Source organism: Lithobates pipiens, unplaced genomic scaffold (assembly GCF_037356315.1).
Source record: "Lithobates pipiens isolate NorthernLeopardFrog02 unplaced genomic scaffold, aLitPip1_a1.2 Scaffold_22, whole genome shotgun sequence".
NCBI classification, from domain to species: domain Eukaryota; kingdom Metazoa; phylum Chordata; class Amphibia; order Anura; family Ranidae; genus Lithobates; species Lithobates pipiens.
The window spans coordinates 347,583,794-347,655,882 of record NW_027507784.1 but is presented as its reverse complement, the minus strand read 5'-3'; the positions used below and the strand labels follow the sequence as shown (position 1 = coordinate 347,655,882).

Genomic DNA, 72,089 nt, shown 5'->3' with positions numbered 1-72,089 from the left:
TGTGTACCTGAAGAGTTATACCAAAATGTAATCATGTTATCATTTTTTTTTTTTGTGATGACCCCCTCCTGGGCCTCCCCCCTAGACCAAACAGAAAAAGGATATGCAGCATGGTCGTCATGAAGTGGGCGGGATATTGTCCTTGGGGGTGGAGCTTTCTTGCAGTGGGAAGCATGTATTCAGGTATTCTTCCCGGCCAATTCCACTGAGGTGGCTGTGGTCAGCAAAACTTGGAATGGACCATCATATCTGGGTTCAAGAGAATGTTTTCTCACAAATTTCTTTACCAGCCCCCAATCTCCAGGCAGTAGTTGGTGTGTTCCTGTATCTAATTCAGGATCTGGAATGGAAGAAAACACCTGGACATGCATTTGGGTTAATTCTCGTGATAATGCGGTTACATAATTAGTCAACACATCAGATTGCAACTGTAACTGTTGTGGAAAGTGACAGCCAAGTCTGGGGGCTGAACCAAACTAAATTTTATAAGGGGATAGGGCATGTTACCCCCGGGGTGTGTGTCTGACACTGAACAGGGCAGTGGGCAAACTGTCTGGCCGACTCATGTTAGTCTTTTGGGCCATCTTTAACATCCTGTTTTTCTAGTGTCCCTTTTATCCTTTCTACCTTCCCGCTACTTTGAGGGTGGTAAGGGGTGTGTAGAGCCAACTGAACCCCCCAGTGCTGCCCTAATCTTTTGTAAGGGTTGCTGTGAAGGCTGGGCCTGATCACTCTCTATCACCTCTGGGACCTCAAATCTACATACTATCTCACTCAGTAGTTCCTTAGCTGTGATCCTGGCAGTCATGTCCACCTCCACTAGGGGGCGTATTCGAATCTGTCACTCCTTTGGCATTTGGGAGTGATCAATTTGTATCCTCTGGAAGGGGTATAGAGCTTTTGCCAGGCACTTCTTCTGTGCCTTTTCTGTACATTCTGGGTTACATTTGTTGCAGATAGTGCATGATCTGCAGAAGTTGTTGGTCAATGAAGTAACGCATAAGTTCATAAGAGTCTTTGTCAAGTGGGCAGTTCCATTTCCCCATTGCACCATGGCTGGGTACATACTCCTGGGTAGACAAGGCTTCTTGTTGCACTCGAATAGTCCATCTCTGAGAGTTCCTCCTCTCCGTTTCCAGATTTCCTTCTCATCCAGACTTGCTGCTTCCTGTAATTATTTCAGATAAACTCTGTCCAATGGGAGAGTCTGTAGGATAAGCACGGAATGGTCTTCTTCTACCACCCTGCTGTCCACTTCCCGTGGACCACTGGCTGTCTGTTTGGCAGCTGAATCGGCTAGATTGCCTCGAGCTTCCTTCGAGTTGAGTTTGTTGTGTGCTTTTACTTTTAGAATAGTCACTTGGGTTGGGAGAAGCAGGGCGTCCAAGTCCTTGATGGCTGAGCTGTTTCACAGGTGTTCCTGCAGCCATCAGGAACCCTCTGTCCTTCCAGATAACACCAAAATCATGGACAATGCTGAAAGCATATCTTGAGTCCGTATGAATGTTGGCTCTTTTTCCCTCTGCCAATTTACATGCTGTAGTAAGTGCCTCTAGCTCTGCCACCTGTGCAGACATCCCCGGCGGTAAGGTTTCAGTTTGGAGAACCGAGTTTTCAGCGGTGACCTGGATCCTGCAGGGGTATTTCACTCACGGTGGGGAGATGCGTGGTTTCCAGCCGCATTAGTTCGATGCAGTCATGGGGTGACAAGTCAAGACTTGACTCCTCCTCCTTTAACCCCCTCGAGAAGTGGAAGAAGGGTGGTAGGTTTCAGTGTTTGACAACGTAATAGAGTAATGCTGTCTAGAAGGTAGGAACACAGGAGTCTCAAGTGTCTGGCAATGGACAGATGTTTCGGCTGGATCTTGGTGGAGTATGGGAGCAATGTCATGGGGAGCAAGCAGAACGAGGCAGAGTCCGAGAGCCAAGTCCAAAGTTTTGTCAAACAAGGCTTGTACAGCAAAGACAGCTCACAGACACGATGGGCCTCCTCTTGCTATCGCATCCAGCCGACAGGAATAATATCCTATAGGGCATTGGCAGATGCCGTGTGATTGGGCGAGTACACCTGTAGCATGTCCCAGATGTTCAGATACAAAGGGCTTGAACGTTTTGTCGTAGTCTGCGAGCCCTAGCGCCAGAGATGGTGTGCTTGAAGGCCTCAAAGTTGGATATTGCTTCAGGAGACATCTGGAAGGGGTCTGCTTTCAGGGTATCATACAAAGCTTGTATCAGTAGGGAGCCTTCTGGAATCCATGTTCTGCAATAGGAAATTAGTCCAAGGAAGGAATGAAGGGGCTTCTGGCCTTGTGGCAGTGGGATGTCAGAGATTGCTTTCACCCTGTCTTCAGTGAGGTGTCTTGTCCCATGGGACAAGACAGTGTCCAAGAACAATTACAGATGTTGAGCACCACTGCAATTTGGGCTTTGAGGTTTTGCAGCCCTGTTTGGCAAGATAGCACAACTGGCTTTCTGAGGTGACTTCAACAGTGGGTAAGTCAGCTGCACAGTGGAGAAGGTCATCAACATATTGGAGGAGAATCACTTCCAGGTGATCCTCTTGTTATGTGTCAAGGATGATAGCCGTAGCATTTGCAAACTAGCTTGGAGAGTTCTGTGCCCCTTCTGGCATAACTGTTTAGGTATGTTGCTGTCTTTTTGTGGGTGAATGCAAAAGGTACCAGCAGGGGGGGTGAGGGTGGACACTGAAGAGAGCGTTTGCATGGTCCACCACTGTGAGGTACTTTGCAGTCAGGGACACCCCTGCAAGTAGCTGGTTCTCTTTTAGGGGTTCTCTTCTTCCTAGAGAACAGAGGTGTGTTACATGGAGATGCGCAGGGTGGGCTCCATCTGACACGAGGGCCTTGACATGCTTCAAAATAGCTGCAGATTGAGCTAACTTTAGGGGGGTTATTGTGGTTTCCGGGGCAATGATGCACCCTCTTTGAACTTGACTGAAACTGGTGGCACCTTTAAGTGACAGTTGTCTTCCGGTCCTGTGGATCATAGACACGCAGGAATTCTGTCAAGTACTTCTTTTGGTATTGAACTTGGAGTTATTGCTCCATAAAGTGTCATCAGGAGAGGCAGAGAACACAAAGCAGATGAGTCTTCCAAGGATAGGGGAGTATGTAACTTCACCCCCCCATAGGTGTGAAAATGATTGACGCCTGTAGTCTGGACAGCACATCAGCTCCTAGTAGATTCAAGGGACATGTAGAGGACACCACAAATCTGGTAAGCAAATTAGGAAATGTCCCCACTTGGAGAGGCTCAGTGAGTGGACTGGAGCGGGGCACCCCATCCACTCCCACGCAGGAAACATCAATAGTGGAAAGGAAAGAATTATCAGGCAGGTCCTCAGCCCTCAACACACTCCTGGCTGCACTCATGTCAATGAGAAAAGTGGTAGGTTTTCCTTGTATAGGTAACGTGACCTTTGCTAGGGGTCCCCCAGTCTCATTTGAGGACACTGTCATAAGGGGTGACACGGGTTTTCTCATTTCCTAGCATGAGTTGGGGCGTGGTGGTGGAGGTTCATGTCCACGTCGCCCTTCGGCGGGATCCCTGTCTTGTCTCCGATGTCTTGGGGCTCTGCATACTCTTCTGATGTGACCCCGCTTCCCACAGTTGTAACAGATGATCTTTTCCCTGGTATTGGGCAGTGGTGGTGGACGAGTGTAGGCGGGATCTTCGTCTTGTGTTACCATGAGGGGCGTTGTTTTTTTTCCTTTTTGGTTTTCTATCCCTCTGGCCACCAACAGTAAATCGGACATTTTCATTGAGCGATATTCAGGGTGGGCCACCATCAGGCTTTTTCTGATATCCTCTCTGAGTCCTGAGACAAAAGCAGATGATAACGTGTGTGTGCGTGTGTCTTTTCATAGAGGGAGAAGGCCAGATCATCAAAGGCCTGTATGAGTCTAGCATGATACTTCTCCACAGACTCCCCTTTATCTTGGGCAATATCTTGGATTGTGGTGGTCTGATCTGCCAATTTCTCCTTTGCCCAGTCGCGGAGTTGTGCACAGAACTCCACGCCTGAGGTGTAGGAAGTGGCACTTGTCAGGCAGACATCATAGTAGGGCCGCCTGCATAACTGGCCAAAAGACATGTCCTGCTTTAATTTGGCATAGGCTGATCAAGTCTCTCCAGGCAGCTTAATAAGTTTCTTGTATCTGCACTATCTTGCGGTAGAAGGGCATTGGCTGTTTCTCTGGGTCAAGCAAACTTGTCACTAAGGTTGCTGCTTGTGATGGGGTAAAAGCGACATACATCACCAGTGCCCCTTCTGGTAACCGAGACTGGTGTTGGGGCAGGGGCTGAGAATGGGCACTGTTTCTCATGGTTGTCAGCATATGTTTGAGATCCTCTCGGAACTGTGAGTCCGGAGCCAGATTAGGGGTTAAATCAGCAGGTGGCCTTGCTGCCTGTTGTTGGTCTTCCCACTCGGACGCTTCTTCATCATTAACATATCCGGCCTGTGAAGGTAGTGCTTCCATATTAGGGAAGACAGGTGTGTGGTAGGAACCATCCTGGTTTAAAAGGGAAGAACTGGTTATATGCCATGGCTGGGCCTATTGGGTGTACCAAGATGGCCGCCGGCAGGAAGTGCACCGGGCTGTGCCTGAAGTGAGGGCTTGGGTGTACCAAGATGGCCGCATGGGAGTGGTCACAGTGGGTTGTGTTCGGGTTGGGGTGGTGAGAAGGGAGTGGGCGTTAGGCGGATAGCAGGGTTGTCCCTCTCCTCCTTCGTTCCAGTTTTTGTATATGGGGGCGGTACAGCCACATTATCAACTCTGTGATACACATACATAGTACAATTTGCATCTTTCTTGATTTCCTCTTCTAATATCACATTCTAGCATTCCCTTCTCTCTCTCTCTTTTTTTTTCTTTCTTTCTTCGGACGGCTCAAGAGGAGAATACAGGCAACAAATTGGTTAATACTCCTCTGACTGCTGTCTTATCAAAGAATTCCTAGGGTGGGGGCTTGCATCCCTGCGAGAGATCTGTCTCCTCGCACACTCCCGACTGTTCCAGGGTCAAAACTAGCACGTCAGAGGTGGTGTGGAGCAGTGGCTTATGGCTCAACTGAATCTCCAACCCTCTTCGTGTATATCAAACAGTAATGGACAAATACACACACAGTACAGGACATGACACCTGACACTCTTTGAACTGCAAAGATAGCTCTCGGGAAAAGCTCACCTGAGTCACAAGACTGCCAAATTCCAGCTAGCCTTCTTTCAAACTGCCCTAATTCACAGTTTGAGATAAACCCTCAGGAAAGCTTTCCCGAGCAGAACATTCATAGACGGTTGCAAGGCTGCCACTTCCGCAAGCCTTCTTTCAAACTGCCCTAATTCACAGCTTGAGATTAACCCTCAGAGGTCCTACACAGCCAACCTCGAGTAACCCCGTCTATAAATGCCTGCAGAATTCCACCCCACCACTAGAGGTAGAATCTAGGGGTGAGGATGGACACACGCCTGCAGCTGCACTTTCAGTCTGCTAAATTTGCAGTCCTTCAGAATGACAGACACTGAACAGATAATAGTCAGCAGAAAACCATTAGCAGGTTCGTTAAAACGGCTTCAGGCGAGAAATAAGTTACCTGCCTCTTTGAACAATCGAAAGGAGCCAACAAGACAAAATCAACCAGCCAAACCAGAGAAGTCGTACAAATGGTAAGGATAAATATGCTTACCGTACTGTTAGGGCTGCGCGCTTAACCCCCTTCTCTGATCTGGCCAGCCGTTCAGTCCTGGAATGCAGTCTCCCTTCGATTGTGGCCTGAAGCCCCCACAGATTTGGGCGCCAGTTGAAATGGATAAGAACTATAAATTAGTTCTTGGTTATCTGCTGCTATTTCTAATTAAAAAGTATAAATGTGCATGCACATTAGAAGTAAACACTCTCTGAGATACGTTCAGCTCGGCTACTTCTAAATTCTGATTTATTGGTGGGCGGTGTTGATATTTTATACAGAACGATACGTCATTGATATGTCAGTCTAATTGGTACATCTTATTGGTTACAATACAAGAGAAATGAAGAAACTTGATGCTTGAAGTTTGGTTGACGCTGGTTCCCTTATCTCAAATGAATTCTTCTAACGCGGGGGATGTAGGGTATAGACGCCATCTTGGCTCCGAACAGAAAGTCAATCTGTATATTACATAATAAGTAAGGAGCATGGGAACATGTATACACATAAGCAAATAGACATTTTCTGATTATCATTATGTACATTGGATTCCTTAACAATACTGCCCTGCGGTCCAGTCTCTGAAGGGAGGGGATCATGCTCTGCTTCAGTATGTCACAGTACATGTTGGCATTCATGGTCCCCTCAATGATCTGTAGCCCCCCAGTGCCGGGCAGCACTCATGCAGCCCCAGACCATGACATCCCCACCACCATGCCTGACTGTAGACAAGACACACTTGTCTTTGTCCTCCTCACCTGGTTGCCCCCACACACGCTTGTCACCATCTGACACCAAATACCTTTATCTTGGTCTCATCAGAGCACAGGACATGGTTCCAGTAATCCATCTCCTTAGTCTGCTTGTCTTCAGCAAACTGTTTGTGGTCTTTCTTGTGCATCATCTTTAGAAGAGGCTTCCTTCTGGGATGACAGCCATGCAGACCAATTTGATGCAGTGTGCGGCGTATGGTCTGAGCACTTACAGGCTGACCCCCCACCCCTACAACCTCTGCAGCAATGCTGGCAGCACTCATACGTCTATTTCCCAAAGACAACCTCTGGATATGACGCTGAGCACGTGACCTCAACTTCTTTGGTGGACCATGGCGAGGCCTGTTCTGAGGGGAACCTGTCCTGTTATACCGCTGTATGGTCTTGGCCACCGTGCTGCAGATCAGTTTTAGGGTCTTGGCAATCTTCTTATAGCCTAGGCCATCTTTATGTAGAACGACAATTCTTATCTTCAGACCCTGAGAGTTCTTTGCCATGAGGTGCCGTGTTGAACTTCCAGTGACCAGTATGAGAGAGTGAGAGCGATAACACCAAATTTAACACACCTGCTCCCCATTCACACCTGAGACCTTGTAACACTAACGAGTCACATGACACCGGGGGGAGAGAAAATGGCTAATTGGGCCCAATTTGGACATTTTCACTTAGGGGTGTACTGACTTTTGTTGCCAGCGGTTTAGACATTAATGGCTGTGTGTTGAGTTATTTTGAGGGGACAGGAAATTTACACTGTTATACAAGCTGTACACTCACTACTTTACATTGTAGACAAGTGTCATTTCTTCAGTGTTGTCACATGAAAAGAGAGAAGAAAAGATTTACACAAATGTCACTTAGAGCCGGTTCACACTGAGGCAGCACGACAGCAGCGGCGACTTGCAAAAATACTTCTCTATAGAAGTCACCTCAAGTCGCCCCCAAAGTAGTACAGGAACCTTTTTCTAAGTCGGAGCGACTTGAGTCACTCTGATTAGAACGGTTCCGTTGTACAGAACGGGACACGACTAGTCAGGTGGCCCCAGTGTGAACCGGCTCTGAGGGGTGTACTTACTTTTGTGAGATACTGTATATACATTATGGTCACACAAGTATATAAGCCCTTTTTTGTTAGTAATGTCACACAAGAAAAGGACGGAGAGGACACGCTGTGCACCATCATTACATCTTTATTGACACATTATTTCCACTTATTAGACAGATCTCAGTTTATGATCATCATGGAATATCCATGTCCACCGATCCATCCCTCCTGCTCTTGGCAAATCTTATATGTTCATATAGAAGTCCAACTTCGAGAAAAATCAGCAGGACTTACACAGTGCCTCACATGGACAGGACACAAAACGCAGCTTTTCAAATTCTCTAAAGAGTTCCAGAGTTTTATTCAATTTGGCCATTACAGGTCACAGGGGCTGCACCTTGTATGGTGTGAGGAGCGATGTGTACAGGGAGCTTGCACTCCGCTGCCTGAGGATTACTAAAGAGGACCGTTTCTGAAGCAGCTGTGCTAAAAAAAAAAAAAATGGGGGCAGAGGGCAAAAGACCAGTCACCAGTATTGCCTGCGGTCTCCCCGCAGCAGAGGGCAAAGGACCAGTCACCAGTATTGCCTGCGGTCTCCCCGCAGCAGAGGGCAAAGGACCAGTCACCAGTATTGCCTGCAGTCTCCCCGCAGCAGAGGGCAAAGGACCAGTCACCAGTATTGCCTGCGGTCTCCCCGCAGCAGAGGGCAAAGGACCAGTCACCAGTATTGCCTGCGGTCTCCATGCAGCAGAGGGCAAAGGGCCAGTCACCAGTATTGCCTGCGGTCTCCCCGCAGCAGAGGGCAAAGGACCAGTCACCAGTATTGCCTGTGGTCTCCCCGCAGCAGAGGGCAAAGGACCAGTCACCAGTATTGCCTGTGGTCTCCATGCAGCAGAGGGCAAAGGGCCAGTCACCAGTATTGCCTGCGGTCTCCCCGCAGCAGAGGGCAAAGGACCAGTCACCAGTATTGCCTGCGGTCTCCCCGCAGCAGAGGGCAAAGGGCCAGTCACCAGTATTGCCTGCGGTCTCCCCGCAGCAGAGGGCAAAGGACCAGTCACCAGTATTGCCTGCGGTCTCCCCGCAGCAGAGGGCAAAGGACCAGTCACCAGTATTGCCTGCGGTCTCCCCGCAGCAGAGGGCAAAGGACCAGTCACCAGTATTGCCTGCGGTCTCCCCGCAGCAGAGGGCAAAGGACCAGTCACCAGTATTGCCTGCAGTCTCCCCGCAGCAGAGGGCAAAGGGCCAGTCACCAGTATTGCCTGCGGTCTCCCCGCAGCAGAGGGCAAAGGGCCAGTCACCAGTATTGCCTGCGGTCTCCCCGCAGCAGAGGGCAAAGGACCAGTCACCAGTTTTGCCTGCGGTCTCCCCGCAGCAGAGGGCAAAGGGCCAGTCACCAGTATTGCCTGTGGTCTCCCCGCAGCTGATTTATTCCTCACAAGTAGGGCTGGGAAAAAAAAAAAAATCAATTGGAATCTTGAATCGAGTTGAGAGGTCAAATCGATTCAAATTTTAAGCAAATCGATTTTTTCTTCTCCCACCAGGACCGGCGCTGACACCGCGCCGGTCCTGAGGAGCTGCGGGCAGGAGTTTTTAGGTGAGGCTGCGGCTTCGGCCTAGTCCATGAGGCCGGACACCGCGGACTAGGCCGAAACCATGGCCTCACCTAAAAACTCCTGTCTGCAGCTCCTCAGGACCGGCACAATGTCCATGAAAAAACAAAAAAACCTTGATTCGAATCGTGAATCAAGTTTTTTTTTGGCGGAGAAAATTGCCCAGCTCTACTTACAAGTAGAGCCCTGAAAAATGTAAATTCTGTCTTTAATTCTTCCTGAAATATAGCCGTTCTTTTCTGTGCCTAGGCACTCCTAATATTGTACTTCCTGTGCCTAGGAACTCCTGATATCATTGTACTTCCTGTGCCTAGGCACCCCTGAGATCAGCGCCCTTCCCGTGCCTAAACAACCCTCTTCTATATCCTCATAGATGTATCTTTACAGTGTGAGATCATCTAAGGCAGTGGTCTTCGAACTGGGGCCAGATTTGGCTTTTATCTGGTCCTTGGGGCACTATTCCATCAACAATGGGGAACTAGTCCTCTCATTAAAATCAATGAAGGGGCACTGATGGGGCATTTTCTACTGCCACTGGCCACAGTCCGGCCCCCCTAAAGCCTGAAGGACAGTAAACTGGCTTTTTGCATAGAGCGTTTGGAGACCCTGATCTAAGGAATTGCTGTCTCTGTCTTCATAGATTTGATGATGCCACTTCTGTGCTACTCACCGTTCTCCTTGCTGGAGGAGGGGAAGATGTACCTGAGGACCTGCAGTGCAAGGATCTCCCTGCTTCTTCCATTCTGCGGATCTGTGCTTCCTCCATCTATATCATTACCCCAAAGCCTTGCCTCTTTCCAAGATGGTGCCGTCACACAAAGACACAGTGCAGGAGATATCAGGAGTGCCTAGGCACAGGAAATGAACGGCTACTGTATATTTCAGGGGGTATTGAAGACAACAGGTACACTTTTAGGGGCACTGATTCAGCGCTGTACACACGGCTCCTAAGCTTAGTACCAGCTATACACACGGCTCCTCAGCTCAGTTCCGGCACATGTCAGTTCCGGCCGTACACGCGGCTCCTCGGCTCAGTGCCGGCCATATACTCGGCTCAGTGCCGGCCGTACACGCGGCTCCTCGGCTCAGAGCCGGCCATATACTCGGCTCAGTGCCGGCCGTACACGCGGCTCCTCGGCTCAGAGCCGGCCGTACACGCGGCTCCTCGGCTCCGTGCCGGCCGTACACGCGGCACCTCGGCTCCGTGCCGGCCGTACACGCTGCCCCTCGGCTCAGTGCCGGCCGTACACGCTGCCCCTCGGCTCAGTGCCGGCCGTACACGCTGCCCCTCCGCTCACTGACGGCCGTACACGCTGCCCCTCCGCTCACTGACGGCCGTACACGCTGCCCCTCCGCTCACTGACGGCCGTACACGCTGCCCCTCGGCTCAGTGCCGGCCGTACACGCTGCCCCTCGGCTCACTGCCGGCCGTACAGGCTGCCCCTCGGCTCACTGACGGCCGTACACGCTGCCCCTCGGCTCACTGACGGCCGTACACGCTGCCCCTCGGCTCACTGACGGCCGTACACGCTGCCCCTCGGCTCACTGACGGCCGTACACGCTGCCCCTCGGCTCAGTGCCGGCCGTACACGCTGCCCCTCGGCTCAGTGCCGGCCGTACACGCTGCCCCTCGGCTCAGTGCCGGCCGTACACGCTGCCCCTCGGCTCAGTGCCGGCCGTACACGCGGCACCTCGGCTCAGTGCCGGCCGTACACGCGGCACCTCGGCTCAGTGCCGGCCGTAAACGCGGCACCTCGGCTCAGTGCCGGCCGTACACGCGGCACCTCGGCTCAGTGCCGGCTGTACACGCGGCTCCTCGGCTCAGTGCCGGCCGTACACGCGGCTCCTCGGCTCAGTGCCGGCCGTACACGCGGCTCCTCGGCTCAGTGCTGGCTGTACACATCGCTCTTCTTACAAGCACATCAGATAAAACCTGCAGAGGACAGACTGTGCACACTGACAGACCTGTATATCAGGAGCTGCACACTGACAGCAAGACACCAAAACACTACAATAACCAGAAACTGTCATCTGTGCGACACACAGACTATTCTCTCCCAGCATGCACAGCAAACTCACTGCCACTCACTGCGTCAACTGCCACTCTGAACTGACATTCACATATCACAGGCAGCCGAGAACATTCCACTCCTCACACCACCGGGGATAACACAGGAAGTGATCACTACAGGAAGGGGCGGAGAGCTGGGAGTAGTGGGGGAGGTGCCTTGTGTTAAAGTGGAGCTCCACCCAAAAGAGGAAGTTTGTCTGCCCCCTCCCCCTCCCCACATTTGCCACCTCTTGGGGGGAGAGCGGGGACCTGGTTTTGATAGGGATACCCACTCCCACTTCTGGCTCAGTTCACCGCAGCCCCTCCTCCTTCCCCCGCAGCCCCTCTTCCTTCCCCCGCAGCCCCTCCTCCTTCCCCCGCAGCCCCTCTTCCTTCCCCCGCAGCCCCTCCTCCTTCCCCCGCAGCCCCTCTTCCTTCCCCCGCAGCCCCTCCTCCTTCCCACTTCACAGGTCCCAGAAGACTGCGGCCCATTCACAAAGCACAGCACTTCCTGGACAGGGAAGTGTCCTATTATTAGTAGTCAGCAGCTATAGGATTTGTACTGGATTTGTAGCTGCTGACTGTTTTTGGGGGGGGGGGGGGGCGCGCGTGCAGGGGCTGGAGCTCCTCTTTAAAGTGATTGTAAAGCCTCATTTTTTTTTCTATAAAAATAACAAACATGTTACAATGGATTTGCACAGAGCAGCCCGATTCTCCTCTTCTCTGGTCCCTTTTCTGCGATTCTGGCCCCTCGCCTCCTGAGTGCCCCCACAGCGCGCAGCTTGCTATGGGGGGGGGGGGGCACCCGAGACGAGTCACAGCTTCCTGTGTCCATTCAGACAGGGAGCCAAGACCCGGCCCCGCCCCCTCTCTCCCAATTGACTAGCTGACTTTGACTGCAGCCAATGGCACTGCTGCTGTCTCAGCCAATCAGAAGGGAGAACCTCGGACGGCTGAGACACTTGTGGACATCGCTGGACAGAGATGGGGCTCAGGTAAGTATTGGGGGGGGGGGAGGGGCACACAGAAGGCTTTACAAACACATTAACACTTCCTACTCCCCCCCCGGATACACCACACCGGTCAGCTCACTGGGCACATACAAAGCTCAGACAGACATCCAGCCCCAGCCGGTGTCACACCGATCAACATGGCGGCACATTTGTGGTCTCCTGGCTGTCCCCCCATCACAGGAGAGAAATGACTGTCTACTCCTTATAGAAGAATCCCGGGCATGAAGTCTTTCTATATAGTTATATTGTTCCAACTAGTACTAATGTACCCCCCTATACACCATACGCCAATGCCCTGGGAAGCTGGAAATCACTGAAGTAGTCATAGTTGTGAACGGGGAGTGTGCAGGGTGTGCCTGGGCGCACTCTAATCACTCCGTGTGCATTAGCATTACCGTGATTTTCTTTCTACCTTTGTGAGTTTTTAATAATGTTTTTTCTAAATAAACGTATCAAAGGATAAATGCACAAGGCCTTTTCTGTTATCCCGTTTGATTGTTAGGATATCCCAATCCAGGAGGGCAGCGAGGCCGCGATTGTCCATCCTGAACTGTGGACTGTCTGGCTAACACATTCATGCGCAAAGATTTTTTTGTTTTGCTGTAGTAATATTGCAGTAGTTTTCTAGTACTATTGTAGTAACATTGGAATAGTGGTGTAGTAATATTGGCATAGTGGTGTAGTAGCAGTGTAGTAACACTGTAAAAGTGGTGTAGTAATATTGGAATAGTGGTGTAGTAGTTACATATAGTTACATAGTCAGGTTGAAAAAAAAGACACAAGTCCATCCAGTTCAACCACAAAAAATAAATAAATAAATAAATACAATCCCATATACCCAATTCTATACCCACAGTTGATCCAGAGGAAGGCAAAAACCCCCAGCAGATCATGATCCAATTTGCTAAAGCAGGGGAAAAAATTCCTACCTGATCCCCCGAGAGACAATCGGATTTTCCCTGGATCAACTTTTGTAGTGTTGTAGAAACATTGGAATAGTGGTGTAGTAGCGGTGTAGTAACATTGGAGTAGTGGTGTAGTAACATTGGAGTAGCGGTGTAGTAACATTGGAGTAGCGGTGTAGTAACATTGGAGTAGTGGTGTAGTAACATTGGAGTAGCAGTGTAGTAACATTGGAGTAGCGGTGTAGTAGGGATTTCTGTGATTTCCACCTTCCAGGGGGATCTCTCAGGCTTGGTATATACAGAGTTTGTCTGGATGGAACAATGTTTGTAAAAACATCTCATGCCTGGAATTCCTCTAATTCTCTGGTTCCTCCACCGTGTCCCCCGACACTCGGAGATCTAAGAACGGTAGAGGGGTATTGTATCAGTGGAGGGGGAGGAGGCTTATTGTATCGGTGGAGGGGGGAGGAGGGGTATTGTATCGGTGGAGGGGTATTGTATCGGTGGAGGGGGAGGAGGGGTATTGTATCGGTGGAGGGGGGAGGGGTATTGTATCGGTGGAGGGGGGAGGGGTATTGTATCAGTCGGGGGGAGGGGTATTGTACCAGTCAAGGGGGAGGGGTATTGTATCGGTGGAGGGGTATTGTATCAGTGGAGGGGGGAGGGGTATTGTATCAGTGGAGGGGTATTGTATAGGTGGAGGGGGGAGGGGTATTGTATCGTCCATCTATAGGTGGATATTATCCTACAACCCACCTCCCTCCAGCCCTTCCTGGATGTATTTTTTGCCTTATGAAGTGACTTATACTCACCTCAGTACATCATATGGGCCCCTCCCTGGTGCCGGTTCCTGAGGGGCTCCACTACTGGACAGCCAATAGGAAGAGGCCAGACCACACAGGCAGTGACATGGACACCTGATGAAGGACCCCACTTCATATGAACAATAGAGGAGGAAAGGCCGGGGACTGGAGTCATGTGACCGCCAATTTATGTAAACAAACCATTTTTTTAAGCCAGCAGTTGGTTGGAGGAGGGTGAGGGGTAGATGGGGGATGGGTGAGGGGTAGATGGGGGATGGGTGAGGGGGTAGATGGGGGATGGGTGAGGGGGTAGATGGGGGATGGGTGAGGGGTAGATGGGGGATGGGTGAGAGGTAGATGGGGGATGGGTGAGGGGTAGATGGGGGATGGGTGAGGGGTAAATGGTACATGGGTGAACGGTAGATGGGGGGTGGGTGAGAGGTAGATGGGGGGTGGGTGAGAGGTAGATGGGGGGTGGGTGAGAGGTAGATGGGGGGTGGGTGAGAGGTAGATGGGGGGTGGGTGAGAGGTAGATGGGGGATGGTCTTTTAGGGGGGAGATTTACTAAAACTGGAGTACACAGAATGTGGTGCAGCTGTACACAGTAACCAATCAGCTTCCAGGTTTTCATACCTCCTTCACATTGGGCTGATTTGACATGTCAAATTGCAGCTCATTTCCGGCAACATTCCCAGAAGTAGTTCCCGGGGTACTTTTGGCGACTTTGGCGGGGCGATTTTAATAGACGTTTGTGCAAGACCCCACACAGACGTCTCTCCAATCGCCCCCCCGAAGTCGCACTGAATTACGGGTGAGATACGGGGCGAGGTTCAGTGTGAAGCTTATTGTTAAAGCTCAATTGAAGAAGCTGAAGGTAGAATCTGATTGGTTACCATGCAGAGCTGCACCCGGTGCTCAGAGCTCCAGTTTTAGCAAATCTCCCCCTCGGTGTCAGTACGAGCGCCCCGAACCCCCCGATCCCCCCGATCTCCCACCGTCTGCACCACTTACTACAAACACTGATCAGAAATAAAACACTAACAGGTCACATACAGAGAATAAATAAATCACAATTCTCAGCTACAGAAATTTCTGTTCCCTCCGCAGTCATAAAATACGTCATAAAAATATCCACAAAGGAAGTCGGAGAACAAAAAAAAAAAAAGAATAAAGTCATCCGCACAATTCCAGGGACCGCCCCCTTTTGTAGAACAGGAAACGGGGCTCTTCTTACACAGGAAACGGTCTTAGACAGGAAGCGGGGCTCTTCTTAGACAGGAAGCGGGGCTCTTCTTAGACAGGAAGCCGGGCTCTTCTTAGACAGGAAGCCGGGCTCTTCTTAGACAGGAAGCCGGGCTCTTCTTAGACAGGAAGCCAGGCTCTTCGGAAACGGGGCTCTTCTTAGGAAAGGGGGCTCCCTGTACAGCGCGGGTCAAATTTAAAAAGTGCTCAAAAATGAATAATACAGATTGAATAGTCAAGAGAACTGCTTTGTAAATTTCCGGGGTGGGGGAGGGTCATAGTGAAGGCCCCTCACCGTCACTCTTCGAGGGAATATCACGCTGTGCAATGACGAGGTCATAGAGAGGGTGAGGGATGGGGTACCACTACCTTCTATTGATTATAACCATACATGGCCGTCCTCTCCTGAGCAATCCATCCACACGAGCAGCTGACAGAACAGTGAAGACGGCCGGATTCAGCACTTCCAGGCCTCTCACTGAACTCCACAAGTTCAAGTAAAACTATAGAGACTGGCTCAGATATATGGGGGGAGGGGCTGGTGTCACCAGGACACAGTGAGACACTCTGATCCAGAGCAAAGGTACAGCAGCTTTATCTCCATCACTGGTGGACGCAGAGGAAGAACCCGGCCAGCAGGGGGAGTAAGTTCAGCAGTAGAAGCCACAAGGTGACAACCAGGTTGGAGGAGTGAGAGCAGAGATCTGAGGGAGAAGAGAGAGAGGGGTCAGACCTTTCCAGGACAATGGGGGGGGGGGATTTACTAAAACTGGAGAGTGTGAAATCTGGTGCAGCTCTGCAGAGAAACCAATCAGCTTCCAGGTCTTATTGTCAAAGCTTCATTGAAGAAGCTGAAGATAGAAGCGGATTGGCTGCCATGCACAGATGCACCCGATCCTGAGTGCTCCAGTTTTAGTAAATCTATTTCCTGTAGAAGATCTGTCTAGGATGGAAGTATACAAAGTGTCCTCCTGCTTATTTTGGGGTTGTATTACTAAAGGCAAATAGACAGTGCACTCTGCAGGGGCAGTAGTTCCAGAGGTTAGAAAATGAGGGGAAGCGCTGCTGACTTTCATCATCCAATCACGTGCTAGCAAAAAATAGGATTTTTTTTAACAGCTTACCTGTAAAATCCTTTTCTTGGAGTGCATGATGGGACATAGTTGTTAACTTAATGGGTATATATATATATATAGGCACCTTCAGGTAATGACACTGGTATACCCAATACAAGAAGTTCACTCCATTATATAACCCCTCCTCCTTCCAGGAGTACCTCCATTTTTGTAGCAAAGCAATCTAAGCATCAAAATAGGGCCGGGACCTCTGTGTCCCGTGATGTACTCCATGAAAAGGATTTCACAGGTAAGCTGTAATAAAAATCCTATTTTCTTTATCGTACATCACGGGACACAGAGCACCATAGTAATCACTATGTGGGACTTCCCATAGCAATACTAGAGGAGGGGGAGACAACCCACAGGGCACCTCCAGCCTTGAGTACCTATACTGCCGCCTGCAGTATACTGCGCCCAAAGGCGTTATCCTCATACCTCCTGATAAAATGTTGTGAATGTATGTACTGAAGACCAAGTTGCGGCCTTGCAGATCGGAGCCATGGAGGCCTGGTGACGCACTGCCCAAGAGGCACTAACCGCCCTGGTAGAGTGCGCCTTAACTTGAGAAGGGGGAATCCTACCCCTTAAATCATAAAAGTTTGAATTATAACTTGCTGAATCCACTTAGCGACAGTGGATTTCGATGCTGCCTGTCCTTTCTTAGGACCCTCTGGCAGAATAAATAAGACATTAGTCTTCCGGATCTGAGCAGTTGTCTTTAAATAGATTTTCACTGCTCTCACTACATCGAGACAATGTAGTGACTTCTCTTCCCTGGAACATGGTTTTGGAAAAAAACAATGGCAGGACAATATCTTGGTTCAGGTGAAAAACTGAGACCACTATTGGCAAAAAGCCCAGACGAGGGCGTAACACCACTCTGTTCTCATGAAAAATCAAATAGGGCTTTTTACAAGAAAGAGCAGCCAATTCCGAAACCCTCCTTGCTGAGGATATAACAACCAAGAACAATAACTTCCTTGTCAGAAGGACCAAGGGAAGATGCTGTATCGGTTCAAATGGCTGTTTTTGTAACACTGACAAAACTAAGTTCAAGTCCCAAGGGTTCAAAGGTGATCTAACTGGCATATTAATCCGCATCACCCCTTGCATAAAACCCCCGGACTAAAGAATGTGTAGCAAGCGGTCTTTAAAGTAAGTCCAATGAAGCTGAGACTTGGCCTTTAATAGAACTTCATCTCTACCCCTAATTGTAGAGAGGCAAGAATTCTGCCTATGATACATCTCCGAGGGTGCCAACCCTTGGATTCACACCAGGAAACATAAGCCCTCCAAACTATATAATAATATAGAGGAAGCTGGCTTCCTTGCATTAATCGGGGTAGAGATAACTGACTCGGAAAGCACACCTTTCATCAGAATGTGGGTTTCAATAGCCAGGACGTTAAATTTAGCGTTCGTAAAGTAGGATGGAATATCGGCCCTTGTGAGAACAGGTCTGGCCGTAGTGGAAGGGACCATGGATCTTCCACTGCCATCTTTAGGATTTCTGTATACCAGGATCTTCTGGCCATGCTGGTGCTTCCAGAATTACTGGCTTTCTTTCCAGCTTGATTCTGCAAAGTCGAGGTAGCAACTGAATAGGGGGGGATGCATAAATCAGTGAGAACTGATCCTACGGGGGTCACCAACGCATCTGTTCCACATGAGAGTGGATCCCTTGTCCTGGACACAAAGTTGACTAACTTCATGTTGAATCTGGACGCTAGAAGATCTACGTCCGGAATCCCCCATCTTTGGCTAACAGCCCGAAATATGTCAGGGTGAAGAGACTATTCCCCTGGCAATAACTGCTGGCAACTCAAGTTGTCCGCCTGCCAATTCTCTGTTCCCGGAATAAAGAATGCTGATAGGCACGGAACATTCCTTTCTGCCCAAGATAGGATATGGTTCACCTCTGCCTGCGCTGCAAGACTCTTGGTGATTGATATAGGCCACCGCCGTGGCATTTTGTTGGATTGGATCCTGACAGGACAATCCTGTAACCTGAAAGCCCAGGCATTCAGAGCCAGACGCACTGCACGAATCTCTAGGATATTGATGGGCAAGGCTCTTTCGGTTCTTGACCACTATCGCTGGACAGTTGTCTTCTAGTACTGATCCCCAGCCTAAAAGGCTGGCATCTGTCATTACCACTTTCCAGATAACTGGTCTGAAGCATTTTCCTTTCAGCAGATTCTGGATTACTAAACCACCAATTGAGGCTTTGGGACACCCTTGGGGAGAGCTGCATTGGCAAGTCTAAAGCTTGGATCGTTTTGTTCCAAGCAGATAGAATACTTAGAAATCAAATAAATGGTGTTGCGCTACCTGAAAAGGTTAAACTAAACTATACTAAACTAAAAATAAAGTGCCTTATGCTTATACAAATAATACCAGTGTTACTAAGTGACACACTCCCGAGAGCAACGTCTCCTTCTATTAGGTGATATTTCCTCTTTTTAAGTGAGTATAATAAAGAAATAATATAATAAAAATATTATACAATTAAATATTATACACAGTGAATATAAAACTAGCCCAAATATGTGAAATATCTCCAGCAGATTAATCCGTGAATAATCAATAAAATAAAGTGTCCAATATATTACAGATAATAAAGCAATAAAGTGTCATGTGCTTTCAATATTCAAGTGAATATCTCCAGGATAATAAACTCATGAAATTCTTCTTATATTAAAACGTGCAACACACAATGCATGCTTAAACAAAAAAACTAGATGATAATAAAGTCTTTATGTGAAATTAAATAGAATAAAGTGACCAGTGGTTATTTTTCAGTGCTCCTCTTAGTAAAATAATAAAGTCTTTATGAATAAAGTGACCAGTGGCTTATTCAGTGCTTCTCAAAAATAGGTGCCAGCAACCGTGTCTTTAATTCTTATATCTCCAGTGTTCACGACACACCAGGTAAAGTGGCCCCTTACCTTACTGCTGTAAGGTAAACAGCAAAACCACCAAACGGCAAGGTCCAGGGGTTGTAACTTAATTCCTGGCAGGTGAGTACAGGCCCCCCTCGACTGGAATTTTGCACCTCAAATAGTTTCCACATGGATCTTAAGCCTCAATATTATCCACAAAAGGTCTCATAGAAAAGAGAGGTATGCTCCGATGGTGAAGTACGTACGAGAATTTATTTTAAAAATGTATTGAAAAGGTACTCACAAACAGACTCGAATGGAACTGGGCATAGGGAACGGTTTTGAATGAAGCCACCATCTTTCCTAACAACCTCATGCAAAGGCCAATGGAGGGATCTCTTTTCGACCTGACCATCTGCGCCAGCTCTCTTATGGAGTTGATTTTTCCTGGGCTGTGTCTATGATCAGGCCACTCCAGCTTTTTTTAGAGGTTTTAAGGAAGATTTCTCTAGGTTTAGAATCCAACCCAAACTTTCCAGGTAAATGGTTGTAATGCGTACACTTTGCTCCAAACAAGCCACCGATTGGTCTATTAGCAATAGATCATCTAAGTACTCCAAAACTGTTATGCCCTTAAACTAGCTAGAGGTGGGGCCAGTACCTTTGTGAACACCTGGGGTGCTGTGGCTAGTCCCGAAGCGCAGGGCTACAAACTGAAAGTGCTTCTGTTCTACTTCGAAACGCAGAAACCTTTGGCGAGTGGGAAATATAGGAACATGCAGATATGTAACCCTGATGTCGATAGACGCCAGAAGTTCTCCTTCTTGTAGAATAGAAACCACCGACCTGATCGACTCCATGCAAAAGGAGAAGAAAAAAAATCTTCAGGAACTGATTTCGATTTTTTAGATCTAGAATGGGTCTGACATCTGCATTCGGTTTTGGTACCGTAAAGAGGTTTGAATAAAACCCCAAACCTTGTTCTTCTGTGGGGATTTGTATGATCACCCCCTGAGCTGGTAATCGGTCTAGGGCCTGAGATATCCTTTTCTCTGGATCTTTGGGAAGGAGACGGTGGAAACTCCCGAAATTCTAGTTTGTATCCTAGAGACACTGTGGAGATGACCCCTCTGTTCTGAATTTCTTCTTGCCAGACTTCTGAGTATTGCAGAAGTCTTCCCCCCACTCTGGCGAGGGGGGGGTGCATCTTCATAATGAGGCTTTAGTATTCTGCTTTGCAGATTTCCGGCTCCAGGTCTTCTTCTGTGCCTGTGCACAGAGGCGGATGTCCCTGGTGCGGGGGAAAGAGTCAGTTTAAATGAAGGTCGTTTATACTTTCTTTTGACTGGCAAAACAGTACTCTTCCCACTAGAAATCGTTTGGATGTATTTGTCCAAATCATCCTCGAATAGTCGATCCCCATGAAAAGGGAAACTAGTCAGAAGCATTTTGCAAGGTGCTTGGGCTGATCAATTTTTAACCACAGAGTCCTACGCATGTGTACTAGCACAAGGCGGGGCGCCTGGTGAATAGTCTTTCATGGCGTCTATGGCAAAACATAGTGACCTTGGTAGTTCGGCCAAATCCCGGGCTTGTTGTGCAGGGACCTCTTTAAGGGCCTGTCTAGACTATGCCTATTGCAGCGACTGCAGGCAGAGTAACGGCACCTGCCAAGGAAAAAAAAAAGAGGATTTTAACAGAAATTCCAATCTTTTATCAGTTGGATCTTTAAGCATTTGTGCATTGTCTACTGGACAAGCTAGACTTTTATTCAGACTGGAAATAACAGAGTTCACTGCTGGTACATTCCATCTTTTGGTGAATTTCTCCTCCGTTGGATAGAGTGCTGTGAATCTTTTTGGAGGGAGAAAATGCTTATCCGGGTGATCCCATTCAGCACGAATAAGCTTTTCTAATAATGCATGGACAGGAAATGTGTGAAAAGGCTGTGAAGGTTTTAAGGAACCCAAAGAAGAAACAGAACTATCAGCTGACTCTGCTAGAGGTAGCTTGAAAGAGACATGAACCATCTCCCGTAAGAGATTGTATCAGCAATTTCTCAGATTGTGAGGCTGAAAAAGGTTCATCTACCGCTGTTTCCTCTGCAGAAGATTTATCAGCTTGCCTTTCCTCCTGATCCCCTGAGGGTAACACCTCATCCTCTACCCACTGTTCCCTTGGTAAGGGGTCTGATGTGGGGGAGGGGGATCGAACGCGCTTTCTAGGCCCTGCAGGGTGGAGGAAAACGCATTTTCAGTCATGTATACAGGGGCTGAAATGTGAGAAGCGGTTGCACCACCAATTAGTCCCAATGACTCAGCCTGGCTTGCCATATCTGGTATTTCATTTGAAGATGACAGTGTGGAGACACGACTGGAGTTCCAAATTCCTGGGGGTGGAATAATTGGTACCTTTGGGGGTGTCTTTTTTGGGAGCCATAGTGCTGAGCACAAAAAAACAGAGGCACTATGTAAATGCACAACTCACTGAACACACAGCTTTAGTGTTGTTATCAATGTTATATCCTGTACTGGAAATGCCTGCATCAACCTTACATACCTCCTGTGTCCTGTGTGTCCGCAGCAGCTGTGCGAGTCTGTCTCTGTCCCCAGCACCTACGCCTTAGCCACGCCCTTAAGCCACGTCCCCTCCATCAATCAACGTCCCCCCTGTTTTAATTAGCCCTAGTCCATGCATGCACGGAGAGGTGAGGCAAGGGAGGGGCTGGGCAACGGGAAGTTTAAAAACTTTTTGTGGGGAATAAAAGAATAAACTCATATATGAAAAGCCGTGCTGCCGCCGCACCCCCGTGGGGAAGGGGTTTACAAGCTACTGCTGTACCTCCCTCCCCCAGGGGGGAAATGTTCAGGATGAGGATCCCCTGCTGAGACCACACACATGCCATTTAGCTGGAACTTCTAAGCTGGCTGAGAAGCAATGTACTAAGGTATGTGCATTTACTCCCTCTAGTGGAGACTTTAGGCATGACAACATTTTACTTATGGAAGAAAAAAAGCATAGGTAGACTTTTTACAGTTCCTAGGCTTCTTCCCTTACCTTTTCCTCACTGCAGGATACTGCTGATACAGACAGATCCAAACTTCACCCATCCCGGCGGGCTGCGTTAGAAAACCTTCAAGGACCGGATCCCTATTATAGGGGGTCCACTGCCTTGGACCTGTATAGCACCCCTCAGAAAAACTTTAGGTAATGTAGCATGACCAAAAAAGTCCTGGGTCCCGGGGTCCATCCCTAAAAAGAGAGGCGTTACAGGCAAAACCTCGCTCTTCGGATACGAGGCCCGGGTACCATCCGCCTTGGCCTCACTGGCACTTTGGATGGATCCGGTCTATGGAGGCTCTTTAAATCCAGCATGGGATCCCTCCTAGAGCTCCTCACAGAACATCTTCACTCGTGACCAACACCTTAGACACTGGCGAAAAAACTGAGGTTCTCCTGGAAGGAGGAGGGGTTACATAGGGGAGGGAACTTCCTGTATTGGGTATACCAGTGTCATCACCTGAAGGTGGCCTATAACCCATATAGTTAATAACTATGGCTCTGTGTCCCATGATGTACGATAAAGATTTTTTTTTTTTAATTTTCCTTGCATGTGATTGGGTGTTCTTTGTAAAGTGAAGCTTCACCTCATTTACTAAGATCTGGAGAAATTGCACTTCAGTCTATTTGCCTTTAGTAAATGCCCCTCATTGTGTCTCCCTCTTGCTGTGTATTTACTACCCAAAGGGGGGGGGTACCTAGAGGTGCCAGTCTGGTCCTGTTGTCTGGCGGTGGCTCTCGCTCGGGTGGGCACATGTCACAGAAGTCCGGGCAGGGTGGGCACACCAGATCCCCCTCATAATACCAGCCGTTGCTGTTGGCTCTGATGGTGAGTATCTGTCCAGAGCGGGTACAAAGGTACGGAGAGTCTTCCACCCACACCTGGAGACCTTCCGGGGAGCAGCTCACCTAAGGGGATAGACAGGAGGCGGGGTCAGTATGACATCACAGGGCGGAGCTCTCTGGAGGATCGGACCACTGATACGGGGGGGAGACCTCCAACTGATGATTAAGGTGGGCCACCAAAGCCCTTCCCCCACACAATACATGAAGGTTTCTCTACATCACCTGATAACAGCCGCTGCCCCAATCCGGGTAACTCATCCGCTTCATACATTGTTCCATGACAAACACCGAGCGCTGCTCCAGGCAGGCCGAGTCCGGTCCGTACCGCTCCGCCCCGTAATTCCGGGAGGCGGCTGGAGAGGAAAGACACACTGAATGGTTATCTAACAAGTCTTTGTGATCCCCACACAACCACCTCGCCCTACAGTGACCCCCACACCCACCTCACCCTACAGTGACCCCCACACAACCACCTCGCCCTACAGTGACCCCCACACAACCACCTCGCCCTACAGTGACCCCCACACAACCACCTCGCCCTACAGTGACCCCCACACAACCACCTCGCCCTACAGTGACCCCCACACACCCACCTCGCCCTACAGTGACCCCCACACACCCACCTCGCCCTACAGTGACCCCCACACACCCACCTCGCCCTACAGTGACCCCCACACACCTACCTCACCCTACAGTGACCCCCACACACCCACCTCGCCCTACAGTGACCCCCACACACCCACCTCGCCCTACAGTGACCCCCACACCCACCTCGCCCTACAGTGACCCCCACACCCACCTCGCCCTACAGTGACCCCCACACCCACCTCGCCCTACAGTGACCCCCACACCCACCTCGCTCCATAGTGAACCCCCACACACCCACCTCGCTCCCAACAGTGACCCCCACACAGCCACCTCACCCCACACCCACCTCGCTTTACAGTGACCCCCACACCCACCTCTCATACAGTGACCCCCACATCCACCTTGCCCCACATACCCACCTCACCCGACAGTGACACCCACCTCGCCCTACAGTGACCCCCACACACCCACCTCGCCCCACAGTGACCCCCACACACCTACTTTGCCCCACAGTGACCCCCACCTCACCCAGCAGTGACACTCACACACTCACCTCACCCCACAGTGACCCCCCCACCTCACCCCACAGTGACCCTCCACACCCACCTCGCCCCACAGTGACCCCCACCTCGCCCCACAGTAACCCACCACACCCCACATTGACCCCCACACCCACCTCACCCCACAGTGACCCCCATACACCCACCTCTCCACACAGTGACCCCCACCTCGCCCCACGGTGACCCCCTTACACCCACCGCGCCCCATAATGACCCCCTTACACCTACCTGACCCCACAGTGACCCCCTTACACCCACCTGGCTGATTCTGCGCCAATGTGCAGTCAGAGCTGCGCTGGTACTCTCCGCTCAGATGCCAACTGAACTCCTGTGTGAACGGGCAAAAGTCAGCGATTTCCACCGCACCTCCGTAATGGGGGAGATCCCGAGGAGGCACTCCGGGGATGTCATCAAAGTACTGACCACCGCAGACAGGAGACACAAGAGTCACGTCAGATACAGAAGACAGAATATCAGATGGAGCCACTCAATTCTACATGACAGGTGAGGGAATTTATCTGTCCGGAATGTTCTCCTCCTCCTTCCTGAGCGGGTCACCGACATCTGAGAAATACGGATCCTTTGTATCATGGGGGCTCCTCCTACCCTTCTTCTGTATATTGGGGGCTCCTCCTACCCTTCCCCTGTATAATGGGGGCTCCTCCTACCCTTCCCCTGTATATGGGGGACTCCTCCTATCCCTCCCCTGTATAATGAGGGCTCCTCCTACCCTTCTCCTGTATCATGGGGGCTCCTCCTATCCCTCCCCTGTATCATGGGGGCTCCTCCTATCCCTCCCCTGTATAATGGGGGCTCCTCCTACCCTTCTCCTGTATCATGGGGGCTCCTCCTACCCTTCTCCTGTATCATGGGGGCTCCTCCTATCCCTCCCCTGTATAATGGGGGCTCCTCCTACCCTTCTCCTGTATAATGGGGGCTCCTCCTACCCTTCCCCTGTATATGGGGGACTCCTCCTATCCCTCCCCTGTATCATGGGGGCTCCTCCTATCCCTCCCCTGTATAATAAGGGCTCCTCCTACCCTTCTCCTGTATCATGGGGGCTCCTCCTATCCCTCCCCTGTATAATGGGGGCTCCTCCTACCCTTCTCCTGTATAATGGGGGCTCCTCCTACCCTTCCCCTGTATATGGGGGACTCCTCCTATCCCTCCCCTGTATCATGGGGGCTCCTCCTATCCCTCCCCTGTATCATGAGGGCTCCTCCTACCCTTCTCCTGTATCATGGGGGCTCCTCCTATCCCTCCCCTGTATCATGGGGGCTCCTCCTATCCCTCCCCTGTATCATGGGGGCTCCTCCTATCCCTCCCCTGTATCATGGGGGCTCCTCCTATCCCTCCCCTGTATCATGGGGGCTCCTCCTATCCCTCCCCTGTATCATGGGGGCTCCTCCTATCCCTCCCCTGTATCATGGGGGCTCCTCCTACCCTTCTCCTGTATCATGGGGGCTCCTCCTACCCTTCTCCTGTATCATGGGGGCTCCTCCTATCCCTCCCCTGTATCATGGGGGCTCCTCCTATCCCTCCCCTGTATCATGGGGGCTCCTCCTACCCTTCTCCTGTATAATGGGGGCTCCTCCTACCCTTCTCCTGTATAATGGGGGCTCCTCCTATCCCTCCCCTGTATAATGGGGGCTCCTCCTACCCTTCCCCTGTATAATGGGGGCTCCTCCTACCCTTCCCCTGTATAATGGGGGCTCCTCCTACCCTTCCCCTGTATAATGGGGGCTCCTCCTACCCTTCCCCTGTATAATGGGGGCTCCTCCTACCCTTCCCCTGTATATTGGGGACTCCTCCTATCCCTCCCCTGTATATTGGGGACTCCTCCTATCCCTCCCCTGTATATTGGGGACTCCTCCTATCCCTCCCCTGTATATTGGGGACTCCTCCTATCCCTCCCCTGTATATTGGGGACTCCTCCTATCCCTCCCCTGTATATTGGGGACTCCTCCTATCCCTCCCCTGTATATTGGGGACTCCTCCTATCCCTCCCCTGTATATTGGGGACTCCTCCTATCCCTCCCCTGTATATTGGGGACTCCTCCTATCCCTCCCCTGTATATTGGGGACTCCTCCTATCCCTCCCCTGTATATTGGGGACTCCTCCTATCCCTCCCCTGTATATTGGGGACTCCTCCTATCCCTCCCCTGTATATTGGGGACTCCTCCTATCCCTCCCCTGTATATTGGGGACTCCTCCTATCCCTCCCCTGTATATTGGGGACTCCTCCTATCCCTCCCCTGTATATTGGGGGCTCCTCCTATCCCTCCCCTGTATATTGGGGGCTCCTCCTATCCTTCTCCTGTATAATGGGGGCTCCTCCTATCCTTCTCCTGTATAATGGGGGCTCCTCCTACCCTTCTCCTGTATTTTGGGGGCTCCTCCTACTCTTCCTCTGTATATTGGGGGCTCCTCCTACCCTTCCCCTGTATATTGGTGACTTCTACCCTTCCCCTGTATATTGGGGGCGCCTCCTATCCCTCCCCTGTGCAGTACAGGGTGGGAGGACGATGCAGGTGTAGGACAGTATACAGTGGGATGGTGCAGTGCAGGGTGGGAGGACGATGCAGGTGTAGGACAGTATACAGTGGGATGGTGCAGTGCAGGGTGGGAGGACGATGCAGGTGTAGGACAGTATACAGTGGGATGGTGCAGTGCAGGGTGGGAGGACGATGCAGGTGTAGGAAGGTATACAGTGGGATGGTGCAGTGTAGGGTGGGGGGACAATGCAGGTTCCTCCTCCGCAGACATGTACCTGATACTCCTGAGGGAGTCGCTGGGGGAACCTCTGCAGGTTACAGATGGCCACAGCTCTCTGGTCTTGCCTGCAGGCCAGTTTTAAAGGGTTACTCCGGATTGTGTGGCAGAAGGGGCTGACGCTGCGATTCCTGCAGAGAGAGTCCAATGAATGATCACCTGAGACACACAAAGACCGCACAGCACAGACCACACTATGACATCACATCCCTACCGCTGGCTCTGCTGATCAATCCAGAACTTGCAGCTCTTCATGACGAAGTCGCAGCCCTTCCCCCGGCCCCAGTCCAGTCTCTGTGCCATGCTGTAGTTGGCTCTGTACCAGCTGGAATAGTAATCAGTCATGTCATATAACACACAGCCATCTGTAGGGATCTTCGGCACTGAGAAATGCCAAACCGACACTTCCCACCATGGTGGCTGATGAAGTGAGGCAGGACAGAGGCGAGAGCCGTGTTGTGACCAGTAATAATGACAGAAGGCACGACATGCAAAGCCCTTCCAAGGATCAGAGGAACTGGAAATATATTCTCGCAGCAGCCAAACTGAACAAGATAAGACACACGCCCCCTCCTTCCTCCTCCATTCAGAAAAGTTCTTGTATTGATTACACTGCTTGTGACATGATCTGTGAATGAAGGAGAGTCGGATCAGTCACATGATTCTCTCCTCCATTCACAAGCAGTGTGATCAATACAAGAACGTCTCTCAATGGAGGAGACAGGAGGAGGGGGCGTGTCCTTGTCAGACCATCTGTATTGCTATTCTATCTGATGACCCGAAGCTGTGGTGGAGGTTCAGGGACAGGAAGAGGGCAGGGCATCCCTGCAGTAGTGGTGGAAGTTCAGGGACAGGAAGAGGGCGGGGCATCCCTGCAGTAGTGGTGGAAGTTCAGGGACAGGAAGAGGGCGGGGCATCCCTGCAGTAGTGGTGGAAGTTCAGGGACAGTTAGAGGGCGGGGCATCCCTGCAGCGAAGATTTCTCCACAATCCAGCTGATTGCATGTCAGACATCTTTATTAGGCCCCTTTCACACGGGCCGGATCCATTGGACAGACTCCGCTAGTTCAGCGGGGCGCTCGCTTTCTTGATCCATGCTGATCAGGCGGATGACAGGTCCGTCTCCGCTCACTGTGCAGGAACAGACCTGTCAGAGCCCCGCTGTTCTCTATGGGAAGATCGGATAAAAACGGGACAGCATAGCAGGCGGGTGTCCGCTGACATCCACCTGCTCATACAAGTCAACGGTGGCCCACTCAGATTCGCCTGAAAAACGGACAGGTAGGTCTTTGCGGGTCGATCGTTTTGAAAGGGGCATTACAGGTAAGTGATGTGACCAAAGCTGTAGGGCTTTTCTTTAGTTAAACTTCAGCTTTAACCAATCGCTGACCCCGTCTTTTCTGGCACTTTTTGTTTACAAGTCTAAGTCAGTATTTTTTGCTAGAAAATTACTTAGAACCCCCACACATTATATTTTGTTTAGCAGAGACCCTAGAGAATAAAATGACAATTTTTTCATGTCACACAGTATTTGTGCAGCGGTTTTTCAAACAAAATTGTTTTGGAAAAATACACTTTAATGAATAATAAAAAAAAAAAAAAAAAAAAAAAAAAACACTATATATATAGGTTTGAAAGGGATGCCTCTGTAGGACTTTAGAGGGACAGGACAAGTATGGAGGGATGGGGGCAACGTGTAGGAATGTAAACACCCCTTGTAACAGAAATAAGGATGACAAGTCTCTATGGAGAGATCAAAAATCTCTCCTCTACCTTTAAAAGCAAAAGATCAAAAAAAAAAAAAAAATGTATACACTTCCGCCCTATACAGGAAGAAATGTCATGACGTCACTCTGGTCCTCCAAGGCCATAGAGACAACCAGAGACAATCTGGTCTCTGCTTCTGTGACCAGCCGGCCGCACCTTTGGATCATTTCTCGGGTGCGCCGGTGAAAACTGTTAGCCTGAGAAACACCAATGAGCTGTGGGGGGTTTGTTCCCTCCTGCCGCTGCTGAAATAAATCCAGTGGTTATTGAGCCGCTGGGAATGCTTTCACAAGAAAAAAATCGTTGGCTGAAAAATAAAACATCGGGGCTATGGCGGATAGCTTCATCCATAACCCACGGTAAACCACTGGCTAGCTGCAACGTATATATACACAAATATTGCCAGGGTTGCTGTTAGAAACCACGGGGCCCCACACAGCCAATGTTTCAGTTATGAACGAACACAGTGAGTGAACGGTACCGACCACTCACTGTGTTCATTCAGGGAAGGAAGGCCTGGTAAATATGACATATTTATCTAACCCTTCCCCTCTTCTCAATCTTGAAGGATCCTCTTGTGTGCTTTCAGCTGCTGGCTGCAAAAAGCAGAGGGAAGCCAGCAGTGCTGCGGGGGCAGGGGTTCACACAGAGGGGCCTGGGCAGCAGGGGGAAATGTATGGTGCACAGGGGTGGTGATTGGTGTGGCGGGGGAGGGGGAAATTACTGGAACCAATCCTTTGTATGGTGCAGCAGTTGAAAGCCAATGGGGGGGGGAGAGAAGAAGCCAGCTTTCAGCTGCTGCAAAGGGAGCCATACATGGGATTGGTTCCAGTAATTGCTCCCCCTGCTGCACCGATCACCCTCTCTGCCCACATCCGATTTACCCTGCTGCCTGGGTCCCATACAGGAGCACTGGTGGTTACTCCCCCCCCCCCTTATATACCCCCTGCATATTGTAGTCGACAGTCAGTTTTTAGACAAAGTCTAAAATGATATTTACTTCAGAAAATTTAGAATTTTATTCATATAAGAAGAACGCATTTCCTTCACCCTCCATCTGAAGAATGCTAATAATATAAATGGCCTTACCCGGTATCCTCCATCAGCGCCAGAGTTATCCTGGAAAACACCCGGTTCTGGGTGTGGGAACCGGTCATGGCTTCATTCTGTGGGCAGGGAAGGGGCGGGGTTAGTGAGGAGGCAGCCTCAGATGGGAAGAGATGATAGATGTAAATGGGGAATGGTGATCCAGTACCTCCAGCAGCCTCTTCTCCCAATGGTTCAGCTCCGTGCCCATCCCCCCCTGGTTCTCCAGCTCCATCCCTTCCAGGATCGGACAGTTGAAATGTCTGCGAACCTCGTCCTGTGCGCACACATCGAACGAAAGAGTGAGCACCCTATCCAATCATCACTGCTTGTATATAGAACAACAAATGTAAGGCCGCGTACACACGGGCGGACTGTTTGCCCAACCTTGTTCGGCAAACAGTTTCATCAAACAGTCCGCTCAAAATTTGCATGAGCGGACTTGCCCACACACGAGCGGACTGTTTGACGAACAAGGTTGGGCAAACAGTTCGCTCAACTTTTGAAATGAACGGACTCGCCCACGTAAGGCGGAGGCAAATCCGCCCATTTCGAGCGCGTGTACAGGTAGGCGGGGCCCGCGAAGGAGACGTCGCGGGCTCCGCCGCCTGGAATGGGCTTAAAGGGGAACCCCAACGCCGAAAAAAATCGGCGTGGGGGTTCCCCCCAAGTCCACACCAGACCCTTGTCCGAGCACGCTACCCGGCCGGCCAGGAAAGGGGGGCGAGCGAGCGCGCCCCCCCTCCTGAGCCGTACCAGGCCGCGTGCCCTCAACATGGGGGTGCCTTGGGGAAGGGGGGGCCGCGCGGCCCCCCCACCCCAAAGCACCTTGTCCCCATGTTGATGAGGACAAGGGCCTCTTCCCGACAACCCTGGCCGTTGGTTGTCGGGGTCTGCGGGCGGGGGCTTATCGGAATCCGGGAGCCCCCTTTAAGAAGGCCCCCGGATACCGGCCCCCCACCCTATGTGAATGAGTATGGGGTACAATGTACCCCTACCCATTCACCTGTGAACTAAAGTACAATAAAAAACACAACACAGAGAAAAAATATTTTATTGCACAGCTCCGGGGGTCTTCCGTCTTCGGGGGTCTTCTCGCCGGACTCCTCCGCTATGTGTGTGTAGCTCTTTTGCTAGCGGAGGAGTCCGGCTTTCTTCCTCCCCGCCGCCGGCCTCTTCTCCCGACTTCGGGGGTCTTGTCCCCCTCTTCGGTTCTTCTGCCGGGCCACCGCGCCTGGTCCGGTGGCCCGGTCTTCTGTCGCCGTCTTCCGTTCTTCTGTCGCCGCCTTCGGTTCTTCTGCCGGGCCACCGCGCCTTCTTGTAGCTCTTTTACAGGCGGTGGCCCGGTCTTCTGTCGCCGCCGCCGCCGCCTTCCGTTCTTGTTCTTCTTCTTGTTCTTCTTCTTCTTCTCCTGGAGATGTTGACTCGACGATCTCTCCGGCCGGAATGCCAGAGCCGCGCTGTGCGGTCACTTATATAGTGACAATGGGGCGGTGTCACATGGTATATGTCACATGGGTTGGTCACATGGTGACCCCGCCCCCTTACGATGTCATAGTCCCCATGTGACATCAACCCATGTGACCAACCCATGTGACATATACCATGTGACACCGCCCCATTGTCACTATATAAGTGGCAGCGGAGCGTGTCCCTGGCATTCCGGCCGGAGAGCTCGTCGAGTCAACATCTCCAGAAGAAGAAGAAGAACAAGAAGAAGAACAAGAACGGAAGGCGGCGGCGGCGGCGACAGAAGACCGGGCCACCGCCTGTAAAAGAGCTACAAGAAGGCGCGGTGGCCCGGCAGAAGAACCGAAGGCGGTGACAGAAGAACGGAAGACGGCGACAGAAGACCGGGCCACCGGACCAGGCGCGGTGGCCCGGCAGAAGAACCGAAGAGGGGGACAAGACCCCCGAAGTCGGGAGAAGAGGCCGGCGGCGGGGAGGAAGAAAGCCGGACTCCTCCGCTAGCAAAAGAGCTACACAAACATAGCGGAGGAGTCCGGCGAGAAGACCCCCGAAGACGGAAGACCCCCGGAGCTGTGCAATAAAATATTTTTTCTCTGTGTTGTGTTTTTTATTGTACTTTAGTTCACAGGTGAATGGGTAGGGGTACATTGTACCCCATACTCATTCACATAGGGTGGGGGGCCGGTATCCGGGGGCCCCCTTCTTAAAGGGGGTTCCCGGATTCCGATAAGCCCCCGCCCGCAGACCCCGACAACCAACGGCCAGGGTTGTCGGGAAGAGGCCCTTGTCCTCATCAACATGGGGACAAGGTGCTTTGGGGTGGGGGGGCCGCGCGGCCCCCCCTTCCCCAAGGCACCCCCCATGTTGAGGGCACGCGGCCTGGTACGGCTCAGGAGGGGGGCGCGCTCGCTCGCCCCCCTTTCCTGGCCAGCCGGGTAGCGTGCTCGGACAAGGGTCTGGTGTGGACTTGGGGGGAACCCCCACGCCGATTTTTTTCGGCGTTGGGGTTCCCCTTTAAGCCCATTCCAGGCGGCGGAGCCCGCGACGTCTCCTTCGCGGGCCCCGCCTACCTGTACACGCGCTCGAAATGGGCGGACTTTCCGAGCGGGAACAGTCCGCTCATTTCGAAAGTACAGCGGACAAGCCCACACACGGGCGGACTGTTCGCTCAAACACAGTTTCAGCGGACAGTTTTTCGGAATTTCCGAAAGACTTTGTCCGTCCAACTGTCCGCTGAAACTGTCCGCTGAAAGCCCACACACGAGCGGACTGTCCGCCCAAACACTGTTCAGCGGACAAGGTTGGGCGAACAGTCCGCCCGTGTGTACGCGGCCTCACTTCCATACCATGAAAATAATTAGATTATTCTACAAAAAATGTGAAAAACAGTCCAACCTTCAAAGTCTAACTCCATGTTTAATTTACAGTTCCCTTGGGCCAAGCCGATCCAATCTAATTATTTACTGCACTAACAGGTGTGAATTCCAGGGGGCGCTCTATTACCCGTTTGTAGCCACAGTGCAATGTTACGGAAGAGAGACAGGACTTTCTCTGCTGCTCAGCCACTCACAGGAAGCTTTGTAGTCTATGAATGAATCCTCTGATTGGAAGAGACGGAGATCATGATGTCATCTGCCTGCCTCCTCCAATCAGAGGAAGTTTTGCCATCATTCATAGATTACAAAGCGGTCTGTGAGTGGCTGAGCAGTGCAATGTTACGGAAGAGAGACAGGACTTTCTCTGCTGCTCAGCCCCTCACAGGAAGCTTTGTAGTCTATGAATGAATCCTCTGATTGGAAGAGACGGAGATCATGATGTCATCTGCCTGCCTCCTCCAATCAGAGGATGTTTTGCCATTGTTCATAGATTACAAAGCTGTCTGTGAGTGGCTGAGCAGTGAGCCTATTAGCCTGACCCTGTTTTGTTACAGGAGTGGGACCACAAGTCCCCATCCCACTGCTGGAACACTTTTGTAATGTACAGTATGTAGCAGAGGCTTTAAAGTGGTTGTAAACACTCCATATCCCCAGTGAAGTGACTGGCCTCAGGTGATACACAGACATGAAACTAATTACCTGTTTATCTGCAGTCTTCTCTTCTCTATAACCAAAGATATGAACTTTAGATTTTTTTTTTTTTTTACACTTTGCTATAATTTTTTTTTTTTTTTAAATCACTTGTTGCTGTTGCAGGGAATGTAAACATCCCTGACAGAAATAGGCATGTGACAGGCACTCTTTATGGAGGAGATCTGGGGTCTATAAGACCCTAAATCCCTCCTCTACCCTTAAAGCATTAAAAAACACCAAGATTGCTGTCTCTGAATACTTTCAGTTTTTTAAAAAATGGCGCAGTTGACATCCAGGTAAAAGGGAAGTGATGTCAGGTTACCACAGCGAAGAGTAGATCAAAGCCGATCCCAGCTTTGTTTGGGTACCCGGCTAGCTGGCATGGCTGGTAGCTCAAATCTGCCAGTTGGATGGGAGATCCTAGTAAGGCCACTGAAGGCAACGGGAGAGGGAGGGACATTCCCTTCCGCTGCTTATAATAGCAATCAAGGGGCTAGCTAGCTGCTAGGATTGCTTTTACTAGAAAGCCGACTGGCAGTCTAAAAAGCGGCATCGGTGCCTGACGCAGCACAGATCATTCCGGTACAACCACTTGAAGTACAAATGATGTACCAGGTATGCGATTTGGTGGCAAGTCTTGGCCAGTTGGTAGGTGAGAAGACATCAGAGGGTCAGGATCCAAGCTGGAAAACTTGTGTGCTAACCTGAAGGCAGGTTGGTGATATTCCACAAACATTACAATGAGATGTGGGTTATATAAGGGATAGTACAATGAGATGTGGGTTATATATGGGATAGTACAATGAGATGTGGGTTATATAAGGGATATTACAATGAGATGTGGGTTATATAAGGGATATTACAATGAGATGTGGGTTATATAAGGGATATTACAATGAGATGTGGGTTATATAAGGGATATTACAATGAGATGTGGGTTATATAAGGGATATTACAATGAGATGTGGATTATATAAGGGATATTTCAATGAGATGTGGGTTATATAAGGGATATTACAATGAGATGTGGGTTATATATGGGATAGTACAATGAGATGTGGGTTATATATGGGATATTACAATGAGATGTGGGTTATATAAGGGATAGTACAATGAGATGTGGGTTATATATGGGATATTACAATGAGATGTGGGTTATATATGGGATAGTACAATGAGATGTGGGTTATATAAGAAATATTACAATGAGATGTGGGTTATATACTGGATATTACAATGAGATGTGGGTTATATACTGGATATTACAATGAGATGTGGGTTATATACTGGATATTACAATGAGATGTGGGTTATATACTGGATATTACAATGAGATGTGGGTTATATACTGGATATTACAATGAGATGTGGGTTATATACTGGATATTACAATGAGATGTGGGTTATATACTGGATATTACAATGAGATGTGGGTTATATACTGGATATTACAATGAGATGTGGGTTATATAAGGGATATTACAATGAGATGTGGGTTATATAAGGGATATTACAATGAGATGTGGGTTATATAAGGGATATTACAATGAGATGTGGGTTATATAAGGGATATTACAATGAGATGTGGGTTATATAAGGGATATTACAATGAGATGTGGGTTATATAAGGGATAGTACAATGAGATGTGGGTTATATAAGGGATAGTACAATGAGATGTGGGTTATATATGGGATAGTACAATGAGATGTGGGTTATAAGTATAATAAAAGAAATCCTCAGTCCATCTGTACCTGGAGTACACCATAGGCGGTGTAATCTACACATATAGACATATTATACACTACATAGACTCACGGTGACTCTGGGGGTGACCAGCAGAAACACTTTGTGTTGAAGCGTCTTGGAGCCGCTGACATCCCAGTTCCTGGTGACGGTGCGAACAACACGATCGCTCCACTGATAGACCCCCAGACTGCAGAGACAGAACACAGAGATGGGGTCCCTCCTGGACTGATATATCATGGCCGCTCACCACTATGGTTCTCACCTGTCATTGAAGAGCGGGAGCCCATTTATGTACCTCGGAGTCAGAGGATCGCCATTATCATCACGATATAACGCAAAGAGGCCGGCAGAAAATCCCTGAGAGAGAAAACCATAAAGTCACACACAAAAACCATGGAGGATGTATAAGAACAAATATATATTAATCAGAGCTAATATATATCTATACCAAGGAGTCTGGGCTCAGTATTATGATATATACTGGAAGTGTATCTGGAGGACTGGGCTGATTATGGTATTATATACCTAAATCAGGAGGACCGGGCTACTCTTTGTATAAACTGTAACTATTCCATGGAAACTGGGTGGCTGGACACAACATACAGAGGGGTGATGGACAAGGGGATTGATGAAGGGGGTGACGGAAAGGGGGAATGGGACAGAAGGTTATGAGCAGGGGGTGATGGACAAGGGGGGTGATGAGGTTGGTGGATAGGGGGGTGATGGTAAAGGGTGATGTGATGGGCGGGGGGGGGGTCTGGGTGGGGTGGGCAGGCAGTGATGACTTACCAGGGCGTGAATAATTTCATGCTTCACTGTAGATAACATGCCAGCGAACTCCTGGGGCTGGGTGGAGATCATGTTTGGACAGAGGTTGGCGTATCCAGCTATCGGTCTAACGGAGATACGAAGAAGTGTGGAATTATAGCAAACACATAATTACTGGAGGCACAGTGACATTAGTACAGAGTATTACTCAGTGGTGTGCAGGTCTGGGGAGAGAGACATGAAGATGAATGGCTCAGTGGAAGATAATGTCTTGCTGAGGGAGATTAGGACTGCTGCAAAGTCATCTATACTGACGGTCCATGGACTGACCTCAGTGTGAATTGTATGGACGGTCCATGGACTGACCTCGGTGTGATTTGTATGGACGGTCCATGTACTGACCTCGGTGTGATTTGTATGGACGGTCCATGGACTGACCTCGGTGTGATTTGTATGGACGGTCCATGGACTGACCTCGGTGTGAATTGTATGGACGGTCCATGGACTGACCTCGGTGTGATTTGTATGGACGGTCCATGGACTGACCTCGGTGTGATTTGTATGGACGGTCCATGGACTGACCTCGGTGTGATTTGTATGGACGGTCCATGGACTGACCTCAGTGTGAATTGTATGGACGGTCCATGGACTGACCTCAGTGTGAATTGTATGGACGGTCCATGGACTGACCTCGGTGTGATTTGTATGGACGGTCCATGGACTGACCTTGGTGTGATTTGTATAGAAGGTCCATGGACTGACCTTGGTGTGATTTGTATAGAAGGTCCATGGACTGACCTCGGTGTGATTTGTATGGACGGTCCATGGACTGACCTTGGTGTGATTTGTATAGAAGGTCCATGGACTGACCTCGGTGTGATTTGTATGGACGGTCCATGGACTGACCTCGGTGTGATTTGTATGGACGGTCCATGGACTGACCTCGGTGTGATTTGTATGGACGGTCCATGGACTGACCTCAGTGTGATTTGTATGGACGGTCCATGGACTGACCTCAGTGTGAATTGTATGGACGGTCCATGGACTGACCTCGGTGTGATTTGTATGGACGGTCCATGGACTGACCTTGGTGTGATTTGTATAGAAGGTCCATGGACTGACCTCGGTGTGATTTGTATAGAAGGTCCATGGACTGACCTTGGTGTGATTTGTATAGAAGGTCCATGGACTGACCTTGGTGTGATTTGTATAGAAGGTCCATGGACTGACCTTGGTGTGATTTGTATAGAAGGTCCATGGACTGACCTCGGTGTGATTTGTATAGAAGGTCCATGGACTGACCTCGGTGTGATTTGTATGGACGGTCCATGGACTGACCTTGGTGTGATTTGTATAGAAGGTCCATGGACTGACCTTGGTGTGATTTGTATAGAAGGTCCATGGACTGACCTCGGTGTGATTTGTATAGAAGGTCCATGGACTGACCTCGGTGTGATTTGTATGGACGGACGCGTGTCAGGCGCTTCTCTTACCTGTCCATTTCAGCTTCCAGTTGGCAATACGCTGCATAAGCGACAATATTTTCCTGGCTGCACCGTTCTGTGATGATGGCACTGACATAAAGGACAAAGTCTGTGTTCCTGATCCCTCCATTGTCCGGGGGCCCGGAGGGGCCACAATACTTCTCTGTGTTATTGCACAGCATACATTGCTAGAGGGAAGACAGCAGAGCGATCGTTGTGAGTCACACAGAATCCCACATTATTACACCCGGCACCCCGAGTCTCCCCACACATTACACTCGGCACCCTGAGTCTCCCCACACATTACACACTCGGCACCCCGAGTCTCCCCACACATTGCACTCGGCACCCCGAGTCTCCCCACACATTACACTCGGCACCCCGTGTCTCCCCACACATTACACTCGGCACCCCGAGTCTCCCCACACATTACACTCGGCACCCCGAGTCTCCCACACATTACACTCGGCACCCCGAGTCTCCCACACATTACACTCGGCACCCCGAGTCTCCCCACGCATTACACTCGGCACCCCGGCTCTTTGTGAATGGTGCACGCTGTGTTGTGGACACACACAGTTCCCAAAACACAGCGTGCCCCATTCCCCAGAAGACAACACGAGGAGGAAAAGACTGAAGATCAGCGTGGAAGAGGCAGATTAGGAAGACTGCCTAGCAACAGGGGTTTCTGGTAAGGTTATTTTTTTCCAAAAATTTTACATTTTTTTTAAGAAAATGAATACTATTTTTTTCTCTAGGGTGGCCCTCCACTTTAAGGCTTTAGAACCACAAGTCCTACCCAGCAAAATTAGAAATCTTCATGAAGCCTCAACCCACAACGATCTTCACTATGCTCCCCCCATGTCTCCTTCAAGGCCCTCAGAAGATATCTGCTATGGCTGCTTTGGGGTATGGAAGAGCAAGTGACTCCCCCTCCCCCTACAGTTACAGAAAGTCTAAATGTGTTCTATTTATGACCAGAAAATGTAAAGCCTGACCTGACCAGAGACCCAGATAATAGGAAGAGAGCAGGAAGAGAAGAGACTCACCTGAAGATGTTCCTCCGGGACGATGACGGGGCCGCACCTTGTGTACTGAGCGCAGGCGCCATGACAGTATCTGTGAGGATCCGACTTCTTCTTCAGGTATTGATTGTTTGCACATTGCCTTCAGTCAGCCGGGAGAGAACACAAAAGATAAGCAAATAAGACAAATGTGAAACCCCCCCTCCCCAACTCCCCCGAAGGGTTCTCAGGCCGACCGCATTCCTTAAAGTCAATCTGAATGGATCCATGCCATTGCTCTATCCTACCTGCTGTCATTCCTCTCCCTATCGCATCTAACAGAACGTGTCCATAGAAAATGCTGTGACCAGATCTCTAGATAGCAGCTGTGAAAACTCTGTGTGGAGATTCAGCTTACCTTCAGATCTGCAATGCCTGCGCCCAGGAAAGTCTGCCTGGATACAATGACATCAACTCAGCTTTCTTTCCTGATAGGCTGGCGGTGTCCCAAAGCTGCTGAGTCTGGTCAGTTTGTTAGCACAAGCCCATTATTCTATTCCTTACTATGTTTAACCCCTTCAATACCGGACACTTTCACCCCCTTCCTGCCCAGGACAATTTTCAGTAATTTTTTGCCACACTGTACACAAAATACATTTTTACCATTTTTTTTGAGACTAATAGAGCTTTCTTTTGGTAGTACAGAGATACCTTGGATTGCGAGTAACACAGTTTACGAGCGTTTTGCAATACAAGCTATTACTTTTTTTAAAATCCTGACTCGCTTTGAAAGCGTTGTTTTGCAAAAATAGCAGGATTCAAGCCTCTGGGCTGTGCTGTACCGCATTGGGGCAGAGGTGCAGGGTGCCGGTGACACTCGGAGCCACTCGGAAACACTCCATTCCCGAGTATCTCCAAGCTTCTCCGAGTGCATCTGAGCGGCTGCGTGTGTTTCGGAACGTCTCTGGCGCCCCCGCAACCTCTGGTTACATATGGTACTGCACACACTAGCAGTGCCACTGGATTATCTGAGTTTCCACTATTTCTTATGGGGAAACTCGCTTTGATATACGAGTGCTTTGGATCACAAGCATTCTTCTGGAACGAATTATGCTCGTAATACAAGTATTTAAAATAATTTAATCAGCACTGGGGTTTTTATTTTTTGCTAAACATCTAAAAAAATACCAAAAAGTTTGAAAAAATACAAAAAAATTAACTTTTTCTTAGTTTCTGTTACACAATTTTGCAAATAAGTAATTTTTTTTCTTCACTAATGAGGCTGCACCGATGGGCAACGATGAGGCTGCACTGATGGGCAACGATGAGGCTGCACTGATGGGCAACGATGAGGCTGCACTGATGGGCAACGATGAGGCTGCACTGATGGGCAACGATGAGGCTGCACTGATGGGCAATGATGAGACTGCACTGATGGGCAACGATGAGACTGCACTGATGGGCAACGATGAGACTGCACTGATGGGCAACGATGGGCAATTATGAGGATCCACTGATGGGCACTGAGGAGGCTGCACTGATGAAGCTGTTATGAAGGGCCCTGATTGGCACTAATGAAGCTGCACAGTGCCCTGATGATCAGTGTAAACAATGTACTGACAGGCTTGCCAGTTATCGGCTCTCCTTTCCTTACACAGACACAGCGTGCGAGGAAAGAAACACTGATAACCGGCAAGTCTGTTTACATGTGACAAGCTGCAATTGGCCCTTTACTGAGATCTGTGATCAGCTTTGTCCAATGGACACAGCAGTCACAAAGTGCGCCCGATACGAGCCCCAGGGGGCGTGTGGGAGGTGGGGTCCTGAGAGGACGTACATTGACTGCACTGTAGCCGTCTTCCGGCAATAGCCCCGTTGGGAATTGGTTAAACCTTCTCCCACCCCCCTCCTAACTACCCTGCGAAAGGAAGAAGTCTATACTTACCTATTCTTAGGGCACTTTGGACCGGTCACATGATCAGCCATTAGCCGCGGCTTCCGAGTAATAGAAGGACACCTGACAATGGATGCCCCATAGTAAGCCAATGGGGTGACGTCACGGTGTAAGCTCTGCAGCCGTTGTTGGTGGTCTCTCCTATACACTGAAGCCGGCCGCTGGGAAGATCACATGACCCGACCAGAGCACCCTTCAGAACAGGTAAGTATGGACCTCTATCCTTTACAGGGCGGATATAATAGGGTTTAGAAGGGGGGCGGGAACGGGTTTAAGCTTAGCTAGGAATAGAATAGACTATCACTTTAATTTGTAAGCAAATACCGATACATTCTATCAGAGGAAATAAATGACAAACCGTCTCGTCATGTCCGAATCTGGAGCTCCGGCACTCTGATAGCGCCAACACTTGCCTGCCGCTTCCTGCCAATTCCAACTGACTGGTGAGGTTTCCCATCACAGCAGTATATGGAGGAGCTGAGCCCGTCAGGATGGCCAATCATTTAGCCAGGATACTGCTGCAGGTATGTGAACCCCACAGATACCAGGATTTCCTACCCAGACAGCACAGCCAGACCTCCAGACCCCCACTAGCACAGTTCAGTCTAGAACACACCCACTGCCCTGCTGATTGGACAGCACCACATTGATAGGAGGAGAGGGAAGAGGCCAGCCCCTATCAGCAAGTTCCGTCCCAACACGTGCACTGCAGGAAAGCTAGATTGGCTCTGAAGCTCTGGCCATCCCTCTCCCAGTCTGAGTTCTGCTGTACAGCAGATTCTACTGCATTCATTATTATATTTAGCTTTAATTCCATACAAAACCCTGACATGGGGGGGGGGGGGGGTGACAGGGACTTTGGGTGACGGGTGCAGTGCCAGGACAAGGTCATCTGGCACCTGGGGCAAAGATGCCAACCCCCGTTCATGATGTGCAAGCTTAGGGGATCCTATGCCTAGTAGTCTCTTGCTTGTCACTGCCGCTATCAGTGCTTCTGTCAGCCTTGCGACAGAAGGAAGGCGCCCCCCATCCCAATAGTAAACCATTGCGCCCAGGGCAGCCGCCCCTCCTGCCAACACCCTTGACCTGGATGGGTGTTATGAAGTCAGGAGAAGGACACAGGTGTTTGCTACGGCTCCATATTGGGGAAATCACATAGAAATGGTGGCGGGATGGGTGGAGGATGGGCAGATGTCTCACCGCCTTCTGTTGGTATATCTATAAGGGATTGTACATTCAGATTGTACAGTGAGTGTTGAGCGAACGATTCTCAGACTATTCATAGGAAAGGAGTGAGTGCAATCATGAATCACTAAGGACGGCCATACACCGTTCAAATCTCTTCCTGCTGAACCAGCCGAGATTCAAACCATTACTGGGCAGGCTGATTGTACTCAAGTTGATCAATCGATCGGCCTGCCAGATTCACTTGTGATTATCGCTTGTAGCTGCTAAAACCGCTAGTGATAATTACGGTGGTCTCTCCCAGCAGCGATAACCCCCCCCCCCCCTCTACTGGGAGAAGACAACTGCCCGTCAGGAGGGATTCCTCTCAGCACTGTGTGTGTTGATGGGGAAATCGTGCAAATTTCTTTCCTACAACCCATGGTTGCAGGAAAGAAATCTGCACCATGTATGGCCTGACAGACAGATTGGGGGGGGGGGGGGGTGGGGGGTTGTACCGGGATGGACTCACCGGCCCAGTAGGATGGAGCTGCTGGGTCTTCGCACTTGGAATGTCTTCTGTAGATAGGAAATGGCTTGTGGAAAGAGCTTGTTCTGTGGAGAGAGAAGGTGACATCAGAGATCCCCCCCCCATCTTAGGACCCCCAATACAGAGCGTTCAATGTGCCCATCACAGCCCCGCACCCCAAATTCCACCCAGATTTATATAAAGAACCTTTAATATACCCATCACAGGGCCATTACCCCTAATGGCTTCATATAATGGGAGCACCCAATGCCCATCACGGGGCTGGTACCCCAAATCCAACCTATATTTAAAGAAAGCACTGCGTACCCATCACACAGGTAGTACCGCAAATCTCACCTGGCTTTTTAACCATTTGACCCCCCCCCCCCCCCCACACCATTATCTGACATTTGTTTACACGTAAAAATCTGTATTTTTTGATAGAAACATTTCTTAGAACACCCAAACATTATATAATTTTAAAGCATACCTCATAGAGCATTGGTCTCCAAACTGTGGCCAAACTTTGCTTGCCTTTATCCGGCCCTTGAGGAATTCTTCCTGCCACTGACACCAACAATGGGGCACTATTCCCCCCACTGACACCAACAATGGGGCACTATTCCCCCCACTGACACCAACAACGGGGCACTATTCCCCCCACTGACACCAACAACGGGGCACTATTCCCCCCACTGACACCAACAACGGGGCACTATTCCCCCCACTGACACCAACAATGGGGCACTATTCCCTCCACTGACACCAACTATTTCTCCCCCTAATCCCAAAGATCGGGCATTGTTTACTCCCATTGGGCACAGTCCGGCCCCCCTAAATTCTGAAGGACCGTAAATTGGCCCTTTCTTTAGACAGTTTGGAGACCCCTGGCATATACAGTGCCTTGTGAAAGTATTCGGCCCCCTTGAACTTTCCAACCTTTTGCCACATTTCAGGCTTCAAACATAAAGATATAAAATGTTTATTTTTTGTGAAGAATCACCAACAAGTGAGACACAATTGTGAAGTGGAATGAAATCTATTGGATTTTTAAAACTTTTTTAACTAATAAAAAAATGAAAAGTGGGGCGTGCAAAATGATTGGGCCCCCTTGCGTTAATACTTTGTAGAGCCACCTTTTGCTGCGATTACAGCTGCAAGTCGCTTGCGGTGTCTCTATCAGTTTTGCACATCGAGAGACTGAAATTCTTGCCCATTCTTCCTTGCAAAACAGCTGGAGCTCAGTGAGGTTGGATGGAGAGCGTTTGTGAACAGCAGTTTTCAGCTCTTTCCACAGATTCTCGATTGGATTCAGGTCTGGACTTTGACTTGGCCATTCTAACACCTGGATACGTTTATTTGTGAACCATTCCTTTGTAGATTTTGCTGTATGTTTGGGATCATTGTCTTGTTGGAAGATAAATCTCCGTCCCAGTTTCAGGTCTTTTGCAGACTCCAACAGGTTTTCATCCAGAATGGTCCTGTATTTGGCTGCATCCATCTTCCCCTCAATTTTAACCATCTTCCCTGTCCCTGCTGAAGAAAAGCAGGCCCAAACCATGATGCTGCCACCACCATGTGTGACAGCGGGGATGGTGTGTTGAGGGTGATGAGCTGTGTTGCTTTTACGCCAAACATATCGTTTTGCATTGTGGGCAAAAAGTTGGATTTTGGTTTCATCTGACCAGAGCACCTTCTTCCACATGTTTGGTGTGTCTCCCAGGTGGCTTGTGGCAAACTTTAGACGAGACTTTTTATGGATATCTTTGAGAAATGTCTTTCTTCTCGCCACTCTTCCATAAAGGGCAGATTTGTGCAGTGTACGACTGATTGTTGTCCTATGGACAGACTCTCCCACCTCAGCTGTAGTTCTCTGCAGTTCATCCAGAGTGATCATGGGCCTCTTGGCTGCATCTCTGATCAGTCTTCTCCTTGTCTGAGCTGAAAGTTTAGAGGGACGGCCAGGTCTTGGTAGATTTGCAGTGGTCTGATACTCCTTCCATTTCAAAATGATGGCTTGCACAGTGCTCCTTGGGATCTTTAAAGCTTGGGAAATGTTTTTGTATCCAAATCCGGCTTTAAACTTCTCCACAACAGTATTACGGACCTGCCTGGTGTGTTCCTTGGTCTTCATGATGCTCTCTGCGCTTTCAACAGAACCCTGAGACTATCACAGAGCAGGTGTATTTATACAGAGACTTGATTACACACAGGGGGATTCTATTTATCACCATCAGTCATTTAGGACAACATTGGATCATTCAGAGATCCTCGCTGAACTTCTGGAGTGAGTTTGCTGCACTGAAAGTAAAGGGGCCGAATAATTTTGCACGCACCACTTTTCAGTTTTTTATTTGCTAAAAAAGTTTAAAATATCCAATAGATTTCATTCCACTTCACAATTGTGTCCCACTTGTTGGTGATTCTTCAAAAAAATTAAAATGTTATATCTTTATGTTTGAAGCCTGAAATGTGGCAAAAGGTTGAAAAGTTCAAGGGGGCCGAATACTTTCGCAAGGCACTGTAGAATAATATGGTGGGTGTTGCGATTTTTTTCTCACATGGTTTTTGCACAGTGTTTTTTTAATTATTTTGAATTATAATGCAAAAAAAACCCCACACAATACATAACCCAATTTTTGGTGAAATATAAAAGATGATGGTATGCCGAAATAGATACCAAACATGTCACGCTTTAAACCTGCGCATGCCCGTGCAATGGCGACAAATGAGATATATTTTACTATCTATAGGCAACGCTTTAAAAAACTTTTACAGGTCACCAGAGGTGTATGGGTGGTACGGGAGGTATAGAGGTACAGCAGTAAGGATGGCATGGAGGTATAGCGGTACGGGCGATATAGAGGCACGGAGGTACAGAGGTATAGATTTATAGATGGTATGCAAGTATGGGAGGTATAGCTTTATGGATGGTATGGAGGTATAGATTTATGTATGGTACAGGAGGTATGGATGGTAAGGAGGTATGGGGGGGTATAGATTTATGGATGGTATGGAGGTATGGGGGGTATAGATTTATGGGAGGCATGGATGATAAAGAGGTATGGGGGGTATAGATTTATGTATGGTATGGGAGGTATGGAGGGTATAGATTTATGGATGGTACGGAGGTATGGAGGTATGGATAGTAAGGAGGTATGAGAGGTATAGAAGGTATGAATAGTAAGGAGGTATGAGAGGTATAGATTTATGGATGGTACGGAGGCATGGATGGTAAGGCGGTATGGGGGGTATAGATTTATGGATGGTACAGAGGTATGGGAGGAATGGATGGTAAGGAGGGTATAGATTTATGGATTGTATGGCGGTATAGCTTTATGGATCGTACGGGAGGTATAGAGGTACAGATGGTACGGAGATATGGGGAGGGGGGGGTATAGATTTATGGATGGTACGGGAGGTATAGAGGTACAGAGGCATAGGTGTGTGCAGCCTATTGCATTAGGGTGTGCACCCCAAAGCTCAAACACACATGAAAGGGAGGAGGCTCTGATGGTGGGAGACAGTTGATTGGGAGCCTATTACCTTACATCCTAAGTATAGGTGTAATATGTTCCTACAGTTGAACCTAGCTTTAATATAATGTGGGCATTTACACTGGCCACCAGCACCCCAACCACCCAGCTGGTGCCACCCCTGGATAATGCTAATGCATATGGGGTGATTAGGGTATGCCCAGGCACACCCAGCACACGCCTATGTACAGAGGTATAGATTTAAGGATGGTACCGGAGGTATAGGAGTACCTCCCAGAGAGCTGAAAGTCTGCAGGATCCTGGCATAGCACCCCCCGGGCAGTGTTACGGTTTATTACATAATAGATGTATTCTACATCTGGAGGAGAACATACATTACATCTTACCTTCACCAGTCTCTTCTTCACCACCACCAGACTACAAAAACAAAGAGGAAACCATTAGTGGAAATGACATCACAGCTGACACACTCATACTGACCATATAACCTGAGCCATCAGTGTGGTCACCTACCACCATCTACCTGTACAGAGACCGCACATCACCTCTGACTCCCTGATAGTGTGTGAATGTGTGGGGGAGGGGACAGAGTGTAAGCTCCTCCTCTGGTACAGAGACTGATGTGACTGGCTCAGTGTTGTTTTGGAGGGTATTATAGTGCATCTAGCCATTGCACATAATGTAATTTCAGTGCAATCTAAATTTACTCCTCCAGGGAACATTCTTCCACTAACAATGGAGGATTTTCACTCGGCTTCAACTAGTGACTTTAAAAAGTCTCAGGAAACCTCAACCTCACCTCGGGATGCCCACCTTCCCAGATGGAGTCATTTTGGGGGGTCTTCACACACTCCCCCCTCCCCCATTTTAATTTTTACCAGAAAGTCAGGGAAACAAATTTCTTCTAAATTTGAGAATAAATCATAGACAGAGATCTGTTATTTCCTCACCAAACACATTCAGAAGGTGACATTGTGGATTAAATCCATGGAGATTATTGACTGATTTCCAATATTTTATAATAGTAAATCAGGGAAATATTTTTTTAATTCAGTCTTTTTTCCTTTATATAGTATACCCCCCTCCCCCCCCCAGTGATTATTATACTGTAACTGATGTTTAGAAATTCACCCCCCCCCCAATAATATGATGTTTGTATAAATAAAAAATCCATTGTATGGGGTGGCACATGCGCGGCATGGAGCGGGGCAGTCGCACCTAGAGAGCTCCGCTCTACACAGGGCTCTCGGCTGCCTTTTTGGGATAATTTTCACCACAATAAGTACAAATTACAGGCACCCCTATACACCAACACCTGTGCATGACTGCAAGGGGAAAAAAAGAAAAGGAGGACAGCAGAAGACCTTTACTCACTACCTCCTCAGATCACCGGAGCGGACAGCATGGCTAAACATGGCGCCGGCCGGCAGTCCACACAGCAGGCTGCCGAGGAACCAGCGCTGCATGATAAAGAACTCCCAGGGAACGGTGAGTACACCCCCCCCTCTACAAAACAGATCTGGACACTGGCCTGGATGCTTTATGCTCCAAAATGATTAACAAATTTCAGTCCAAAAATCCACCACAACCCTCTCTGAAGAAATTTCAGCGGCAGGCACATGTACCGATTTACCCAAAATAAGAGCGATGAGCGAGAAATCGCTTTCAATGATTTGACCAGAGAGCACGAAAGATTATCTAATGCCGTGTACACAATTACAGGCAAATGTAGAAGATTTGGACAATCGACACAGAAGAAACAATCTCAGGATCAGAGGAGCTCCGGAATAAATCACAGATTTACTAACATACTCCACTAAATTGTTCCCGTCTCTTTTGCCTGAGCAAAACTCTCAATCCTTCATATGTGACCTCATACACCGTGCAATAGGGGCTAAACCTCCCCCCGACAAACCCCCCAGAGATATTGTTCTTTGTATGAAGGACTTCTTGGCTAAAGAGGAAATAATGCATGCAGCTCGCAGCCTAAGAAATATTACCCTAGATGGAATCCAACTTCAAATATAGCCGGATATCTCACAAGCAACACTTGATAGACGCAGGAAGATGAAGGAAATGACAACTGTTCGTTCCTCAGCCAGGATCAGATATAGATGGGGCTTTCCCTTCAAGCAGATCGTTCCCCACAATGGCCCTACATATATTGTAACTTCTATCCCAGAGGTCAAGATATCCTTATTAACTACTTTCCCCCCAGCCAATGTACATATACGGCTGGGTGGGCGTTCTCTCTTTCCAAGTGGACGTTCAGGATTGTCCCTCAGAAGGAAGGGGATCGTGCATGCGTGCCCGCGCAGCGGCGTGATCTCGATGTGCTTGTGTCACCCAGACACGGCGCATCTCCGATCAGCAGGAGGGCTCTGTGATTTGCCCTCCTGATCACATGATGGCTGTGTCCAATCACAGCCGTCATGTAATGTAAGCACAGAGCCGGTTGCTAGGCAATCGGCTCTCCCCTCTTCACACAGAAGTTTTCGGTGAGGAGAGGAGAGGAGAGCGGATCGCTGCAGCCCGCTGGTGATCAGTGAGTATGAGCTGCTTTTTATTCACGGATCACCAACCTAGTGTAAAAACACACGTCCCCACACAATGTCCCCAAAACACACATGTCCCCAAATAATAAAAATACATGCCCCCCACATATGTCCCACTAAAATCACGTCCCAATGATTAAATGATAAAAATTTCATTTGGGTACAGCGTAGCATGACCGCGCAATTGTCATTGAAAGTACGAGAGCGCTGAAAACTGAAAATTGGTGTGGGAAGGAAGGGGGTGAAAGTGCCCCCCGGTATTGAGGTGGTTAAAGTGGGTTTGATTAATCCCAGCAAGCTTCCTCGCACCCCCTCCACACCCAGACCAGCTCCCATATGGAATACACCCCCAATACAAGGAGATAGACGCAGACCCAGACATCAAGCTGGACAATGGAGTCCCAATTAAAAAGTTCCTTCATACAGAATTTCCATAAACACTTTCCAGCCTCCAATGTTCACACCCCGTTATCAGGTCTAAGAATGTGTTCAGTTTTAATTCTCAGCTTTTTTTGTCTTGTTGTCCTCTGGAACCAATAAAGCCCCGTACACACCATCAGATTTTTCCTTCAGATTTACCAAAACCATATAATATGAGGTCACACCTCAGGAGTTTCAATGTGTATGAAATCAGGCCGGCTACATGGTTTTGGTAAATCTGAAGACAAAACTCAGCCGAAAATCTGATGGTGTGTATGGGGCATAAGAGATTCTTCAGGATTTAACAGATATCCCTTACAACTATAAGTCGACAGAATAACACGACTATACAATTAGGATGTACTAACTTTTATATTTTACAGCATATAGGAATTTCTTCAATCCATTGTAAAGTCAACACTGACATCTACAGCCTTAGACCAGTACTGCAAGTAAAACTCATTTTTTTACTATCCAACACAGTCTACAGCAGCCATTCTCAACCAGGGTTCCGTGGATCCCTGGGGTTCCTCCAGAGGTTGCTCGGGGTTCCTTGAGCTGTGGCTGATGAACCACCTATTTGATGGCGCCTACAGAGTTAAAGATTCAGCATCACTTGGTAAAGCCCAGCAGCGTGACACCAGATCTCTTCTTAGCTGTCTTTAAGGGTGGCATTCTGAACATCACTTTAGACCCCTTTCACATCACACCACCCATAGCGCGGGCGGTAAAAGGCCGCTATTTTTAGCGTCGTTTTACCGCCGGACTTGCAGCGCATTTCGGCCACTAGTGGGGCGCTTTTACCCCCCGCTAGTGGCCGAGAAAGGGTTTAAACCGCCGGCAATACGCCACAATAGCAGGGTTTTGCCGGTACGTGATTCTTTAAGTGCCCAGCCGTGGGTGCTCCTGACCCGGTCCTGTGCTCCGTGACCGTGGCCACGGGACCAGCGGACCCGATCACCACTGGTGTTCTGTAATCGGGTCACAGAGCTGAAGAACAAGGAGAGGTCTGTGTAAACAAACCCCTTCCCATGCTTCCCTGTGTGGCTGTCACCGATCGTCTGTTCCCTGTTATAGGGAAGGACGATCCGTGACATCACATGCCAAGCCACGCTCCCTACAACAAAACTCATCAGGTCATACATAACACCTACACTGCCCCCTAGTGGTTAACTCCTTCACTGCCAGTGTCATTTACACAGGAATCAGTGCATTTACAGTGCCTTGCGAAAGTATTCGGCCCCCTTGAACTTTTCAACCTTTTGCCACATTTCAGGCTTCAAACGTAAAGATATAAAATTTTAATTTTTTGTGAAGAATCACCAACAAGTGGGACACAATTGTGAAGTGGAACGAAATCTATTGGATATTTTAAACTTTTTTAGCAAATAAAAAACTGAAAAGTGGTGCGTGCAAAATTATTCGGCCCCTTTACTTTCAGTGCAGCAAACTCACTCCAGAAGTTCAGCGAGGATCTCTGAATGATCCAATGTTGTCCTAAATGACTGATGGTGATAAATAGAATCCACCTGTGTGTAATCAAGTCTCTGTATAAATGCACCTGCTCTGTGATAGTCTCAGGGTTCTGTTGAAAGCGCAGAGAGCATCATGAAGACCAAGGAACACACCAGGCAGGTCCGTAATACTGTTGTGGAGAAGCTTAAAGCCAGATTTGTATACAAAAAGATTTCCCAAGCTTTAAACATCCCAAGGAGCACTGTGCAAGCGATCATTTTGAAATGGAAGGAGTATCAGACCACTGCAAATCTACCAAGACCTGGCCGTCCCTCTAAACTTTCAGCTCAGACAAGGAGAAGACTGATGAGAGATGCAGCCAAGAGGCCCATGATCACTCTGGATGAACTGCAGAGAACTACAGCTGAGGTGGGAGAGTCTGTCCATAGGACAACAATCAGTCGTACACTGCACAAATCTGCCCTTTATGGAAGAGTGGCAAGAAGAAAGCCATTTCTCAAATATATCCATAAAAAGTCTCATCTAAAGTTTGCCACAAGCCACCTGGGAGACACACCAAACATGTGGAAGAAGGTGCTCTGGTCACATGAAACCAAAATCCAACTTTTTGCCCACAATGCAAAACGATATGTTTGGCGTAAAAGCAACACAGCTCATCACCCTCAACACACCATCCCCACTGTCACACATGGTGGTGGCAGCATCATGGTTTGGGCTGCTTTTCTTCAGCAGGGACAGGGAAGATGGTTAAAATTGAGGGGAAGAAGGATGCAGCCAAATACAGGACCATTCTGGATGAAAACCTGTTGGAGTCTGCAAAAGACCTGAAACTGGGACGGAGATTTATCTTCCAACAAGACAATGATCCCAAACATACAGCAAAATCTACAAAGGAATGGTTCACAAATAAACGTATCCAGGTGTTAGAATGGCCAAGTCAAAGTCCAGACCTGAATCCAATCGAGAATCTGTGGAAAGAGCTGAAAACTGCTGTTCACAAACGCTCTCCATCCAACCTCACTGAGCTCCAGCTGTTTTGCAAGGAAGAATGGGCAAGAATTTCAGTCTCTGGATGTGCAAAACTGATAGAGACACCCCAAGCGACTTGCAGCTGTAATCGCAGCAAAAGGTGGCTCTACAAAGTATTAACACAAGGGGGCCCAATCATTTTGCACGCCCCACTTTTCATTTTTTTTATTAGTTAAAAAAGTTTTAAAAATCCAATACATTTCGTTCCACTTCACAATTGTGTCCCACTTGTTGGTGATTCTTCACAAAAAATAAACATTTTATATCTTTATGTTTGAAGCCTGAAATGTGGCAAAAGGTTGAAAAGTTCAAGGGGGCCGAATACTTTCGCAAGGCACTGTGTATTGCATTGGAGCAGAAAAACACTCAAAAACGCATAACAAAATGCACTAAAATACTCAAATCAAGTGTTTTCATGCATTCCTCTGGAACCAAAAACGCTTCACAAACGTACCAATCTACTTTTTCTCTCCATAGAGAATCATTGATCTTTTTCTCCTCCAGCGTTTTGGAGGTTCAAGCTATAAAGCCCTGAGGTGTGACCGGGCCTTAGAGGACAACAGTGACTGATCACTGGATCATCGGATGGCTTAGCTGTCTGAAAAGGCCCCGCCCATGAGGAGTCAGAGGACAACTGTGACTGATCTCTGGATCATCGGAAAGGTTTAGGGGTCTAAAAACGCCCCGCCCCTGAGGAGGTAGAGGATAACAGTGGCCGTTCTCTGGATCATCAGAAGGTTTAGGGGTCTGAAAAGGCCCCACCCCCGAGGAGTCAGATGACAACTGTGACTGATCTCTGGATCCTCAGAAGGTTTAGGGGTCTGAAAACGCCCCAACCCTGAGGAGTTAGAGGATAACAGTGACCGATCACTGACGTCCATTGAAGCCCCCAGAATCATTTCCTTCTCTTGATTTACTTCCAATAAAATTGGCTGTCAGATTGTCCACTGCACAGTCCCGCTATAAGTCTCTGATCAACGTCATCACTGGTAAAAATAAAAATATAAATATTCAAGTATATATCCCATAATTTGTAGATACTAACTTTCACACATACCAATCAATATACACTTATTGGGATTTTTTTTTTTTTTTTTTTTTTTTTTTAAATCGTCTTTATTATTTTCTTATATAAAATTCAGCAGACAATTACATTCAATCCTGAAGTATTGAGGTTTACACAGATCCCCCAATGTCTTCACATTTACATGCGTACTTTTCCACTTCATATCTATAACAATATTAGGTGGTGGCCCGAGAGGTGGGGATATTTGGGGGAGAGTCAACCTGTGTGTAGGAGAGGGAAAAAAAAAAAAAAATGGGGGTGGTTTAAATTTCTCCCCTGTGTTATTTCCCTTCTTTATGTGTTTTTTTGTGCCCTTGTGATTGCTTTTATTTATATATTAAAAAAAAAAAAAAAAAAAAATTCTTTTTAATAAAAAAATAATAATCTTTTCTCCTTTAATCATTATTACGTGCTTTTATTCCGTTTGTGTCCCCTTAGTGTGTTTGTGTTTTGTGCTTAGGAAAGTCCTCAGCTTTCCTTTATGTTTCCTGATAATTGTGTTATTTGTTTTGGTGTCTCCCCCACTGGTTGTCTCTCCTCCTACCCCCCTCCCCCAGACCCCTCCAATTATATTTCCATCATTTATTCACTTCCCATATACCTTAAAACATACTACAAACAACAAAATTTATAAGTTGTGGTTCGGATTCATATTTCCCCTTTACCCTTTCTACGATGTACCTTTGGAGGACACGAGCTTGCGCAGCAGCTTTTTGATTTTTCTCTTTCCCCTCCTTTCTCCCTCTCCCTATCAGGGATCTCTGGGTGATTCCGGAGGGATTATCAAATTTTTTAATCTGGTATAACTTACTGTTTCTCTATTTCTCGGGAGTAATGCTTCCAGCCCGCCCATATATTTTTATATTTTTCTTGTTGTTCTTTTATATCATATATCCCTTTTTCAGCTTCCATTATTTTATCTACCTCCCCCTTCCATTCCAATAGAGTGGGACATGTTTTCTGCTTCCAATATCTAGGTATTAGTATTTTGGCTGCATTCAGCAGATGTGGTATGACTCCTTTTTTATAAGATTTAATGGATCCTTCTGTCCCATGAAACAGGTATTGTAGGGGTGTCATTTCTATTGATTTTGCTGTTATCCTCTCTATCCATTTAGCCACTCCCTCCCAAAAAATCCCAATTTTTGGGCAGTCCCACCATATGTGAAGGTATGTCCCCCCTATCCTTACATCCTCTCCAGCAAAGCCCATCCGCTGTTGGGTATATCTCTGCTATTCTGGCTGTGGTTCGGTACCATCTAGCTATAAACCTCTATGACATTTCTTGTATTGCTGCGCTTATTGATGTTGCGTGTGTCATTTCCATAAGTTTTTTTATTTGTGTTGGTCTAAATGTGCATCTTAGTTCTTTCTCCCACTCTCTTATAAAGTAAGGAATTGTGCTACTTTGTTCACTAAGAACTAATTTATACATCTGGGATAGCAAGTTATTTGGTTTTTCTATTTTCATACACATCTTCTCATATGTCGTAAGGGAGCTCAGAGGTCTTACTTGGGGTTCTAATTTATTTAAAAAAATCTCTCATTTGGTAATATCTCCATCTTGACATGTATATTTCTCCTTGTGATGATATTAATTCTGTTAAGGGGAGTAAACTTCCTAATGGAGCGTATCTTAGGCACCTTGTATTTCCCCCTGAGCCCCAAGAACCTAATGCTCCCTTTTCTTCCCCCGGTGGAAACCATGGATATCCCCCTAATGGGGCCAGTGGTGAGGAGTTAGAGGATAACAGTGACCGATCACTGACGTCCATTGAAGCCCCCAGAATCATTTCCTTCTCTTGATTTACTTCCAATAAAATTGGCTGTCAGATTGTCCACTGCACAGTCCCGCTATAAGTCTCTGATCAACGTCATCACTGGTAAAAATAAAAATATAAATATTCAAGTATATATCCCATAATTTGTAGATACTAACTTTCACACATACCAATCAATATACACTTATTGGGATTTTTATTTTATTTTTGTAGCAGAATATAATATATTGTAACCAAAATTTATGAAGAAATTTGATTTTTATTGGATGCGTTTTCTAGCGGAAAGTAAAAAAATGTTTTTTTCTCATTTTCGGTCATTTTCCATTTGTATAATAAAAACCGCAGTGGCGGGAAAAAAAATGACATAAATTTGCTATGGGTACAGTACTGCATGACTGCGCAATTCAAAGTAGCGCAGTGCTGAATAGCAGAATATGGCCTGGTCTTGAAGGGGTTTTACCGGGGTGATAGGCAGCTGCATGCATCACCCTGGTACCACGTTTTACAGCGGTTGGTCGGATTTCTCGGGATGCCCATCAGTGCCACCTATCAACCGATGTGGCTAAAAAGCCGATTTGCCATTATCCCAAGCACTGGGTAGGGACTCCCCTCCCCCCGCCACCTTCTGCGGCTCACCCGGGCTATCCTGTCCCACCGGCAGGCCAGAGTGACCAGCCGACATGTCCGCCGGCTGGCCAGAGACCCGAACGCAGCCAGAATTGGCTTTGATGGGGTCTCGCATGACGTCAGTTACTCAGTTTTCCCCCCAGAGTCAGTTAGTGTCAGATTGACCGCCACACTACCCATTATAAGTCGTTGATCACCGCCATTACCAGTATATAAAAAAAAAAAAAAAAAAACATTCCAGTATATATCCCATAATGTAGACGCTAAAACTTTCTTGCAAACCAATCAATATAGATGTTTGGGATTTTTATTTTTTTTATCAAAAACATAGCATAAACAAATGTAGCAAAATACATTGTAACCAAAATTTATGAAGAAATTTGATTTTTGATTTTTTTTTTGGGATATGTTTTAGAAAGAAAGAAAAAATATATATTTTTTAAAGTTTTCAGTCTTTTAGAAAGAAATAAAAAATATATTTTTAAGCCTTTTTAAATTTATATAATAAAAAATAAATAAAAAAAAAAACCCCAGTGGTGATCAAATATCACCAAAAGAAAGCTCTATCTCTGTTAAAAAATGATATAAATGTCATATGTACAGTGCTGCATTTGCCAGGTAAAGCGAGTTCCACCCACATTTTTCACTTTCCTTCTTTGACGCACTTATGTGAAAACAAATTGAAAATTTCTTTTCCTTTTTAAGGGTTCATTTACCTTATTTATACAGCAATATCTTGCTACTTCCTCCTTTTGCGGCCGCGGTGACGTATGTCATTTCCGGCTTTACATTGACTCCTGGGAGATGAGTGTCACCAATCGCAGGAGCCAATGGGCATCTCCGACTCGTAGCATTGCATGTTATTTCCAAAATCGGAGGTGACGTGACGCAAAGCGCCATTTTTAACTACTTCCCGCGCACCAAATAGCACAATGACGGCCGGAAAGTGGTTTAATTATCCTGACTGGGTGTCATATGACGTCCAGCAGGAGAAGCCGCGACCGCACGCAACGCAGCGATCGTTGGTGTGGTGTGTCAGTCTGAAATACTGCATCTCCGCTCTCGGTAAAAAGCCTCTGACAGGAGCTCTTTACCATGTGATCAGCTGTGTCCAATCACAGTGCAAACAGGAAGAGTCGTTTATCGGCTTTTCCTCCACTCACACTGACAGATGCGAGTAAAAGAGAGCTAATCTGCTGCTCTCCTAACAGGGGGGGTTTGTGCTGATTATCAGTGCAGACCCACCTGGTATGCCAATTAGTGCCCATTATAGATGCCAAACGGTAGCCATCAGTTATGCCTGCCAGTGCCTCCTTGTTAGTGCTGTCCATTAGTGTCACCAATAAGTGCCCATCAGTGCCCCCTATGAGTGTCCACCAGTGCCCCCTATGAGTGTCCACCAGTGCCACCTATCAGTGCCACCCATCAGTGTCCACCAGTGCCACCCATCAGTGTCCACCAGTGCCACCCATCAGTGCCACCCATGAGTGCCCCACCAGTGCCACCCATGAGTGCCCCACCAGTGCCACCCATGAGTGCCCCACCAGTGCCACCCATGAGTGCCCCACCAGTGCCACCCATGAGTGCCCACCAGTGCCACCCATGAGTGCCCACCAGTGCCACCTATGAGTGCCCATCAGTGCCACCTATCAGTGCCCCATTATAGTGCCTCATCATCAATGCAGTCTCACCAGTGAAGGAGAAATCTTACTTATTTACAAAATTTTATAACAGAAACTAAATATTCAGTCTTTTTTTTTTTATTTGCTTAGCAAAAAATTAAAAAGCGTACAGGTGATGAAATACCACCAAAAGAAATCTCCATGTGTGTGAACAAAATGATAAAAATGTCATATGTGTACAGTGTCACATGACGGCGTAATTGTCATTCAAAGTGTGACAGAGCTGATAGCTGAAAATTGGCCTGGGCAGGAAGTGGGGGGGAGGCTTTTGTTGCCATGGTTACCCTTGCGTCTTATAAGGATTGATCGGCGGTGTCGGAGGCAGAGAAGGAGAAGTAGTTTCCATAGCAAAGGGGCGGCAACTTCCTCTGACGCCGCCATCGCTATGGAAACCCGACCTATAAGCTGTGGAATTCACTTGCAACGCACTGCGCATGCGCAAGATTGGCAGGTGCATGCTGGGTAGCCAACATGCATGGAATCCCGGAAGAGGGAGTCTGCGGCTTCAGATGCCCACACTGGAGATGGCGGCGTTGTTCAGGAACTGCACAAAGTAGACGATGCGGCGTGAACACAAACCTGGGGATGGTTTACAGGAAATCTTTATTTAAATGCACGAGGCCCGACTATTCTAGGGGAATTTTTAGCTTAAAACATTTTTTGGGGACAGAACACCGCTTTATAGTAGCGCAGTGCTGAATAGCAAGAAACAGGCCCGGTCATGAAGGGGGTAAAACCTTCCGGAGGTGAGGTGGATAGTCTATGGCAGATAAGATGTATGTACAAATGCATGACGGGGTGTCTGGGGGCCCCTTCTACCCCTTTTATAATCCAGCGCTGTATATCAGTCTTCCTCATTCTGATTTACACCGAGGTACCCTTTAACCCCGTGCTGACCAGACAGATCGCTGGTGACAGATTGCGCCGCTGTGCAGCCCCCCGCGTGACACGATCCGGGATGACATCATATGAAGTCCACCCGGATCACCGAGAGGTTCCCACCGGCGTCATATTGCCATTGGCTGGGCGGGAACTGGTTGAAAGCAAAAAGATAAACAGAAAAAAAAAAAATAAAGTATCTTTTGCTTTAAGAGTAAAAACAACAAAAAGAAAATGTTTACTTGGCCTGAGAACTGGAAGTGATGTGGCTCCGGTCCTCCAAGGGCATAGAGCTGAACGGCCAATGCCGGATGGTTCCCGGGCTCAGTAATAGGTAACCAATGGGAAGCAGCAGGGGGAGGGGCGCCGCTCCTGCTGCTTCTAAGGCTGGGTGCATACTGATACCGATACCTGTGCGGTTCCTGTACAAATGACATGCGATATGGCAGATCACATCAGTGTGAACCCAGCCTTAAGTCTATGTTCACATCCCTACGTATGGGGGCGACACTCGTGGAAAAAACACACTAATAGAATCTCAGGATGCCCATCGCCCAAAAAAAAAAAAAGCTCCTGTATTTCTTTCGGGCGGTGGGCGTCCTGCAATTCTGTTTGCACGTTTTTACGACGATTTGGGGGGAAAAAAAATCAATGGGTTTGGGGTGCTATTAAATTCAAGGGGCAATGCACTGGGAACACACGGGCATCCCGCCATTCTACCGATATTGAGAATTACGGGCAGAATCGTGGCGATTCCGACCGCAATTTGGAACGCGGAGATGTGAACGGAGCCTGAAGTGATCCTGCAGCAAATGTGTCACTGGGATCACTTTTATCTGAAAAAAAAAAAATCACCTGTGGGAAAAGAAGATTGCGGGGTTATGGCATCTAGCCACAGCCAACCCCTCCGGTATCTACTGTCAAAGTCATGACGGCTGGCAATCTTCAAGCTGATCCCGGTCAACAAGAAGCAAAATGTCATGAATAGAAAGCCGTCCCTGATCGCTAAAACGATTGCTTATATCAGTGATCATCAGTGCAAAAAATAAACCCCTGATCACCCCCCACCCCCGTATAGTGGTGACAATGAGCTACTCTGATGGGAAAAAAGATCTGTCAATAGTGCCACGTATTAGTGTCATCTGTCATCAGTGCCACGTATTAGTGCCACAGTTTCACGTGTCATATTAGTTCCATCTGTCATCGGTGTCACGTGTCAGCAGTGCCACGTATCAGTGCCATCTGCCATCAGTGCCACGTCAGTGTCAGGTGTCATTGTCATGGTGCTCCAGGGCCTTCAAAAGTGTAATAAATAGTCAATAAGTTAGATGTGTAATTTATGCTCCTAGAACACATGATGGCGCTCCCTGCATGTTGGGCCTCTCTAAGTGGCCAGGCTGTGAAAAAGTCCCACACATGTGGTATTGTAGTACTCAGGATGAGTAGCAGAATGTATTTTGGGACATTATTTGTGGTATACACATGCCGTGTGAGAGAAAGAACATATTACAATGACAATTTTGTGGAAAAAATAAATAAAAAATAAAAAAAAATCTTCATTTTGCAAACATTTGTGGGAAAAAAATGACAACACCAAAAACCTCACCATGCCTCTTACTAAATACCTTGGAATGTCTACTTTCCAAAAAGGGGTCATTTGGGGGGTATTTGTACTTTCCTGACTTGTTCGGGTCGCAAGAAATGAGATCGGCCACCAGTACATCAGATGTGATAAATTTTTTATGATTTGCACCACAGCTTGTAGACTCTCTAACTTTCACAAAGACCAAATAATATCCACTAATTTGGGTTATTTGTAAAAAAGATATGTAGCAGTATAAATTTTGTCCAAAATTCATGAAAAAAATTAATAATTTGCAAAATTTTATACAGAAACAAAGAAAATGTGTTTTTTTCAAAAAATGTCGGTCTTATTTCATTTATAGCGCAAAAAATAAAAAACCCTGAGGTGATCAAATACCACCAAAAGAAAGCTCTATTTGTATGAAAAAAGGACAAAAAATTAATTTGGGTACAGTGTTACATGACTGAGTAATTGTCATTCAAAGTGTGAGAGCACCGAAAGCTGAAAATTGGTCTGGGCAGGAGGGGAGTTTAAGTGCCCAGTAGGCAAGTGGTTAAAAGAAGACAAAAAAAAGTTTAGAAACTAAATAAAAAATTATTATTATTTATTTTTTCTTTACATACTGTCACCAGTCAGTGTCCCTAATTCATGCCACACCAGACACATGATGGCGCTGTACCACGCTGGTCACACTATGTAAAAAAAAATTGATTAATTTCTTTTATTTTCCAAAAAATTGTGCCAAAAAAAAATGACAATTTCAAAAAACCTGCCAGGCCTCCTACTAAACACCTCGGACTGTCTACTTTCCACATAGGGGGGTCACTGGGGGTATTTGTTCTCTGTCCTGGCATTTTAGGGGCATCAAGAAATGAGATTGGCTGTTGGTACATAACAATTGGTGGATTATTAGACATCTATCCCATGAACTTTTCTACAGACTAAATAATAAACACTGATATGGGGGATTTTCACCAAAGAAATGGGGCAGGATACATTTGGGCTGAAATTGCTGAAGAAATGTCATTATATGGATATTTTGTACAGCGGTGTAAGCTCCTGTGGTCAGAGTACAGCACTATGGTATAGGTGAGAGCCATGCAAGGTGACAGGAAGTGGGGGATACACTTACTGGTCTATACAGAAAGTGAGGGATACACTTACTGGTCTATACAGAAAGTGGGGGATACACTTACTGGTCTATACTGGTGTCATACTGGATCATGACGCGGAGTTGCTGGTCGGTGTGTCTCTTCCAGAGGTGGCGGCTCTTCTGCTGGACTTGGTAGATGATCTGATAAAGAAATTGAAAGATGTGAGGAGACACAGAGATCCCCCATCTATACACAGGGCACTGTACTCAATGAGGAGGAGGATAAGGATGGGAAAGTTAATCGGCATAGGGATGATGCTGATGATAAGGATGGGGATAGGGATGATGCTGATGATAAGGATGGGGATAGGGTTTATGCTGATGATAAGGATGGGGATAGTGATGATGCAGATGATAATAGGAATGATGATAAGGATAGTGATGATGGGGATAGGGATGATGGGGATGATGATTTTGCTACTGAAACACTGCTATCTGCCTTTGCTTATGTCTATTTAATAATTGCTGGTATGTTATTTTTGCTTAACTGTCCGTAGACTTGTCCACATTACAATACTTTATTATCTCCCTCGTCTTACCCAAAATTATGGCCCGATAACTTTAGTGCCCTCTTGCTAGTCTGTTTCTCAAATAAGAATTTTGCCCTGTTAACCAGCCAAGCTTTATTACCTCCTGAGTGATAATTGAAACGCGCCCATCAGTATAAAGATAAGCTTCTTTTGGGGGAAGCATTTGCAGGGGGCACATTTGCAACTGGGGCCCTTTCTATTAGTGGGGCTATTGCTATAAGTGGGAGATCTTCTGACTCTGCACTTCAGCAAATGAACACAAGAAAATACTTTGACTAACACCACACAGACATCAGGTGACCTTGTTTACCCCTCCAGCTCTTTCTCCTTGTACCATTCACCCTCTACCACTCCTTTTATACAGCTCTGTCCTCTATCCTAAAACTATCTCTCCCCCCCCCCCCAGTATATATCACCCTCTCTTCTGTCCTCTCCTTATTACTGCACCCACCAACTCCTGCTAATTCTAAATCCACAAACACTAAAAATCTCCAAGACCCTGGGCCATGTCCCTTCATATAAATCCCACTCCCATATTACCTCCCTCACCCTCCTGCTTCTCCTAACCTCTGGAGATATATCCCCAAACATCCATCATTTAACTGTACCCCATGCACCCTGCACCCTCTGGCAGCAGCCACAATCAACACAATTTAGTTCCCATTTCTATTCTTCCAAAGACCAGACTCCCTTTCTCTTGTGCCCCTCTGAACCCCCGCTCTGTCTGCAACAAACTCACCTCTCTACATGACCTCTTTATCACCAACTCATTTAACCTACTCGCCATCACCGAAACCTGGCTCCACGAATCAGACACTGCGTCCTCTGCTGCCCTCTCCCATGGTGGTCTTCTCTGGACTCACTGCCCCAGATTCAATGGACGTAAGGGAGGAGGTGTCGGAATCCTTCTAGCCCCACATAGCACCACTTCACCCACCTCCCTCTCTGTCACTCTCCTCTTTGGAAGCACACTGCATTCTTCTCTTCACTCCAATTATACTAAGGATAGCCGTGATCTACAGGCCCCCTGGACCGGTATCAACATTTCTTGATGACTTCTCTGACTGGCTACCCTTTCTTTCCTCTGAAATCCCCACAATCATTCTCGGGGACTTCAACATCCCTATTAATACTAACACTCCTGCCCCTTCCAAACATCTCAGCCTAACCTCCTCTTTTGACCTGAAGCAGTGGTTACACGCTTCTACTCACTCTGAAAGCAATACCCTTGACCTTGTTTTCTCTCACCTTTGTACTCCATGCAACTTCTCTAACTATCCATTCCCTCTCTCTGATCATCACCTTATTAGTTTCACTCTCTCCCTCTCCTTCACCTCCTCTCCCTCCAACCATGTAAAAGATACCCACAGAAACCTACGTCATCTCAAGCCTTCTCTTCTCTTCTCTGCTACTGACAACCTCTACGACAAAATATCACCCCTATCCTGCACCAACCTAGACACTTCTGTCTACAACACTTCACTTCTAGCCTCTCTGGACTCACTGGCCCCCCTCACTACACACAGAATCCGCCCCGACCCCTTCAACCTTGGCAAACAGATGTCACTAGAAGTCTGAAAAAAACATAGTCGTGCTCATAAACGCCTGTGGCGCAAGACCAAGTCTCAGAGATTTCAACCAATATAAATCTGCCCTACAAAAATACAATTCCAGCCTCCTCTCTGCCAAGCAGAACTATTTTATCACTCTCATCAGCAACCTATCATCCCGTCCCCATCAGCTCTCCTCTACCTTCAACTCTCTACTTCGTCCTCCACCTGCCAACTCACTCACTGCCCCAGAGATCGCCGATCACTTCAAACAGAAGATTGATACAATTTGTGTGGAGATCTCTACTGTTCTGATACCCTCCACGCTTTACACTTCATGCCCACAGGCACAATCATCATTTCTTCCCTCTTTTTACCCCACCACTATAGACGAGGTTGATAAACAACTTGGTAATGTCCACCTTACCACCTACCCTCTGGATCCTGTTCCCTCACAAATGCTACCTTCACTCTCTGGCTCTATGCTACACTCTCTAATGCCACGTACACACGACCAGACTTTTCGAGGGACTAAGTCTGACAGACTTTCGACGGAGTTCTGACAGAGTTCTTACGGACTTTCCAAATGAACGGACTTGGCCACACACATTCACACCAAAGTCCGACGGATTGGAACGTGATGACGTACGACTGGACTAGAATAAGAAAGTTCATAGCCAGTAGCCAATAGCTGCCCTCGCGTCGGTTTTAGTCCGTCAGACTAGCATACACACGAGCGGATTTCTGGGTCCGGCGGAGTTCTGTCGGAAAAATTTGAAACATGTTCCATTTCTAAAGTCTGTCAGACTTTTGCAAATCAAATGTCCGCTGCAGCCCACACACGTTTGAATAGTCTGCCGGAATCATTCCGTCAGACTTTTGATGTTGAAAAGTCCGGTCGTGTGTACAGGGCATAACTCACATCTTCAATCTCTCCCTCTCTTCTGGCATCTTCCCCAACTCTCTACAATAGGCTTTCTCAACCTTTTAACCCTAGAGGAACCCCAGAAAATATTTTCATGTGTTGAGGAACCCTTACTAAAACCAAATCACCAGGGCTCAATAGGAACAATGCTCCTGATATTGGTAATCAATAGGAAGAATGTCCCCCATAAAGTGGTGTTCAGGTTGCCACCCTTAAAGACAGATAAAAAGATATTTGGTGTCGTGCTGCTGCTGGGCTTTGCCAAGTGGTCCTGAACCTTGAGCTCTGAAGGCGCCATCAAATAGGTGGTTCATCAGCCACAGCTCAAGGAACCCCAAGAAACCTCTGGAGGAACCCTGGTTGAGAATGGCTGCTCTACAACATACACTTGTCAGCCCCATACTTAAAACGCCCTCACTGGACCCATCCAATCCTAACAACCTACGCCCCATCTCCTCCTCCCCTTCTTATCCAAACTCCTTGAATGTCTGGTCTACAACCGACTGAGCGTCCATCTCGCTGATATTGGCCTTCTTCATCCCCTTCAGTCTGGATTCCGTCCTCAACACTCCACAGAAACTGCTCTCCTAAAACTAACAAACGATCTACTAACGGCCAAAACCAACCGACATTATTCTGTACTCCTCCTCCTGGACCTCTCTGCTGCCTTCAATATGTTTGACCACCCCCCCCTCCCCCTCCTCCTCAAAAAACTCCACACCTTTGGTCTCTGTGACTGTACTATTCGCTGGTTCTCTTCCTACTTATCCCACCGCACCTTTACCATGTCATACAACTCTACTTCCTCCTCTCCTCTTCTTTTCTCTGTTGGGGTCCCCCAATATTCTGTTCTTGGACCTCTCCTATTCTCCATCTACACCTCCTCCCTGGGTCAGGTGATCGCCTCCCATGGCTTCCAATATCATCTCTATGGTGACAACACCCAAATCTATTTCTCCACCCCTCAGCTCCTCCTCCAGTCTCCTCACCTATCACTAATTTACTATCAGATATCTCAGCCTGGATGTCACATGACTTCCTCAAACTCAACCTATCCAAAACTCAACTTATAATTCCCCCTCCCCCCCCCCATGTGCCCTTCCCGATCTCTCTGTCAAAATCAATAGCACTACTATAAGCCCATCCCCCTATGCCAAGGTCCTAGGTGCAGTCATGGACTCTAAAGTGTCCTTTAAACTCCACGTCCAATCACTGTCCAAATCCTGCCGCCTCAACCCCCCGCAACATCTCGGAAATACCCCCTTTCTAACCAATCACACCGCAAAAAGATCTTAATTCATTCACTGGTCATCTCTCGCCTAGACTACTACAACTCTCTCCTCATTGGCTTACCTCTACATAGGCTCCTCCCCCCTTCAATCTATCATGAATGCCGCTGCCAGACTCATCCACCTTACCAATCGCTCCGTATCCTCCACCCCTCTCCGCCAATCCTTCCACCCCTCTCCGCCAATCCCTCCACCCCTCTCTGTCCTCCACCCCTCTCCGCCAATCCCTCCACCCCTCTCTGTCCTCCACCCCTCTCCGTCAATCCCTCCACCCCTCTCCGCCAATCCCTCCACCCCTTTCCGCCAATCCCTCCACCCCTCCCCGCCAATCCCTCCACCCTTCTCTGTCCTCCACCCCTCTCTGCCAATCCTTCCACCCCTCTCTGCCAATCCCTCCACCCCTCTCTGCCAATCCCTCCACCCATCTCGGTCCTCCACCCCTCTCCGCCAATCCCTCCACCCCTCTCCGCCAATCCCTCCACCCCTCTCTGCCAATCCCTCCACCCCTCTCTGCCAATCCCTCCACCCATCTCGGTCCTCCACCCCTCTCCGCCAATCCCTCCACCCCTCTCCGCCAATCCCTCCACCCTTCTCTGTCCTCCACCCCTCCCCGCCAATCCCTCCACCCCTCTCTGTCCTCCACCCCTCTCCGCCAATCCCTCCACCCCTCTCCGCCAATCCCTCCACCCTTCTCTGTCCTTCACCCCTCTCCGCCAATCCCTCCACCCCTCTCTGCCAATCCCTCCACCCCTCTCTGCCAATCCCTCCACCCCTCTCTGCCAATCCCTCCACCCATCTCGGTCCTCCACCCCTCTCCGCCAATCCCGCCACCCCTCTCCGCCAATCCCTCCACCCTTCTCTGTCCTCCACCCCTCCCCGCCAATCCCTCCACCCCTCTCTGTCCTCCACCCCTCTCCGCCAATCCCTCCACCCCTCTCCGCCAATCCCTCCACCCTTCTCTGTCCTCCACCCCTCTCCGCCAATCCCTCCACCCCTCCCTGCCCTCCACCCCTCTCTGCCAATCCCTCCACCCCTCTCTGCCAATCCCTACACCCCTCTCTATCCTACACCCCTCTCTGCCAATCCCTCCACCCCTCCCTGTCCTCCACCCCTCTCAGCCAATCCCTCCACCCCTCCCTGTCCTCCACCCCTCTCCGCCAATCCCTCCACCCCTCTCCGCCAATCCCTCCACCCCTCTCCGCCAATCCCTCCACCCCTCTCCGCCAATCCCTCTACCCCTCTCCGCCAATCCCTCCACCCCTCTCTGCCAATCCTTCCACCCCTCTCTGCCAATCCCTCCACCCATCTGTCCTCCACCCCTCTCTGCCAATCCCTCCACCCCTCTCTATCCTACACCCCTCTCTGCCAATCCCTCCACCCCTCCCTGTCCTCCACCCCTCTCCGCCAATCCCTCCACCCCTCTCTGCCAATCCCTCCACCCCTCTCCGCCAATCCCTCCACCCCTCTCCGCCAATCCCTCCACCCATCTGTCCTCCACCCCTCTCTGCCAATCCCTCCACCCCTCTCTGCCAATCCTTCCACCCCTCTCTGCCAATCCCTCCACCCATCTGTCCTCCACCCCTCTCTGCCAATCCCTCCACCCCTCTCTATCCTACACCCCTCTCTGCCAATCCCTCCACCCCTCCCTGTCCTCCACCCCTCTCCGCCAATCCCTCCACCCCTCTCTGCCAATCCTTCCACCCCTCTCCGCCAATCCCTCCACCCCTCTCCGCCAATCCCTCCACCCATCTGTCCTCCACCCCTCTCTGCCAATCCCTCCACCCCTCTCTGCCAATCCTTCCACCCCTCTCTGCCAATCCCTCCACCCATCTCTGCCAATCCCTCCACCCATCTCTGCCAATCCCTCCACCCATCTCTGCCAATCCCTCCACCCATCTCGGTCCTCCACCCTTCTCTGCCAATCCCTCCACCCCTCCCTGTCCTCCACACCTCTCCGCCAATCCCTCCACACCTCTCCGCCAATCCCTCCACCGGCTTCCGATCAGCCAAAGAATTCAATTCAAAATACTAAACAACTCCCTACAAAGCCGTCCACATCCCGGCCCCCCAACTACATCTCTGACCTAGTCTCTAAATACCAACCTACCCGTTCTCTCTTTCTTCCTCTCAAGACCTCCTGCTCTCCATCTCCCTCGTCACCTCCTCCCATATCCACCTCCAGGACTTCTCCAGAGCCTTTCCCATCTTCTGGAACTCTTCACCCCAATCTGTCCGATTATCTCCTACTGGACGATCCCTGAAAACTAGGGATGAGCTCAGGCGTGTTCTCATGATCCACGTGCAGAGCCCGCCAGGAAGTGGGCGCAGCGCTGCGCTAATCACAGTGAGACATTGCCCAATCTCTGCAACCGCGCATCGGGCAATGTCTCACTGCCTGTGATTAGCGCAGAGCCGACTTCCTGGCGGGCTCTGCACATGGAGCGTGCGAACACGCCGGAGCTCATCCTTACTGAAAACCCTTCTCTTCACAGGACACTACCCTCCCCCACCTAACAACTGGATTTTCATTTTCTTCATCAGCCCATCCCCCACAGTTGTTACAATTCCACGTGACCCTCCCTTCTAGATTGTAAGCTCTGAGGATCAGGGCCCTCTGATCCCTCCGGTATTGATTTGTATAATAAATGTATTTATGTTGTAAATGTTGTAAAGCGCCGAGCAAACTGTTGGCCCTTTTTAAAAATTCTGTATTATAATAATATATATAAATCTTGTATAATAATAATAATAATAATAATGATGATGATGATTATAGGGATGGGGTTGATAATAAGGAAGAGGATGAGGAGGAGGATGATGATGATGATGATGGGGAGGACACTTCCAGGTGTGTATTGCGCTGTGTGTGACGTATGTACAGCCGGTATATATATGTACAGGAGAGGTCAGTGTGGGGGGGGGGGGTCGGTACAGGTAAGGGTGTCACATGATGTCAGTGTGGCCCCTCCGCCTCACCTCCTGGGGTCCCGGGGCTCGGTGTCGGCAGTTGGTGGCGGTGGTCGGTGATTGGCAGGTCAGGACGAGCAGGGCCCCCACAGTGAGCAGAGACCCCCCGAACCGAGCCGCCATCTTCATCCATCCGTCACCCCGGCAACGTGACGTCACCCTTCGGATCCCAGGAGCCGCTTCCGTACCACGTGACAGGTTACCCCGGCAACGGGCTTGGGACTCGGCTTAAATCCCGCCCCCTCCGCCATATTACCGGAGCACTACGTCCAGAGCTCCGCCCCCTCCGCCATATTACCGGAGCCCCGCAAGTCCAGAGGGAATAGAGCGGAGTATATTGTTTTGTGCTATGCTCCCGACTTCCTCCTGATCCCCAGGTGACCCCGACTTCCTCCTGACCCCCAGGTGACCCCGACTTCCTCCTGACCCCCAGGTGACCCCGACTTCCTCCTGACCCCCAGGTGACCCGACTCCATCCTGACCCCCAGGTGACCCCAACTTCCTCCTGACCCCCAGGTGACCCCGACTTCCTCCTGACCCCCAGCTGACCCGACTTCATCCTGACCCCCAGGTGACCCCAACTTCTTCCTGACCCCCAGGTGACCCCCGGTTTCATCCTGACCCCGAGGTGACCACCGGCTTCATCCTGACCCCCAGGTGACCACCAGCTTCATCCTGACCCCCAGGTGACCCCCCGACTTCCTCCTGACCCCCAGGTGACCACCGGCTTCATCCTGACCCCCAGGTGACCCCCGACTTCCTCCTGACCCCCAGGTGACCACCGGCTTCATCCTGACCCCCAGGTGACCCCCAACTTCCTCCTGACCCCCAGGTGACCACCAGCTTCATCCTGACCCCCAGGTGACCACCAGCTTCATCCTGACCCCCAGGTGACCCCCGACTTCATCCTGACCCCCAGGTGACCCCGACTTCATCCTGACCCCCAGGTGACCACCGGCTTCATCCTGACCCCCAGGTGACCACCGGCTTCATCCTGACCCCCAGGTGACCACCGGCTTCATCCTGACCCCCAGGTGACCCCCGACTTCCTCCTGACCCCCAGGTGACCACCGGCTTCATCCTGACCCCCAGGTGACCCCCAACTTCCTCCTGACCCCCAGGTGACCACCAGCTTCCTCCTGACCCCCAGGTGACCACCAGCTTCATCCTGACCCCCAGGTGACCCCCGACTTCATCCTGACCCCCAGGTGACCCCCGACTTCATCCTGACCCCCAGGTGACCCCGACTTCATCCTGACCCCCAGGTGACCCCGACTTCATCCTGACCCCCAGGTGGCCCCGACTTCATCCTGACCCCCAGATGACCATGACTTCATCCTGACCCGCAGGTGACCCTGACCCGCAGGTGTCCCCGACTTCATCCTGACCCGCAGGTGTCCCCGACTTCATCCTGACCCGCAGGTGTCCCCGACTTCATCCTGACCCGCAGGTGACCCTGACTTCCTCCTGGCCCCCAGGTGACCCCCTACCTCCTCCTGACCGGCAGGTGACCCTGACCCGCAGGTGACCCCGACTTCATCCTGACCCGCAGGTGACCCCGACTTCATCCTGGCCCTCAGGTGACCCCTGACCTCCTCCTGACCGGCAGGTGACCCCGACTTCATCCTGACCCGCAGGTGACCCCGACTTCATCCTGGCCCCCAGGTGACCCCTGACCTCCTCCTGACCGGCAGGTGACCCCGGCTTCATCCTGACCCGCAGGTGACCCCCGACTTCATCCTGACCTGTAGGTGACCCCTGACTTCCTCCTGACCTGTAGGTGACCCCTGACTTCCTCCCGACCCACAGAAGACCCCCGACTTCCTCCTGACCCGCAGGAGACCCTCAACTTCATCCTGAGCTTTGTGACATGTGCATTATCCTGCTTGAATGAGCCAAAAGAAAATGGGGACACTGTAGTCATAAAGGAATGGACATGGTCACCAACAATACTGCCCCCCCCACATCATTACACCCCCACCACCAGCCTGAACCGGTGATACCCCATCCCCCACACCATTACACCCCCAAAACCAGCCTGAACCGGTGATACCCCATCCCCGACACCATTACACCCCCACCACCAGCCTGACCCGGTGATATCCCATCCCCCCACCATTACACCCCCACCACCAGCCTGAACCGGTGATACCCCATCCCCCACACCATTACACCCCCACCACCAGCCTGACCCGGTGATATCCCATCCCCCCACCATTACACCCCCACCACCAGCCTGAACCGGTGATACCCCATCCCCCACACCATTACACCCCCACCACCAGCCTGAACCGGTGATACCCCATCCCCCACACCATTACACCCCCACCACCAGCCTGAACCGGTGATACCCCATCCTCCACACCATTACACCCCCACCACCAGCCTGACCCGGTGATACCCCATCCCCCACACCATTACACCCCCCATCACTAGCCTGACCCGGTGATACCCCATCCCCCGCACCATTACACCCCCATCACCAGCCTGACCCGGTGATACCCCATCCCCCACACCATTACACCCCCATCACCAGCCTGACCCAGTGATACAAGGCAGGATGGATCTATGTGCCAAATTCTGCCCTCACCATCTGAATGTCGGAGATGAAATCCAGACTCATCAGACCAGGCAACGTTTTTCCAATCTTCTATTTTCCAATGTTGGTGATCCTGTGCCAATTGTAGCCTCAGTTTCCTGTTCTTAGCTGACAGGAGTGGCACCCGGTGTGGTCTTCTGCTGCTGTAGCCCATCTGCTTCAAGGTTGGATGAGTTGTGTGTTCAGAGATGGTATTCTGCATACCTTGGGTGTAACAAGAGGTTATTGGAGTTACTGTTGTCTTTCTATCACCTGGAACTGCCCATTCTCCTCTGACCTCAACAAGGCATTTCCCTCCACACAACTGCCACTCACTGGATATTTTCTCTCTTTCCCAAGGCGTCTTTCAGGACAGCACCTGAGAGATAGTGACTCCTCCCTCATCCTTAGGAAACACCTTCTTCCTCCAAACTTTAAAGGGAGGCGCCTCCCTACCACACCTCAGTTTTTGTGTTTCCTCCGGTCCGGAGGGAACATCTTTTTGGGAGGGAGTCAAGGTCTCTTGGGTGTTCCTGAGGGACTAGGCTTCCTTCCCTTTTTTTTCCTCCTTTAGGGACCCGCTGTCCTCCCGACCTACCCAGGCCTCGGCAGCGGTAGCAAGCGGGCTCCTCTTCCCCTCTTAGTGCTCGGAGAGAGCCGAAGATTCAGTGGCCCGCACGATCGTAGGAGCGGCGGCACGCGTGTGCCGCCGCCATGTTCTTTAGGCGGTCGCGCCGGAAACGACAAAGCGGGTCACTGGGTCGGCAAAAACGTTTGTTTCCGGCGTGGACGCAGGGGGGAGGACAGGAGCTGGTGCCTATTTCGCTTTCCGGTCCGGTGCAGATGCATTATGGGAGTCCGGAGGCGGCGTGTGAAGCCACAAGTGGAATTCTGCACACCTGCTATGGAGGAGTCGGCGTCTGCAGCAGTGGGGACAGGCACCGGCACCGGCAAAGTCCAGGTAGGAGGCAGCGGTTAAAGTCTGCCTTTTTTCCTATTTTCCTGGCTTTTGGTCTATCTTTTTTCTTTCCCCTCTGGTGGCGAGGGGCCTGTCTGGGCACTGGAGGCTGACTGGTTTCTTCTCAGTGCACCTGGGTGGTGATCCCTATCAAAGCTGAGACCGGGTCTCACTAAGGATTTCCTGTTTTGTTTCCCTTTTTTTCTTTTTCTTCATAGGCTAAAAGCTCTGACCCAAAGAAGAGATGTCCTTCTTGCAGGGCCAAATTGGGAGAAAATTGGAAGAAAACCCTATGCAGTGCCTGCATTTCTTCTTTAGTTAACCACTTTCAGACCGGACCAATTTGCTGGTCAAAGACCAGACCACTTTTTGCGATTCGGCACTGCGTCACTTTAACTGACAATTGCGCGGTCGTGCGACGTGGCTCCCAAACAAAATTAACGTCCTTTTTTTCCCACAAATAGAGCTTTCTTTTGGTGGTATTTGATCACCCCTGCGGTTTTTATTTTTTGCGCTATAAACAAAAATAGAGCGACAATTTTGAAAAAAAACGCATTATTTTTTACTTTTTGTAATAATAAATATCCCCCAAAAATATATAAAAAAACATTTTTTTCCCTCAGTTTAGGCCGATACGTATTCTTCTACATATTTTTGGTAAAAAAAATCGCAATAAGCGATTATTGATTGGTTTGCGCAAAAGTTTTAGCGTTTACAAAATAGGGATAGTTTTATAGCATTTTTATTAATAATTTTTTATTATTTTTTTTTTTACTAGTAATGGCGGCGATCTGCGATTTTTATTGTGACTGCGACATTGTGGCGGACACATCGGACATTTTTGACACATTTTTGGGACCACTGTCATTTATACAGTAATCAGTGCTATATAAATGCAGTGATTCCTGTGTAAATGACACTGGCAGTGAAGGGGTTAACCAGTGGGTGGCAGTGTAGGGGTTAAGTGTTCCTAGGGGTGTGTTACTAACTGTGGGGGGGTTGGGCTTTCATTTAGTGTACACTGATCTCTGCTCCAATCACATGGAGCAGAGATCAGTGTCACTAGTTGCTAGGCAGAATGGAAAAATGTTGTTTATACAGCATTTCCTCCATTCGGCCGCTCCGTGAGACGATCGCGGGGATGCCCGCGGCGATCGAGTCCGCAGGTCCTGCGACCGGACTCACGGGGGTCCCGACCAGCGCGGGAGCGCGCCGCCGGCGGCGCGCTCCCGATGGCACGGCGGCAACGAATATTGGACGTACATGTACGCCAATATGCCTGCCCGTGCCATTCTGTCGACGTACATCGTCGTGCGCTGGTTGGGAAGTGGTTAAAGAGGAATCAGCCTCTGTATGTGAGGATCTGGTGGCCTCTGTAAAGAAGGAGCTATACACCACGATTCAGAATTTTCGTGACTTCGCTAGTAAACCCAGCTGCTAGTCAGCCTTCCACTTCAGAGTCCTCCCAGGGGTCGTTCTCTATCCCAGTGTTGGAATCTCTGCCTGAAGACCCTTCAGATCGGGAAA

At 49.1% G+C, this 72,089-nt stretch overlaps 1 protein-coding gene across 1 annotated transcript; it reads right to left on the bottom strand.

The window, feature by feature from the left end:
* Positions 1-14,955: 14,955 nt before the first annotated feature.
* LMLN (leishmanolysin like peptidase) lies at positions 14,956-67,206 on the bottom strand. Its single transcript, XM_077449748.1, has 17 exons — positions 67,036-67,206; positions 59,809-59,906; positions 45,899-45,929; positions 42,019-42,101; positions 38,414-38,531; positions 37,374-37,552; positions 35,902-36,007; positions 35,375-35,469; positions 35,182-35,299; positions 29,996-30,103; positions 29,830-29,906; positions 27,189-27,299; positions 26,973-27,105; positions 24,460-24,619; positions 23,276-23,406; positions 22,906-23,116; positions 14,956-15,851 (listed from the first exon to the last, which is right to left on the bottom strand). The coding sequence occupies exons 1-17, from the start codon at positions 67,153-67,155 to the stop codon at positions 15,751-15,753; spliced, it is 1,980 nt and encodes a 659-aa protein (XP_077305874.1). The 5' UTR covers positions 67,156-67,206; the 3' UTR covers positions 14,956-15,750.
* Between the last annotated feature and the right edge of the window lie 4,883 nt (positions 67,207-72,089).

Bases quoted from the DNA above. Each gene is read 5' to 3' on its own strand.
- LMLN (XM_077449748.1), bottom strand. From the start codon at position 67,155: ATGAAGATGGCGGCTCGGTTCGGGGGGTCTCTGCTCACTGTGGGGGCC. The intron at 59,907-67,035 runs GTGAGGCGGAGG...TTTCTTTATCAG, and splicing joins GAGCCCCGGGACCCCAGGAG to ATCATCTACCAAGTCCAGCA. The intron at 23,117-23,275 runs GTGATGTAGAGA...CTATCCCCTTAG, and splicing joins GGGGCAGCGGCTGTTATCAG to GTGAGCTGCTCCCCGGAAGG.